The sequence below is a fragment of the Brachionichthys hirsutus genome, chromosome 19 (assembly GCF_040956055.1).
Source record: "Brachionichthys hirsutus isolate HB-005 chromosome 19, CSIRO-AGI_Bhir_v1, whole genome shotgun sequence".
In the NCBI taxonomy this organism is placed as follows: Eukaryota; Metazoa; Chordata; class Actinopteri; order Lophiiformes; family Brachionichthyidae; genus Brachionichthys; species Brachionichthys hirsutus.
The window spans coordinates 9,903,863-9,975,951 of NC_090915.1; the positions used below are offsets into that span (position 1 = coordinate 9,903,863).

A 72,089-nucleotide genomic window follows, 5' to 3' on the forward strand; every position below is an offset into this window, starting at 1 on the left:
TGCAGCACCGTTTCAAGTGTCTCGTGGGTTTTTAAAGACTCTTCCTCACTCATTCACCTCACTGCAGTCTATCTGAGTAAGTGGCAGTGTTTGTGCCACCATCTACCTATTAATGGAGCTTCAGAGTTGTGCTGAGGCTGCTTCTGTGTGTGTGTGTGTGTGTGTGTGTGTGTGTGTGTGCGGCCCCATTATTAAAGGAGCTTATTGATCGGACGGTGTTCGGTTTCTCTGCGGGTCCCAAGTGGTGGGCCCGTTTCCATGGTAACATAACAGGCCATGAAGCATCAGCCTTGGCTGTGATCAGTGATGATACATTTCAAACTGCCCATTCGCTTATGCTTAAGCACACACACACACACACACACACACAGTCAAAAGGCCATACAATGGTGTTGTTTCAAATACAGTAATGTTTTCACCTAGAGAATCCCTCTGACTGGCAAGATTGGATGTAATGTAAATGCTGACAAATGCAGCTTGTAGTGGTCTCACCACTTTGATCAAAATGTTTGTAAACCATGGAGTCACCAGCATACATATTACGACCACATTATTTTCACAAAATGTTAAAATTAACGATGCTAATAAAAATAAAAAAAAAGAACCAGACATAGCGTGGAACATTCAGCAACAAAAATAGACAATCCATGACCTTGGGATTTCCGTGTGTTAGCCTGGTGCAGGAGCTAGAAGTGGATTGAGGATGAAAGATTCCACCTAAAGAGGAGAAATGTTCCTCCTGGTATGCAGTGTTTTCCCTGAAGTCCAACTCTTGGTTAGCTTACAAATGTTAGCCACAGGTTAGGTTTTCAAGGAAGGGCCACTAAGTGGATGGGACTCTGGAGGAGTGTTTTGTGCAAGCAGTCTTTGGGGCAAAACTAACTATTAATGGTCACTAAATAACTCCAGAAAGGGTTAGCATCTTTGAGCATCTGCATATTGTTGAGATTTAGCCAGTGGGCTCTAAAAACAGTAACAATTATATTCAAAAACTGCCCACATACAGCCTGTATTGGGTGGGAGTCACTCTGATCTGCTGCTATAAATAACTTGGCTCTTGGGGTTGTCGTGGCAACCAGCAAACTGATGCCAGAGTGAGAATGCTCAACTCCTTGAAGAGAAGAGTGCATCCAATGGAGGGAGGATGCAAAATAATAGAAAGAGAGAAACTAAAAGTGGTGATGGAATAAATAAATAAATAGTTGGGTAAAAACTAGAATTGGAAGAAAATCAATCACTCCCTAAAATACTCTCTGGTGTAATACGTGGCACATTGCTGAGCACATTGACACTAATGCTGACATGAGGAGAGGAGGAGGTGGGTCACTGCTAGGAAGAGAATATAGTAGGAGTGACGTGTGGGAGGGGTTGAGAGGGGAAGAAGAGGGTGATGTGTGGGGAGACAGAGGGATGATGGGAAAACACAGACATCCGGGGAGGATTTGGGCTCGGTGAAGAAAGAGAACGGGGTACTGGGAGGATTAGTAAGCAAGACAAATGCCCAGCGTGGCAGAGGGAACAGAAGCATTTCATCTCCACCAGGCATAAATCATCGCACCCGCTCTGCTGTGTTTTCTGTCTCGCTTCATCTGTTTGATCATAAGCGCAGTTGGTGGAAAATCCTCTCTGTTGCTGTTGTTGCGTATGTTTATACATCTCTCTTCGTCTGTCACGTTCTTTCCATTTCTTCAGCTACTCCTCAGCTTGTCTACAGTAGCGCTGCTGGCCTGGAGTATGGGAACGGGATGCCATTAAGTCTTCCCACTGGATGAACATCATCATAACGTCACGAACCCGAGGGCATAGCTAGGATCCCGGGGTGATTTCATTTGAGCAGAGTTTTAAGTATAGAGAAATATAGCGACTCATGAACAATGAACCTGACGCAACCTTCCAAATCTGAATTCTGACTATCATTACGACAATTAAAGTTGCCTTGATAAAAAACCCGGATCCGAAATCTGCAATAACCTACATTCTACTCTTTAATTAACGTTAAGCAAGTTCATCATAATTCTAATCTCGTGCAAAAACCCACAGCCTGACCTGAAAGCAAATGGAGCAGCAAATAGGTCACAAGTGATATCTGCAATTCCATGCACAGACCTGAGGGTGCACTCGCAGAAACTCAGTTGTGGGCTGACCGAAACAATTACAGGGAAACACACACACTTGTATATATAGTATACAAACTCTAAACACAGACAAAAGTGAGTTCAGCTGTGGATTTGTGTGATTAAGTCAGTGTAAGGTAAAGCAGCCTGCAGCATTCATCTCCATAGGAGACTCAGAGAGCTAGAAGCTGGAGGGAGCATTGTGACTCACAAACACACACACACACACACTCAACACAACGTCGGGGACAGAGCGAAACAAAAATATTAGTCAGGAATTTTGCTCAATACATGAAACTAAAGTGTCCAAAAGGGAAATATAAACGTGTGTAAATACAAATACCACAAAGCTTTCTAGAATGTGGACTGTGAATTGAATTATTGCTTGTAAATGCACACAATGGACACACACAAACCATACACAGATTAAATAAACTGTGATTAAAAAAAAAAGAAAAATATAAAAAGACTGGCAAGAGGAGAGATGTGCTGGCCATGAGGATTAGTAATTGAGACTTACCGGTACATGTGCAGGAAAGGGCAGCAAGGTGGCGCAGTGGTAAGCGCTGTTGCCTCACAGCAGGAATATCATAGGTTCCTATCCTTTATGTGAGCAGTTTGCATGTTCTCCCCGTGTCTGTGTGGGTTCTCTCCGGGTTCTCCGGCTTCCATGCAATGAACCCGCCTGGTACCCCGCCTCTCGCCTGTTGTCTGCCGGGAGAAGCTTCAGCACGATCCACGACCCGGTAACAGACAAAGCAGTTAGGAAGATCAATTAATGAATGTGCCGTAAAGATAAATACTAAAATACCTCCTCGAACAGTTTCACAAGCCAATGAACAAAGCCCAAATGTCCTGCAACTCTAACGACCACGCATTTGCACATAAATATCTTTCCATGCCATGAGAATCGCGTGTTCTCTTATAGTTTGATTGGTCCTGATGCCGCAAAGGTCACTGACGTCTCACTAGCATCGGCTGTGTTACCACCACAACTACAGTATGTGTGTGTATGTTCACACCTGTGTATGTGAGAGATTGTCTCGCCTTGTTTAGTTAGTGTGTGTGTGTGTGTGTGTGCGCAGACAGGCAGGGGTGTTCTGCTCTACATTTTAATGGCAATTCCAACAGACCCTTTCCCACCTCCCCGTTGTCATAGCAACCAAAGGGGTAAGCAGCCACATTTGTCTTGGGGGGCCCTGGCCTTCTTCTAAATGGCACACACACACACACACACACACACACACACAAGTACAATAAACATTTACTCTTCAATACACACACACACAATGCTACATCCTCATGCGCACTCACAGCACCTCCCCTTCATTCTTTGAGCAGAGGGGTCTCCATAAAATTACTCACGCCCCTCCCCCCTCCCCTTAACTACTGCATGGGATTTCCCAATAAAATGCTATGAGGCTTTTCTCAACTGTTCCCGCTCTGTAACACCCCCCCCAGTCACCTCCAAACACACACACACATAGCTACACTATCAACGTGGCGTTTGTGTCTTTTATTTATTCTGAAGCTGACCAATGGACCAGACCAAAGAATTAACACTCTCACCTCTCATGTTTTATTCACACCAATCACACAGAGAAATACTGCACTGAGCTAAGGACGATGAATATGACCTCAAACCACACTCCAACCTGCCTCAGCCTCGCAAAGACGGGCCGAGCAATAAGGGAAGGAAATAGGAATCAAGAATCAATTGAGCGGAGCAGCTTCGAGCTGAACCGGTGGCCCTGGAGGGAGATTTGAGTCACATTTTAACCTGACATCTCTTCAATGATGTGGTCAGTCACTTGAATGAGACACTGTGGCTATTGGATGAAGTCTTACATGGACCATTCCAGGTCTCAATAAATTATTTTGCCATTTATTTTTGACAATTAATACAGTGTAAAGATTCATCAGTGTCTATTAAATGATGACAGCTATCCCTCATGTTGTGTACATATGGTATCTGAACACACAAAGTACATTTTGAGATTTTTTTCTTACATTTCAGCTGTTCCGATCATTGCAAACACTCTTTTTTGAATTCCATGGCAACCACAACTGTTTGCAGTGCTCAGAAACAACCACACTATTGTTTCAAAGATAACTTTGCCACAGCTCTAGTGTGTTTTGTCCTTGCTCACAGTTAATTCCTTACAGCACAATGGCAGAGCGATATGAGCCATAAGTAGCCAATAGACCTTCAGAACTGACCCACAGAACCAAACTAATTCACACAAAACAGACCCAACAGGGGGATTAAAAACACCTTCCTAATTGTAGGTTATTGATTTACAACAGTGTCACATTTTGTCATTTTAAATGATGTGTTTTATAAAACTGTAACTTTTGACACATTGTTGCATCTCAGGAAGATTCCCCTGCTGCTGTGCTGGTAGCAGCGGAACATGGAGGGCCTTTGTTAAATATTTCATTTGTTTTGTTGACTTTTATTGAAGAGGAGTGTCATCATCCTTCAATTTCACCAGACTCCGTGCTCAGGATGTTGCAAGATGAATTGTTTATCACCATGCTATGAAAAAACATTTTAGCACAACTGAAGTGGGCCACAAACCCAATATAATATTTTTCAGCTGCAATTTGTGAAAAATAATAGCATTACCTTTGAATGTGTCAAATAAATATTTTTCATTCATTATTTCAAAGTACCGGTACTTCCTATTCCTCTATGAAATATAATGAAACTGTAAAAGACAGGTATCTTTGTGTGTCATTAATTCTGTTGTTCAATTTAACAAGAAACTTTTACATTTAAAGTAACTGACATTTAGAGTAAATTTGCCATTGGCTGTGTGATGTGGTGAAGTTTTCCAGTGTATGACATCAGTTATTACAGTCATAATTAGATTTACAATCAGAAATGTGTGTCTGTTCCAGTCAAGACACATTCTGGACAGGGCACCAGTTCATCACAGGACCAACATACAGTACGTACTGTATAGGGATAAAAAAAAATAACAGTGAATGCACATTTAAGCAAGCATGCACGAATGCATGAATTAATGAATTAATTCTGAATTAATTAATTAATTCTGTTTTCTATAGATTCAAAGGCCTTAAATCTTATTTGCTTTTTCATTGATTTCTAACTCCTCTCACTTTCCAAAATCCTGTCTCTTCCATAAAGTACACAGTGCATACTTGTATAGTACAGTACACTACATTGCTTGTTGGTGCGTGTGAATATGAGTGTGAAAGGTTGTTTTTCTATATACTGGCCCTGTGACCAACTGGCTTGTTATTTATTGTGTTCTTAATTATGTGAAAAAATTATGTATATATGAAGTGACTAATCTTGTTATGGAAAGCCTAAAGTGTGTTGTTGAAGCACATAAATACTTTGACCTACTTTAAAGCACTTTTTGGAACAAGATGTCAAATACGTCTAAAAACCGTTTGGGCAACAGTCAAAGTGGGTCAAAGTAAATCCCAGTTGTGGTTCCTGTGATGTTCCTGGTTTATCTAAGATGACAAACTTTCTGGATCAATGTTCAAAAGCCACTGGAGCATACGGTAAGTCCTCACTGACTTTCTGTTTGCCTCTTTTATACAGTGTGTTCTTGTCAGTCAGCCTATCAGCCTAAATGTAGCCCAACTGGAACGTGACATGCTAGAATTAGTATCAGGACATATGAATCTTAAAAATGAAACAGAAGGTAAAAGCAAGATTGGATCAAATGCTGACTAGTGGCGCCCTCGCCTGGATATTCTCCAGGAATGCAGCCTTAGAATTATTGCCCCATTGCCGCTCAAGGAGCCTAGATAGCTCAGTTGGAAGAGCATCAGACTTTTGATCTGAGGGTCCAGGGTTGAAGTCCCTGTTTGGGCTGCATGAACCCGCCTCTCACCCAGAGCCAGCTGGGATAGGCTCCAGCAACCCCCATAATCCACAAAGTTGAAATGGTTACACTTTTAGAGAATCTGCATTGTTACACCAATGAGGTTATGTTTATGACAACATTTGTTAACAACTGCTGGCTGGATCTTCATGAAAAACAAATCTGACATTGTATTTTGAGAGGGATGTGGATACCCATCTGGATACAAGAAAAACTGGACTTTCCACATGGAGGCTTTAAAAAAAAGAAAATAACAAAAATCACATCTAGTAAAATATGCATTAAATTCTCTCACCAAAAATCACTGTCATAAAGGGGTCCGATATGAACTATCATGCAAAATGTTTTCTGGATCTGATCCAGAACGAGGTCAGTGGAAAAAAATACACCTTTTTACATCGAAACGCTGCGTAAGCATGAATCCAAGCACATTTCCTTCGTCCTAATCAACGTGGACGCACATGTTGGCAACAGCGGCATTTGGACCCAGCTTGCGCTTTCGTGTGGCCTTTTTCAGCTGCATTGTGGGAATACCGGGCAGACATGCGGGGAACCGTCCCACAAGGCTGACATGGCACAGTCCCGAACGGTCTACCTGCTGCCTCTGGAATGACCCCGGTTGCGAGGAACCCCGGTGTGGTCAGCACCTGGGTGCGCGGCGCGCTGAGACGCGCTCCAAGGCCGGCCGCAGCTCTGCGCACAATTCCAATTTCGGGAGGATGACCCGCGGGAACCTGCAGTGGCTGATGAACCAGTAAATCCAATTCGAATTGTACCATTTGTAATGTCTTCTAACGCACCACTTTGCGCATGCTTTCCTATCATCTCCTGTAATTGCACACAGCTGGTGCGTTCTGTTCGTCGGTGTTCATTGTTCGTGTTTCTCTGACGTGTAGTTGACATTTATTTGATATATCAGCTTCCCAGCATCACCTGAAAGTGTCGCCAGCCATGACGTCGGCGTGAGGCGCACCGCACATTTCCACGGTCATTTCACTGAACTGTGGATGCACGGTCGATTCATGAGGCTCCATGGCCCATCCAGATGTTTTAAATTCCAGAGAACATGCAAGCTGTTATACAAACGTAATCATATTCATAAAGGTGTGTTTGTGTACCTCAATTAGGATTAAATTCATATTGGTGTTTGAATTTAGGTTTTAATATTATATATCCGGATCCATCTTTTGTAATCGCTCTTCGGCAACGTGTGCGATATTTCATTAAGGTGTGGCTGCTGCTTTTGCACGCTGCTTTGTTATTTCTGGTCACCCTGATCTCCTGAAAAGCCTCTAGAAGGAGGAGGAACTTTGTTTTAGGCTGACATTGAAACCTCTGCATGTGAACACATGCACACCAGTGGACAGATACAATAACATCAGAATTGATACACACCACAAATCTACAAACCACTCTCAGTACCCGGACCTTTCTCATGAAAATGTCAACAGATCAGGTTTGTCCACATCCTCTTGACGTTTACAGCGAGATGAGGCATCCTTCCAGCTCCTCCCAAACTCTAACCACAGTTTTGGGATCGCACCCAGGTTGTTAAATTGTCCATTTTTTTTGTTTGAGCTGCAGCATTTGCTGCCAACAAGCTTCTATGAATAAAGCCACTGCATGCTTGTGATGCCATTATATTAATAGTCTCAGCATATAGTTCTTTGAGATTTGATGTGTGATATTAATACCATATCTTATTGTGCAAGTTGACTGTTAGCAGGCAAATTGATACTGTGGCAAAGGAACTTCATGCAAAGGATTGATAAGGTATCAAATAAATTAGAATCATATGAATTACCTTCAAAAACATTTATTTATTTTAGAATTGTCAGTTTTCAGCTTTGATTTACATTAAAATACACATCTGAGGATTTACCCATCCATGGCACGATTCTGCTACTGGTGCTAATTGACGCAAGCCAAAAAAACAGATTCAACCCCGTGTGGGCCTTGATGGTTCAGGACATCAATAAAAACAAAGTCTGATAATTAAGATATTTTACCTGCAAATGTTCAAACCAGAATAATGATTCTAATGATAATAATTTTGAATGAAGTCAGATTTTACACAAATTATTCCCATTGAATGAATTACCGGTAAACATTTAGAATTTACACTACAGCATAGCATGGCAAAATAGCAGCAGTGCCCCCCCCCGCCCCATTACATTAGGCAACTTTGTTAAGACATATCGACTACTGTCTTATACCGTGCGATCTAAAATAAGACTACAAATGTGGTTTTTAAGATTTCTGAGAGGGGAAATTAACACTGCGCAGTGAGTTCCTTCCTTCTCCTCATAGTGGCTTCAACAGGAGTGTTTGGTGGTCACCCAATCGATCTGATGGCTGCTCCCCTCCCCTCTGTTATCGTCTCCGACGTGTGAGAACGACAACCTGATCAGGCATGGCACTATCCTCGCTGTTGAATTTGGACATTTTAAGCAAAACATTAATTGACAATGAAATATCAACATCAAGATGCAAATATACATTCTCACCTCGCCCGTTATTTACTGGAAAATTATAGCTTTGGCTCTGCATTGTTTTTTTTTCTCTCCTCCAAACCAAATGAAGAAATGCATATTTGTTTTTAAACAAAATCTATGGCTTCTCCTACCACTTGTGAAATAGGTTTTTGGGATTAAATTCTCAGGAACATTATTCAAAACCTGAAAATATTCCTTAAACCAGATGTGACATTTTTCATTTGTACTGCAGACCTTATAAATAAAGTGTTGAGTTACTGCTTTATCTTAGTTAGGATAAAGCAAATGATGCTCAACCACTTTCCATATCGATTGCCTAGTCAGAGGCAAGACCATGAAAATGTCTGAGATAAACTGCACTGATGCAATTTTGTCTACAATTCGGCAAAAATAATAATAATATTTGACACTGGAGCGATCTGGCACAGATATCCCCGCCTCCCCAAAAATGGGTTAACTTTTGATGTTATTGTCCCTCTTCAACCTCGCCTCAGAAAACACCGGCCTCTGTAAGTAGTGCTCCAGCCTCCAGCAGCAGACACTTGACATAGACACGGATGGTGTGGAACATTGTGACAAAATCCTGGGTGCAGAACAGGGTGTCTGCAAAAGCAAATCCCAGTGTGGAAGGGACGAAACCTCGGCCGTACTCCACCATCCACGTCCCGGCACTCCACTGGACCGAAGTGGCCTCGCCGACACTGTGTACGATGGTGTCACCTGAACATTTACGAAAGGAAGGAAAAAAAGATTTAGGACGAGATCTAACACAAGAAAGGACAAAGTCATCAGATATGTTTTTCACATTTAGTTAAGATGGGAAAATATATGTTGTCAGAGTAAAATAAGTTACCAGGGTAGTATAATTCACTCTTGGTCGTCCCCTCTTTCCACTGCCTGAAGGTGCCAGATATGACGGTGTCAGATATCTCAACCCAGGAGCGACCTGGTGGCAGAACAGAGCAAATGCATGGTCACATTTTATATACAGATGATAAAATCCTCAAACAAACTAGATAGAAAGAGAGCGCTATGTAATGCATCTGCAACATAATTCTGATTTTAACCCAGTATGTTAATTTGTTCCGACAAATTTCATCTCAACACTGTCAGAACTGATCTTTTTCCATCGATGGCATGACAAACCTTGCAGCCCCCTCATCATTTTTGAACCAGTCACGCCAGCAAACGTAAAATTCAACCAGTCTCTGCTTGATCTTGCAATTTCATCACTACAACTTTAATGCAGATATAAATAATACTTTCACCTTCCTGCAGCGTATGCACTACCTGAATGTCCTCCTGTGTCCACTGCTGTACCAAAGACGAGCAGGTACTCTGTGAGCGAGGCATGGAGGAGACACATGGAGCCCATCCAACCTCCGGCATTCACAAAAACCCACTGCAGGTCCTCGTCTGGAAGGATGTGGCCGGGATACCTAGTTCAGGCACGCTAGATTAACCGGTTGATAAATACATAAAATATAAACCAAATCAAAAAGGTCACCAATCGCATCGTGAAGATGACTCACGAATGACAAATGCCGAATTGTTATTCAATATTGTCTGTTTTACTAAGGTCAAGTCATCACTTTATGCACAGCAGATTATATAGAAAAAATATAATAAAAAAAGCGAATTGATAGTTACAGATTAAAACTGCTTTGAACCTATTTAAGAGCTGAAATAAGTCGACTCAATACATCAGCATGAATTTCGGTGTTGGTTTGCAGTTGTGCCTGAACACGTGTCTATATTCCACACAAAGGAGTGGCGATTACCTCTTTCTGAGCTCCACCACAATTTTAGAAAAGGCCTGTTCATGGTCTTGTCCTGAAAACGCAGGCATTGAATAGAACCATTTATGTGCGAGGCAGGGAGCTGGACTTTCTTGGGCTACATACATGCGTGCACTTTAACGCTCAACTACATTTGAGTAGCCTGCAGGCCGGTTTTAATTCGGTTTAGATACAGATGTATTCTACAGCAAACTCACCTGCGTATTGTTTGGCCAATTTGGCAATGTCTTCTTTGTTGAAAACATACTGCTTGGTGGCCATCCAGTGCCGCAGCGACAGCACCGCCAGGGCGGACAATGCGGTCAGGATGACTAATTTTAAACACGTTCGAACTGCAGACATGATTTCAAACTGCGCACAACAAACAAAGAGTCTGCAGTGCGGTTAGTACAGGTGGGAAGGGGGGCAAACAGACGGCTCCAAACACGCCATGGGCAAAGGTGGGACGAAATCAGCTACTTCCTGATCAGCAGGGGTACGACTGGGAAGTACAGCCAATCAGAAGCCGAATCAGGTGCGCTTGCGTCAGCAGTTTTAAGGTTGCCAGCACATACAAAAAACCCTCTATATGGTGTTCGACTTATTTAGACACAATTACATATAAAATATCGTTCACAGAGATACAGTTACAAGTTTTTGTCATGTGATAACATTATTTATTTTATTTTATGAATACTGCGTCGAATTCGCTTTCGCGTTTGATTATTTCGAGTCTTGGAAAAACACCTTGATTTGTCCCAAAGAGTCCGTCTTCACGCGTGACTCTGTCCAGGAAGTGCGTCATGGTTCGTTACAGGAAGACTCGTGATTATAATAAGTAAACAGTAAACAGTATTTAAGTGAGGAGTTGCCGGCACAGGCACCGGAGAGGAGCCCCTTCAGTGACAGCGCCTACAGCCCCACCGACATGGGCGACAGAAATGAAGCCGGTTTCGATCCAAAAGGTTTGTCGCTTTCATTCATCCACAACATGTGAGATGTAAGTAATTTAAAGCTGAGCTTAAGGCTTTTTGTCATTGATCATAAGCAAATGCCACGCGAACCGTTATTCTGCAGGTCTCGCTCATGCATTGTTGTACACTTGCGGTATGCATCTTTCTGCTTTCGTATATTTTACCCACTAAAAGGCATCTTGCCATAAAACTGTGCGTAACTCGTGAGTCGTCGTTAAGTGAAGACCAGCTGTATATAAAACCAACGTGACGGCCCAGTGACTTTTAACGAGATGCATTTACCCCCCCCCCCCCTTGAATTAACTTTTCAAAGTAGTTCAGTCACACTGAATTTACTGGAATCAATATATGATATTTATGAAGTCTTGTAAAGTCACTCCAATGCATCCAATGCAGAGCAACACGTTATTATTGAAGCTGGACTTCTCAGACTATTCATAGATATTCAGGATCCTGCTGCTTTCAATGCCGCAGCATCACTGTGGTGACCCACATGTGTTAATAATCATCTACGACTCAGTGCTTTTCGTTTTGTGTTAGTATTTGGCATGTTTTGAGGCCAATATGAATAAGTTTTATTTTTTATTTTGGTTGTCAGATTAAAACAAAAAAATACAACTTAAACAAAACTAAATATACATTACAACCAAAAAAGATAGATATGAGTGAATTGTTGGTAGTGAGGAAAGTATCGTGATTTAGTATGACGTCATAATAATAATAATAATGCAAGTTCAAATTAAGCAGAGAAACCACAGACCATTGAGCAACTGAAGTCTTGTGTCAAGGTGCGATGAGATGGAATTCTGCTTTCTCAAATCTCGCAATCCTCTCATCCCAGATGCTGAGTGTGTGTTAACATAAACCGGCAAATGACTGTTCAAACCTTTTGAAAATGTTTTGCAGAAGTTGAACTTGAGCATTACTATACATTTTAATATATTTGTAATGTAGTAAATTGCATAGAAAAAAATGAAATTTGCAAATCATTGCATTCTGTTATTATTTACATCTATATAATAATTCCAACAACACGTTTGCCGATATAACTATCCGTCTCTACTGATAACGAGGATGAAACGGCCTATTTCAGATTGACATCTGTGAACTTTAACTGTACTGCCATTAGCCTCTAAAGAGAACCAGCGCTCTTCGTCTGCATGTGTGTGTGTGTGTGTGTGTGTGTGTGTGTGTGTGTGTGTGCGCGCGCAACTATCTCCTCCCATCTCCTAAACCTCTCAGAGCACCAGCACCTGCGCTATAACCCTCTGCGCGACTCCTGGGTTCTGGTGTCGGCCCACCGCATGAATAGACCCTGGGCAGGGCAGGTAGAAAAACCACCTGAGAAACATGTACCCAGATACGACCCCAGCAACCCACTATGTCCCGGGAACACTCGCGCAAGTGGGAAGGTAAGGAGGGATGGCTAAACACGAGTCAGAATGTGTTAACAGGCCTGACATTCTGTCTCCCCCATTTCTGATATCGCCATCTTCAATCTCTCTCCAGGTAAATGCAGACTATGAAAGCACTTTTTTGTTTGAAAATGACTTCCCTGCCCTTCAGCCACATGCTCCAGAACCTGGTGAGTGTCTGTCATGCCGATTTTTATTTTTACTTTGGGTGGGGGGGTTAACATTCATTATATTTAAGCAACCATTTGCTTAAATACATACATTCTATGCATTTTAATTATTCTAATTTATTTTGATTTGAAAGCATTGACAACATTTAACCCTTCCCAGTAGATTTATATACATGCAGTTTAGTGTCTTTTTCTGTGCACGTTTTACTTTAGAGATAATCCGATGGTGCACAGAACTGTTTAATCACAGCAAATTCTTGATTATTGTACCTCCTTTTTATTCAAGTCTAAAGTGCAGCACATTGTTATTGAATTTTAAAACATTGTAATATTTGCTGTTGTGTTCCTCAGTTCCTGATCAGCATCCACTGTTCCAGTCTAAAGCTGCCAGGGGCGTCTGGTAAGAGCAAAGCTTCATGTCACATTCACAGCAATGATCCATTGCAGCTATTCTTTGAATCAATACACCCAATGTGGTTTTATTTATTTATTGAAAAGGACAGATGATGGAATTCACTAAATCACCATCAAATAGCAACATTTGTGTTATAAATGATATATTACTGCTATATGATAGTCCAGTACAACAAATAAAAGGTTGGAATGTTAGAAACTTAATTCAGGGATGGATTTTACCCGGTGTTCACTTTGAAAGAGTACTTTCGTAGTTGTGGTCATTATCCCTCTAATCAGTCTGCTTGGAACGGAATTAATACGCCACAGGGTCATTGTGTTCGGTCATTCAGGCCTTCCTCGGGATGGACTTTTGTCATTCCCTGACATTTCATGCTGCTCCACTTTCAGGTTAGGACTTTAATAAATCCATCATTTAGTTTAATAACCAGATACCCAACTTATTCACCTAAAATGGAGAAGTTTTGTAGCAGCTGCATGTTATCGTTGCTGTGAGCATCTAGGTGTTGTCTTTCTATAGCCGTGTTGGGCATGGTGATACACACGCACTAAAACCAGAGTGCTTGTAGCTCCTATAACACTCATGAACATTTCATAGATACAACCATTCAGTTTTGCTCAGGGCGTAAACACCAAATACTTGTTCAATATTTGATCGTGTTTTTGCTGCACGGGCCCCAAGAAGAGCCTACCTGTCGATATTAACTCTATTTTTCTCAGTGCGGTAGGTGAGGCTGTGATCAAACATGCATTCCCTTAAATTCACACACCCTGAGGCCGTGGGATAAACTATACATGCATTCAGATTCTGTATTTTTAAAAGGAATTAGACCTCCAAAGTCACATTGTTTGGTCATGGTTAATGAGATTACATGGCATACTTCATGAGTAAACACTCCGACAATAGAAACCACTCTGAAACAAGTGATATCTGTTTTGGACCATGAATATTCTCTTATGAATGTAAAAAAATAATGAGCTCTGGGAAGTGCTACAGCAAACAGATGCAGCATTAAAAAGGCAAAAAAAACCAAACAAAGCCAGATTACTTTCATTAACTAGGCCGATCCAAAACACAATAGATCAAGGCTGCTTTTGTGATGCATTGCACAGAAAACTTTGGCAAGACAGCAGCAGCACATTCATGACTTATTAATCAGCGCCAGAACAACATCAGGACATCATAATAAATAATAAAGGGGAAAGTGGAGAGTGAGATGAAACAATAAGAGGTGAAGAATCGGCTTCTTTTGATTAGATCATTTGGTGTTTACTCCTGAATTCAGTGGGAGGCTAAAGTTTTAGTAAAATCCAGTCTGTTACTGACTGATCAGTACATATGTAATGATGGCGTGTTCACTTCATGTTTTACTTTACTGGTGGCATTTACTGCTTATAAATGTGTCATTCTCTCTCTGGCTGAAATATGTCAATATGCACCGGAGAGGTCAAAACGCAAATCACCCAGAAATCCCCAACATTCCTCGTAGCCACAGATTGGCTTTGTGGTTTGTACTAATTGGCATGCTAGCAAATCAAGTGTACTAGCATGCTGGTATTAGCAATTTGTGTCCCATTTTACTTTAGTGCACAGATTATTAGCATTAAGACATTCTCTAACTAATATCAAATATTATATTGTTGCTACAATCAGTAGAGACAGAATCAGAGCTGGTTCCGAAGATCATTTTCATTGGTTGTAATATTTTCAGCAGATTGAATTATAGAACGATTTACTTCTCTCCCGTCATCCTCTTTACCACTGCCTTGAATTCTTTTTCAGTAAGGTCATGTGTTTCCATCCCTGGTCTGACATCACCCTCCCTCTGATGAACAAGCAAGAGGTTATCAAGGTGATTGATGAATGGGCGGGGCTGGTTAAAGAACTTGGTGCCACCTACCCCTGGGTTCAGGTATGGGATGCAAACATGCATGATTAATATAACTTTTAAACTGATTCAATTATGTCATCGTGCTGACATTTGTTAATATGTAAATGCTAACATCTTAACTGCTGTCTGTATTATAGCCAGTTTGATTAGCTGTGGGACAAATTAATGCTTCCAATCTATTCCAGACCAGTTTTATTGACTACATATTCTAATTGTATTTTGGATTTGCTATATCTTAGTTTTGTTGCTCTAATCATGAGTAAAAAAAAAAAAAAAATGGTAAATTAACTATTGATCATGATTTTATTTTCTGTTTTAAGATCTTTGAAAATAAGGGAGCTGTGATGGGTTGTTCAAATCCACATCCTCACTGTCAGGTAGGAAATACACCAGCTACAAGTTCATGTGACGATCTTATCCTTTTGGTCATTGCCCAGAGCTCATGACCATAGGTGAGGGTTCGAACATAGAGTGGTACATGGAGAGCATTTCTCTCGTCATCACCACAGACCAGTAGAGCGACCACATCACGACGCACAGATCCGCCTGTCTAGTAATAATAAGACCCCAGGATACTTGAACTCCTCTCCTACCAGGACTGGGCGCCCCATCCTTATTTGGCAAATAATCATGGTCTCAGATTTAGGGATGCTGATCCTCACCCTGGCCGCTTGACACTCTGCTGCAAATCGCTCCAGTGCTAGTTGGAGGTCACTGTTTTGATGAGGACACGTAATCTGCCATTGATTCTGATGGAATCCTCAGGCCACTAAGCTACAGCTGGTCCAGTGTTCCACGATCAGCGTGAAACTCGCATTGTTCTTCCTGGATCTGAGGTTCACCTAAATGTTGGACTCTCCTTGCCAGTACTCTGGAGTAGACGTAACCAAAACGCTGAGCAGTGTGATCTCCGAGGAACACAGACTCTCTGGTCCCCTTTCTTAAAATGGGGAACCAACGCCTTAGTCTGCCACTCTCGGGGCACTATGCTCATGTAGTCATTGTCCGTGCAATGTTGCAGCCACGACAACCCTACAATATCTAGAGCCTTGAGATACTCAAGACAACACATTGGAATGTAGATAGATGTATGGAAGAAAACTGCTTCAGGTTGCATTTCAAGGAAGAATATGTCTGATTCAAGCTAAAGGATGATGCACGTAGTTCCTTATTATTTCCTAAAGGATTCAAAATGGTAACCTTTCACAAAAAAGGTCATAAATAGCTCAAAGTTTGCCATATATTGTGTTCAAATCTATAATCTTAATGGTGTGTTTCATTTAATTCTATAACTTGAGGGACTCGCAGAGAGAGGGCTGAAATAATCATAACATGAATAAAACTACGACTAATAAACAAAAAACCTTAATCTGAGTCTCATTAAATCGATGTCCTCGGACAATGGTGGTTATTTAACAATGAATTGGTTACACTAAATTGTCCGGAGGTGGGTGTGTGTGAATTATTGTCTGTGTGTGAACTGGCAGCTTAGACTGCTGGGCGAGGCTCCAGCAGGACTCATGACCCGATAATTGACAAAGTGGTTCAAAAGATCAATGAATGAATGTACATTTCCCATCATACTGATTTCATATTTTAATTTACTTGATTGAGGGACCGCATAGTTGCAAAAATTACCAATTGAATGTTTTTTCTAAAGGAATAAATGAATAGAAATGGGAAAGAGGGTTTGTGGAACAGCTAGGCTCTGTCAAACAGTAAAATGAAGTCGAAAATAATGCCTACCAGAATAATTAAAGCTAATAATGAGACATTTCTCAATGTGTTATTCTGTGCTTCTGTCTGGGGTTAGATTGCTATTTTGAATCATCAGAAAAATTAATGTTCAACTCCTCAAAGGATGTGTCGATATAGAAATCAACAGTAGGGGGCATTATATGACCGTGCGATGTAGGCATCGAAGTTAGAGTAATAAGGACAAGGCTACAATAAACACTAAAACACAATCCATGTATTCAAGGTTCCGTTGTATCACTGCTGCCAGATGTTTCATCTGGTCCAGGATAGAAAGAATTCAAACTGAACATAAATGATGGACCACTTTAAAAAAAAAAAAAAAATGTTTTGTTTCTTTTAATGTTTTTAATCAACATAAGTCAGATTTTCATTTCCTGAAGCAGCAAAGCCAAGGAAAAGAGTTGTGTGTGTGTTTGTGTGTGGCCAGACAACCCCTTCAGGCCACAAATTTAGAAGAGAGGATCCAAAACTTGGAAGAATAACAAACTGAAAATGTAAATCTTGTTCTGGAAGCAGTGTTGCTTCTGATAATGTTTTTCCCTCATATGAATAACATCACTTTACGTATTTTTATGTAAGGGAAGGAAGGAAAACGCACGCCTCTGGAATAGTACTATCCATATTTTATATAAGTAGCTTGAGTATTAATTCTGTTAAGTGTTCAGAATATGCATGCTAACATTTTCTTCTCTGTCATGACTACTGTTATTGAGTTCTTTATTCCATATGTGTATGTGTTTCAACTTTGAAAAGCACTCGGAAGCAGAAGTTTAAAGGCCCGATGCTGTCATAATGGCTGTTATGAGTTGATGCTTGCTATTTTCCTAAACTCCGTCCTCTGGGAATAGAGTGCATTTGTTCTTCTCCTGTGTGTCTCTGTACATTTTTCTTTGAATCCACAGTCTGTTGCTGGATCGATGATATATCAGTGTATACAAAAACACAGTTGTACAAACATACCCTGATGCTGATGCGGCCAGGCATGCAAATTTGTCAGCGTACCTGAAATCATGCAGATTTACACACAGTGTGAATCAGCACACCCTTAATATGGTTAATATTCACAGACTACTCATAATCATATTATACTAAGCTTTTGATTGTATCAATTTCAGTAATGGTGTGTAGAGAATCTTATATGGCCTAGGGGGAAATGGCGGCAAGACAATAATATATATATATATATATTTTAATCACATTGACTGTAATTTATTAACTTTAATCCAGGGAAATATATATATATAATTATATATATATAGACATTTATCAAACACATTACATGGAATTTTTAAAAAATGACAACGCTTCTGCTCAATGACATTTCTTGGAAAATTCCCACATGAAATTAATGCAGCTTTGTCCTGCTATAAAGATTTTGTATGAGGCAGTTACGTTACATTCACAGTGTAAAAGTGGAGGTGCATTTAATCAAAATGCAATTTGCGGTGCGACTTGATTACCGCTTTGTTCATGCTGATGAATATAATTGGAAGACCTATTCCTGGTACTGCCAATAAACATCAGTTAGTTTAAAATCTCTCTGACAAGCAAAAGGGCAATTGTATCTAAAAACACTTCAGTCAGTCCTTAACTATACTTAAATAATGCAAGTACTCAAACTAAAGGCCAAATGAAATATGGTTGTCTGCAATAAATACACACAAACAGCCTCCAAATTCAGCAATAACTAACCAATATTCTGTTGCACATTACAGAGTGAATGCACGCTGCACACTCACTGCAATGTTGATGTTTGCTTTCCCACATATGGCCGTGACCGTTAGTTTGGGCTCTGATTATGACTGATCCAGGTGTAAATACCTCATTCAAAAACCAAGCAAAATTGTTGTCTCAGGGATTTATTTTCATGCAGTAACGAGTGAGTCGGGAGCTGCATTTGTAGTCATCCAGCACTCTGTATGCTTTTACAGTCATTAAATACTATAAAGTGAAAGCATAAATTATCTCAGTGTTTGAGACGCATAAAAAGCTTTCTGGAAGGACAGCAGGGCAAGCATGTTATGAAGCTCTTTCTGCAGCTTAAAAGTGTTTTCCCCAAAGCCTGATTGAAAATTAATTATGCTGTTTGTGAAGGTGAGTAATTCCAGCGACTGAAATTACCTGCAGTATATCTCAGCGAGAGAGGGAGAGAGTATAGAAACCCGTCTGGTTTACACCAGTATGGAGTTTGCACAAAGAAAGTGAAATTGCATTGGTGCGCACAGCGAATGAAAAAAACAGTCATATCGGCACGCGCACATTAAAATGGCATTGGATGACCAGCCCAGTGCAGTCAGTTGATGCAGCTTGCTTGCTTTACGGTAAGCTTTTCTTTGATAATCATAGATGTCATAGATGTCTCCTTACTGATCTTCCTGCTTCCTGTGACATCACAGGTGTGGGCCAGCAACTTCCTGCCTCATGAGCCAGCTCTGTCAGACTTCCATCAGAGAGCTTACTATCAGAAACACGGAGAGTCACTGCTGCTGCAATACGCCAGACTGGAGGCTGAGAGAAAGGTATACACAAATAACCACGAGATTATAATTGTTTTTTTTTTATAAACACAAACCGTTCTAAAAAAGTATCCCTCAAAGCCTAGTATTTCCTGTTTCCTTGCTTAGACAGTGTCACTGTTGACTTGTCTTAATAAACCTCAGAAGCGAGCTTTACGAAATTGAAATAGTGGTGCTCCATTTTTCTTAGTACAGCTGCCCTCATTCCTCCTCCCTTCATCCATCCATCTTCACCTTTTTTGACTTCATTCCTCCATCAGCATACGTTGCCTGTCTCTCACTCAGTGAAGCATGTGATTGGACAGCAGAGATACCCATTAGCATAATGCCATGGCATCCACCTGTGTGAAGATTAATAAAAGGAACTGTGTGAGAGGCTAATTTTCTACTGGTGTGGGGCATCAGCAGCAGTAACCATCAAAGATGGAAGCTGAGCATGTTGTCAAATGTCTTAATATGAAGCAGACAGCTCTCTATGGTACAATTGAACTCCACACAGTCATGAATGTTCTGCTTCCTTTGCTTTGCTCTCCCCCCAGGCTGTGAAGAGATGGCTCACTGCTGCTACTTTATTATTTGATACATTCAGGTTATATGCTCAGTTAAAATAGTTCTTCATTTGTATTAGAAAAATTGTATTCGAATTAAAGCTCATTCATTTTACCTTTTACTTGTAAAAGGCCAAATCCTTTCATGTAATGGCTTTTACATGTCATTTATATTAGTTCACACATACACTTCAGCCTGGCCCGGCCCCTCTGTCAAATTTTATAACCCATTGTGGCCCGCGAGTCAAAAAGTTTGCCCACCCCTGAGTTAGCAGTTGAGCTTGTCTGACAATGAGATTAAGTGACGGCATGTTTTCTTCCTTTTCCATCTTACCCATAATCCGTTTTGTTTTTTTTCAGTTTGATATCGTGATAAACAGATTAATTAAGCAACTTTCCTTCAACTTTCTTCCATTGGTTTCTTGTGCTATATTGTGGTGTGTATTTGTTTTAGATCAAATTGACCATTTTTGCATATCAAATCTTGTACTTCTGTTAAAACATGTGTGTACATGTAGTGTACGACATAAAGTATACATGCTTGGGTACAGCATTAATTTTGGCACGGCACATATTCTCATGGTGACAGTTTACCTCCTGACATCATATTCAGGCTGATAAGCTCATACATTTCTTGCCATCAATTTACAAGTCAAATTTGGTCTGTATGTATTTCAAGGTAAAATATATATTTTTATCACCCTTTGGTTAATGTTACATGTAGATATTTGCTAATATCATTTGGAATCTAGAAACTAGAAGGTTTCCTTACATTTATATGAGTGGGAAGATCACAAACAAGAAAATAACTCCCATCAATCTACCTGAAATCACTGCATATGCACCACAGTGTTTAATAATCATATGTCAGTATCCAGAATTATATTAAAGAAAAACATAATTATACCTTAAGTTTTGTCAAAGTGCAAACCATAATTTCCCCCTGGATTTCATTTCAGATTTAAATTCTGAAACAAATCACATGTTGATTAGCCACTTCACACACAAAGCTGAAATCAACTTGGGGTGCATATTCTACCCCTGAATCAAAGCGTATTATTTTGAATTTACTAGAGAAGAAGTGTTTAATCCGTCTTCAAGAATAGTTGGCGATGGACAATGGATATAATATTGGAGTTTAAAATTAAGTTTGAGCAGAAAGTATGACAGGTCAAGATTGAAGGATGCAGGAGAGGGAGAGAGGAATCAGAAACGGAAGAGAAACCACAGAGCTACTTTTATTCAGGGAATGTACTGAGGCCTGGTCTACTGGGAGTGTGTGTGGCGGTATGTGTGTCTGTGTGTGATTCGGATAGCATTAAAGTTTCGAGAAGTGTGTAGTTGACACTAGACAGCTTCTCATGGGGACTGACCTTTCTAAAATCAGAGTGGAAGCTTGTGTGTGGGTGTGTGTGCGTGTCTCTTTTTGCACCTTCGCTCTAAAGCTGAGGTTAGGACCCTAAATTGGCACACTGCAGTGTTTGGATGAGTTTGAATTGGGCTTCAGCTCCTCTGTGACACTCTTGACTTTGAGAGAAAACTTCCTGAGCTAATTGAATATTGCTCTCTCTCTCATATATTGAAAACAGCAGAAGAGGAATACAGTGAATAATGCATACCAATGTTAAACTTTTCTGTGGAATTGGTGCCCCCGCCCCCCTCACTTAAACATGAATGCTTCCCTTGTCTCTGATCAAGCCATTATGCACTAATGCTTGCAAAGGTTTGCCCAAACCTCCTGATGATATAAAACTTGCCTTTATTTGGCATCATATGTAACATATTTGTTTGTCTCATGAAGATGATGGTCTATCATTAGAAGGTATGAAAATGCCTTCAAACCAGATTAAAAAATAATAGATGAAAAGGACCATCTGGTGGTCTTTGAGTCAGAGATAATTAGTGGCATCTTGCATGTTCAAGTAAAGTCAAGTAGAACTTTATTTGGCCCAGATGGCTAATTTGTTGTGAAGCAGCAGTAATAATACGTGTGCACAAAGTCGCACACAGGACTACAAAAACAAACACAATGACACTGCTGTAAATTAAACAGATGATAAATTAATTTTTATGCCTAAAGGTCCATTATTATAATTTATATCGTATATAAAGTACCCAAGTACCCAAAATACATCTGAATATTCATTCATAAAACAACACTCAGATCATGTATTATCGGATACCGGTTTCAACCCTCTGGTCATCGACCATCTCTGTGTATATGGTTTAAAATGCAATTAAGCCAAGGCTAGCCACACCCCTTTCTGGGTGTGGCTTGGGCATTGCCCCAATGTGTATGAGTTTGTATGATCAGTTTTAACAGGTTGTTTAGAACTTGGTGCATTACGTGTCTGTGAGCAGAAAAGCAGTAGAACATCTCGTACATAATGCACCTTCCCTGCAGAAACATGAGCATGTTGTCTCTTCTCTAGGAGCGTGTGGTGTGTGAGAATTCTGATTGGCTGGCGGTGGTTCCATACTGGGCAACTTGGCCCTACCAGACGTTGTTGTTACCACGACGACATGTCCTCAGACTCAATGACCTGACAACGGAGGAGAGAGAAGGTGAGTGAGTGTCTGAGAGGGTAATAAGCCAATTAAGACAATTTTGAGGTGAGCCGGTGTATCAGCAGGGAGCCCAAGCGTGTACGTGTGCGTTTCACATGCAAAAAACCCCATAACAACACATCATTGATGAACCTTCAGCGCTTGGTGTGGTGTTTTCCAAATCGGCCCCAAAAGATTATTTGAATTGAAACAAAATTACAAATAAACTAATCTAAAGTTATTGTCTCTCATACATGTTAAAACTTCAGCAGATTTGTTTTAAGCCACTGTTTAAATTGATGGATGCACCAAGTGTTTCTCCAAAGCCAACCTCATGCTGGGTTGGAGTTTATGGTTGTTGCGAGTTTGGTTGTCAGCTTTTCCAATTTTAAATAGTTTATAAGATAATAAAATGCTTGGGCATGAGTTCAATAAATTGATACTCCTTGTTCCTCACTTGCCTTTCTTTTTAATGATGTCATTAGCAGACCATTATCTCAAGATCTAGTGAAATGACCTACCGCTCCTTCTCAAGGACGAACTCGCATATCTGTAAATTAACTCGAGGCTCATTTAGAAGACTTCATTTGACAGTCAATAGTCTGTTTAGCTCATTTAACTTGTGTGCAAGTCCCAAGGTACGTAGATAAAAAAAAAAGATCAGTCAGATGGATGTCTCACTGAAAAAGCACAGTGTTTCACGTTGACATTCACAATGATTCATTATAGAATAACAAATAAAAACCATCTCAGTCCTTCCAGTCGGGGCAGCATGTGGTGAATGATCAAGGCGCCTCGTGTGGAGTTTGCTGGTTTACTCTGTTATCTGGCTTCCTGCTGACAATCTATGAACACAATATAGGTGGATTAGTGATTTCTAATTCACCCATAGGTGTAAATAATGTGTGTCTCTGATAAACTGGTGAGCAGCCTTGGGTTAGACTCTTTATTGATCCCCCCCTTTAATTGGTGGATTTGTTGAAGCTGGTGTGTTAATGATAAATGTGAATGATTAGACAGTAATAAAGTAATTATCATCATTAACAATTAGACCATTCAAGGGTTTCTTGTCATTCCTTGTAGCATTTTATAATTATGCACTTTGTCTCTGGTCTGTCTGGCTTTTTCTTTTTGCTTTCTTTTATATTTATATATATTTTTTGGTTTTCACATACTATTGTGTTCTATGACTAGAGTACAGGTGTTCCTCACTTAACAACAGAGTTACGTTCCGAAGATCCCGTCGCTAAACGATTTTGTCGTTAAATGAAACGGTCGTTTATTGAAAACGTCGCCAACATTTTATGTGGTCAAGAAATGTTTAGCCCGCGACGCTTCCGGGTTGTACCCCACCTCTCGGCCATAGTAAAGCTGGGATAGGCTGATTGATGTCTACAGAAGTCAAAAAGCCTGAATGAGTGCTGGTGACTTCCATAGACGTATCTATTGTCTCACTGACTCTACCTCTTCTGTCTGTTTTCCAGGTTTGGCTGACATTATGAAGTGTCTGCTGACCAAGTATGATAATATGTTTGAGATCTCTTTCCCCTACTCCATGGGCTGGCATGGTAAGTCTAAATCAATTTAATTAAAGGTTTCTGCATAGATCTGAATGAAGTCTCTGTTGTTGAGTTACAGGATGACAGAGGAACATTCATTCACGACATAGAATTAAATGCCTGAAGATTAATTGTTTAAAGCACAAACTGGAGACTGTTCACATTAAGGGCCACTTTTGAACTAGTGGTTGAATACCGTAGTTGTTTTATGTCGATGAGCTCCAATCCTACTTGTGTAAATGCAGCACGATTATCTGTCATAATCTGTAAAAGTCAGTCATGAAATATGCGAAGCTGAGTCAGGATTTTATCTTACTGCCAGTGTACCAAATTAAACTGTAATGGGAAGTTGTAAAAGGATGCCTTAAAATGCCTTTGCAGTACTTTTACTTCAAACACTGTCATCCCTCTCTCCTTTCACACTTCCCTCTCCATCTTTTCTTCTCATCGATGTCAACGCTGACTAAGCGTAGCTGTTTCCAGATGGGGATTCTGTACACTCCCGTCACTCAGTATCACATGTGAATCTCGATTAGCTTGCCCAGTGTATTGGGAATGGTAATCTTGTTTTACGTAACAGTTTTTCGTTTAAGTTATCCATCCGTCCATCTTCTACCGCTTATCTGCGGTGGTGTCGCGGAGGCAACAGTCTGTCCAGGGCTTTCCAGACTTCCCTCTCCCAAGACACTTCATCCAGCCCTTCTGGAGGCGATCCTGGTGATCTCCCTCTTGAACTGCCACCTTATCGTGGTGGGGGAGTTTTAGTGCCCGAATGATTCCAGGAGCTATGTTGTCGGGAGCTTTATGCTCCTGGTAGGGTCTCCCATGGCAAACAGTCTGGCCCGCCTCCCTGTACCTAAGAGCAGTTTAAAAGCTCCCGTGAGAAGAAGAAAACCAAGGACCAATATGTCGCCTGGTATGGTCCAGCCCGAAAGGAGGAAGCGGCCCAACCTCCAGTGGGCTCACCATCCGCCGAGGGAACCGTAGGGGACAGGTGCAATGTGGATTGGGTGGCGGTTGATAGCAGGGGGCTCGACAACCAGATCCCCGGACACAGAGACGAGTTTTAGTTGGTTTTGCTGAAAACAACTACCTGATGTGAAACAGCGCGCTGAAAGGTGCTAAAACTGTAGAGGTTTTTTTTTTGCTTTGTATCAGTCCTTTTAGCTCAGGTAGGGTTTTGAAAGATCGTGTTCACATGGAAAATAACCATACATTAAATATGTGCATTTTACATAAAACTTTCTTCATATGAACCTAAACAATTAATTTGAACAGTGATCTCAATCAATATTGTATTCATGTCTATGCCTCTATATCGTCCCAATGTTTCTTTTCTCATGCATTTGGGCACTCCTTTATTAATTGTCTTTCACTCCACAATGTATTGCAATTTCTCACCTTTAGCATTTTCTTATTTTCAGCTTTTGTGTGCCTGATTCCTGCATTCACTCTCCTTGTCCCTTGCTTTTGAATCAGAGCAATACTGGAAACAAAGGAACCAACAATAAGTTTGGAAGGGTGTGAAAAAAGGAGAGAGGAAAAAATGCTGCAAAGCGCTACCTTAACATGCAGCCAAGCTACTTTTTTTTTTCATTCAGACGGAACAAGCAGACGATTCTCAAACACTAAAGCACAAAATGCACCTATTTTGCATCGCATCAGTCAATGTGTCAAACATGAATCATAGCTTAGCTGTGGCCAGGCAAGTGTTTAATTGGCTTGGTGTGACAAAGCGACGACACACGAGACGATAAACTTTGTAAACAAAGGTGATGAACAGCCGTTAGGACAGCTGCAGCTCAGCGGAGGCAGTGGCTGGTAAACAAATGTAGCATCTGAGATGAGATGGGGATGGAAATATCTATTGTGAGCAATGTCAGAGTGGCATCACACAGGCATGCTTCAAACTGGAGCAAAGGTGAGGGTGCAGCGATGCGGTGAGTAATGTGTGACAGACGGGGGGAGCAAGTGCCATTTTTACGGCCGGACGGTCACCGAGGGTTGTTGTGTACGTTAAAGGTTGCAGGTTCAATCCTTTCAACACCTGCGTTCTGCTCATTTGTTCCAGACAAAGGAAGGCTTCCCCATTCTTTGTTATTATCTCCTTGCAGCATGCTAACAGGCTAAACCAGTCAACCCACTGAAGGGAGGGACAGGGAAAAACATGAAGTAAGTTGAGTTGGGTAAATGTATACATTATACCCGCTGAATATCTGGGAGAAGACTTGAATTTCTATTATCATTTTGGGGTTTGCTAGTTTTCATTGGCATTGGCTAAAATCTCTGAAGAGCACAAGCAATTCCTCTGTGTAGGAAAATCCCTGGAACGAGGGATGAGGCTGAAGCGAATCTTGTTTGATTTAGCATACATCTCAGAATGTAACAACTTCTAGATCCATTTCAAAGCGCTATGGCTGCATGAACATTTACCACCTGCCAGTCTGTCTTTGAGTTGTTTGTTTGTTGTTCGAGAAAGGCAGCCCGGATGAAAGATGGTTCATAAAAACAGAGGGAGATGTATCACTGAAATTGTAGTCTGCAGAAAAGCACAGAGGGCATGAAAGGACACCGTCAACAACTCCCTTTCTTCCTTTTATTTTCTCTGATTTCATGTCTTTGAAGTAAAATCTCTGTCTGGAAGTCGCCTCTGGGGAGGGTATTCCCAGATAGACACTAAAACACACAGGTCATGTTGTAGGAAGGTGGCCGAGCTGATTGGCATGCATTTCTTCTTTTCTGTGACTGAAATTGTCCCAGATTTTCACTTGGCCTTGTCCAAAAAATAATATAGTAAAGATGTACTACAGTTAAAATAATTGCAGGTCAAGTTTTCTTTAATGTAATGATAAAATAAAATTACATCTTGATGGACCCTCCATCAAAACAAATGGTACACACAAGGCAGATTCATCCTTATTAAAAAAAATATTTTCAGATGACTCCTTTCTTTTAAAATATCTGCTGAATATTTTTAGTGTTTAGATTTATTCAAATAGACAAGACAATTACTGAGAAACACAAGGACAAGAAATTAGAGAAAGATATTTAAAGTAATGTTCAGATTAGTAGCAAATGTTCTGATTCTGGAACGTTCAAAACAAAATAAACTATCTCCCCTCCAAGAAATCAGTTATTAGTTAGTTTCATATCCCACATTGAGTGTTACTTGGAGGAAAAGGTGTCATGATCCACTGGAAGATTTGGAAGCTTGTCAGAGATTATCTGGTACACACAACTGTTCTCTTCCAACACTCTTCATGAGGCTGACAGGAAACATCCAAGTGTTTCTTCACTTGTCGAACTTGTGCTCAAAAAATGATGCTGTTTTTAGCTTTTAACAAGAGACAAAAGTAAAAGATGAGCTAAAACACACACACACACACACACACCTGGCCCATATAATGAGTTGCGTTATCCCACCATCTGTGTTTGTGCTTTATTTCATCTCGTTACGAAGCAGCCAGCTTTTATCCAGAGTTTGGCTTATTAGTGGCAGTTTGGAGATAAAAGTGTTCGGAGGGTGTTTGGGTCGCTTGGGAAATTATGGATAAGCTCCAACTACCTGCTTATTCCTTCAGGAGGAAAACACACAGCCCATTACAGTCTGCATTAACTGGCTGCATGAAGGACTAGCACATAAATGGAGACTGACTCACAGGCACAACGAATTATTCACACTGATGCACGAATCGCAGGTTATAAGAAAGTAAAAATGCAAGTGTCAGACAATACAGTAGGCCGTAGAACGACGCGCCTCTCGGTCTGATGAGAATTTGTGTCCCCGTGTCCAGGAGCATCTTAAAGGTCAACGATATTCAGCAGAATAAACACACACATAAACAAGAGGAAAGTGTGAGGCCTCTTTGTCGACTAATGTATCTGCATCATTCTTTATCTGAACCCTTCACCCTTTTCTTCTTCCTTTGTCGTTTCAGTTTTGTGATCTTTGTCTCATCGGTCACCATTTTCAAGAATATTATGAATACTACACAGTGTTTACAGAGATCCCCCCCCCCCCCCCACACACACACACGCACACAAAAAAAAAGGTTCCTTTTATACTTCTCATTACCTTATTATCTTGTGCTGAGATCAGAAATCAATGAAAGCAACATATAATGTTATATCTGGTCAGAAGTCACTGAAACTGTGTCTTCAGCAACAAGGTAAGAGTAAAACCTGAAGGACAGCTGAAACACACGAGTCATTTTATTCAGATCTGACAATGTATTTATACAGACAGTATTTATAAGAACAGTCTGACTATTGGGTCCTTCCAAGTGCTTTTTACCTTTGTTTCATTCAGATTAGCTGTCGTCTTAACTTAAATATTACACAAGTAGGATGTATTCACTTGATCTACGTTACTCACTGACTAACCTGGAAATGTCGAACATGTCAGATTTGTTGCTGGATTATACACGTGCAAAGGCATGGTCAATGTCTCAGCGCCTCACCCGCCTCGATGAATTACTGTCTTTCTGTCTTTGTTTTGTTCAGGCGCTCCAACCGGCCCCCATTTAAAGGAGGACAACTCTCACTGGCAGCTGCACGCCCACTACTACCCCCCTCTCCTGCGCTCAGCAACAGTTAAAAAGTTCATGGTGGGCTATGAGATGCTTGCCCAGGATCAGAGGGACCTGACACCTGAACAGGTGAGCAGCGCTACACAATGTAGCAGCTGTCGATATTGAGGTTGTGATTTGTACAGGATATTTCTACAATGTTAGTGTTGTGTGATTTAAATTTGACATATGATAGATCCTTTCACAGCCTACCAATCATAAGAGAGTCCCAACATTACAGTAAATGATTGTTCTGTCCTTGCAAACAAAAAACTGTTGGGTATTTTGTCCTTTTTTTAAAAAAAATTCTAGGCTGCTGAGAAGTTAAGGAACTTACCGACAGAGCACTATAAAACCAGAGAGAACCCATAAGGAGGAGGGCGACAAGGGAAAGAAAGCGATGGAAAGTGAAAGCCAAGGTGAAACGGCTTTATTTTCACGAGTATTTTTTACAAGCTGCTATTTTCTGCAATGTTTCAAAGGATACTTTTTGAAGTAGTTTTAGAATGACATTTAAATTCTATGATGTTTTTTTATTCGCTCCATTGGACTGAGCCAGTATGTTTAGGTGCCTTTCTGAACTGGATAATGCTTTCTTACTTGAACGATATTACAGCATATCTACTGGATATATTTTATGAAATGATGTGTGAGCGAAGAAGGTGCTGGGCTCCTCGCTGCAGCGGTGAATCAGACTTCAAACAAAATAAAGCTTTGGAAGACTTTCTATGTTTTAGGGAGCTTATGGAAGAATGTTGATGTTTCTTTCTCTGCTGCGTTTTCTGCTTAAATGACACCTTTTTTTCCCTCTTTGTTTTATTTTGTTGGAAATATGTCAACAACAGAGCTTTCCCTTTCAACTTACACGAATAAATGAATGCCTTTGTTTCTTGGAAATGTTTTTCAATAAAATATCCTTCATGAATAATTTTGACAGCATTCAACCTCAGTTGTGACAGAGGAGTGCCTCATTTTGCAGATGCTGAATTTGCCTCATTTTGTACACAGATTTACTGAGTTTGGAATATTTCACTACTTTGGACTTTGTTTCCATTTTTTATTCCAGAGCATTTTATTTGTTTATTTTTATTGGACCTTTATTTCACCAGGTAAAATGTTTGAGAACTAGTTCTAAAAAAAAAAATAAAAAAATTGTTAAATAAATATTAAATAAAGAAATATTGAATATTTTATAATATTCTAATGAGTATATGGTTATGTGTGCTTTGCAATGGATGTCAGCTGTTGGAATTGCCACTCTTGCGGCTGGGACAGCAGAGGGTAGTGTTGCTTAAAAAGTGGGGATCGTGAATCTGTCCATAACTACATTTAAATGCCCCCCCTCCCCCTCATGTCTGTCTGGAACTAAAAGCTTCTCGACACACATTGTCTAACACATCAGAGAGGTCGAGTACAGCTACGAGTAGTACACTCGACTGAATAGTATAGTGTGGAAAAACACTTCAAGCAAGATGTGTGTGTGTTTGTCCACTGTGGTAATTATGTGTCCATATTTAACCATCCATATATGGTTATGGTGCCCCTCTTGACTACCTGACCTGAGATCAGCCTTTATTTTGGATCAATAGTGCCAGATAGTTTAACAGATAATTAATAAATACATGAAATACTCAGAGAAAACTAACTTCCTGACAGGGCTGCAGTACTACAATAAGTTTGCTTGCTCCTACACAAGTGAGTAGCAGAACTATTTAATAACGGTGGTTGATAAAGACAGCGGAATGACGTGTGCAAAGAGGTCAAAGCCAATGATTCATGTTTATCAGCAAATTCTTGAAAGTGTAATTTTTGATGGGACTGAACTACATTTAAATACAGAAGTTCATACACAGGTATTTACGGTACGGTTGAATAAGTTAAGTAAAAAGCAGTTTAAGCTGGTTGTGAGGCATGTCGTCATGGTAACTGTGGGGAAGCAAAGGGGCAAGCATTTAAACCAATGTTAGCTCAAACTGCCCGTCAAATCTGTCAGATGTTCAGGACTGGTTTCAACCAGACGGCCATTTCTCACAAAACTACTTCAGTTTTATCTTGGAAGTCACTGATGTCATTTGAATTAATACATTCATGTTCTGCAACTGCTTAAAGTGTAGCATTCGGCTTTTGGCGTGAGGTGCGTCCTGGACAAGTCGCCAGTACATCAAACCGCCACATTGAAAGACAAACAACCAGTCACATAACAGTCTTTGCTGAAAATGAATGCAGAGTCACCGGCTCACCTGCAGTGCATGTTTTGGTGGTGAGAGGAAGCCAGAGAACCCACGCATGCAGGCAGACACGGGCCAAGATGCAAACTGCACGCAGGGAATCTCCAACCCTCAGGTGGATTTTTGACTCAACAGCGCTATCCACTGCACCGCCATGCCTCCCTCCGACTTCATCTCTATGTATGATATTGAAATCGACTTGGAGCGACTCGCAGAGACTTAGAGGACTCTTGATTTCTGGTCGCGGAATAAAAAGGTCACACTAAGTGTTTTCTGTGAGAGTGCTGGGCTTCCTGGAAAAGGGGTATTTCTTGCATCTTGATGACTTGGGCACCGCAGTGGGAGGAGCGATGCAGAATACAGTGCAATGCATTAGAGCAGTGCATTGCAACGTTGGAGATGAGAGGCCATCTTCTGTTCAATTACAACATTATTATTTTTGTCTGCCAATTCTCACTCTCTCACCCGTAGCTGAAGCTTCACTTCAAAGTTTTCTGGAAGTCCTTCATATGGAAAGGAGGCTGTAATCATTTTACAAATGAACAGATTTATGATTACTTTTGAAACTACCTCAATATATTTTGTTCCCTGGAAACTTGCACACACACTTACTCATCGGGAGCAATTTAAGGTTCAGTGTCTTACCCAAGAACACTCCAACATTCACTGAACCATGGACTTTCCAATTAGTGGATGGCTCCTGAGCTACAGCTTCCCTGGGATCAATTTAATGATAGATGTGCAATACGATGCAAGAGGACCCATTGGTCATTAGCCGGTGCTCTTATAGGTTTCAAATCCTGCTTCATAGTGCAGGCCTCAGACTGGCCCTTTTCCTGCCGTCATAAATTTCCAATAAATACCGGGTTGTTTTTTATCCCAGCTTCACAGATGAATATGAAGCTGAAGCAGTTCTGACTTCTTGTTTCTCAAGAGTTGCATCAACTCGTCTGGACTTGGCTTTTTTTTATCCATCCATTTTGGGTGAGAGGCGGGGTACATGTTTTTGGAGGTGGGAGGAAACCAAAGAAAGCCCACAGGGAGAACAAACAGGATTCAAACTTCTTGCTGTGAGGTGTCAGCGCAAACCAATACGCCACCGTGCCGCCCCACCTCAAAGGAGTTTAAGAGTTTAAAGAAAACCCCGTCATTTGTTTTTTTTAAGATTAAACTGCATGAAATTAATTTTCCTTAGATGAATTTTGAGTTTGAGTTTCAAATAAAGCTAAAACTTGATCCAGTGACTCTTACCGTTATAGCCAGTATTTACAAAACTAGAAAGTTGTATTATTTAAATTATCATTATCAAAATGTAAAGTATATGTATATATATTATATGGGTTGAATCTGTGAGATGATTGGTGAGCTACTACTTGGGTAGAACATACCATAATAAGGTGTGAATAAGTACACATCTTAGTATTAATACATAGCTACTGATTATTGCCAGCAGCACTGAATTTGTAAAACCTTCTCCAACACACTGGCTCCAGATTACGTTCTGCATATCTAACACTTCATGAAGAGTTAATAAATAACTGGAGGCGGGATCTCGGCTGTCCACCCAATCAGTAACCAGGAATGATGCCGTTCTATTCTATACTATTTTTCCATAAGCACTTCTAAATGAGTGGGCAAGACAGAAATTTTGGTGGGATGAGTTCACCCCTGACCCAAACCGCCCCCGACTTAGAACCCTAATGCCCGACAATGTTAATGTAATAAATAAAGCCTGTTTTCATTGGCCATTATCTTGTCATATTTTTGCTGATACCAGCAACCCCCCCTCAGGCAAGGATAAAAACTTTCTTGCACTACGTCAGCTTGTTTTTGGATGGGGTGCTTAAACATTAAGAAATATGGTGCCAGCTTGCAGTGACATATATCAGCCACACACTCCCCACTTTCATTATTTATACTACTTCCAGGGAAGCTCAATCTCAGTTTCTCCATAAATATTAATATTGATTCCAGGTTTTGTTAAAATATGTGGTTGGGCAGTGAAAATGTGCATGTATAGTTTGCAGACAGGGAAGGTCTTTAAGGGCATGGATGTGGGCGCAACACTGTGCAGGAGTGTACATCCCTTTTTATATAGTGTCACAGAACTCATTCTTTCTGGTCAATATTTATTCAGTCATCCAGACTCGCCTTGGATCCTCCTCTCATCTGTTTCATCACTCCTTTGGAACTCTCTGTGTGTACTCAAGAAATATATATTCTATCTCCAGACAAGGAATGCGTGTGTGTTTGTGTGCCTCCTCACTGGCAGATGAACGTCTATTTTCTGGTTTCTTTGCCAAACTGTTGTTGCTTGTCTTTGTTGTTTGTTCTCCCGGTCCAACAAGTGATGCCAAGATGTGCATATCATCAATATGCTTTATTGTAATGTGAAAAAACGTGGAAAGGTCATGGGTCCACCCTTTTATCTGGATCTACTACAAAATTCAGTGGTTCCATTATTTAGACAATGACCCCTCTTCTGCCCATTCTCATTGCAAACCATCAACCGACAAATTTGTTTTAAAGAAATATTTGTTTTCTTTCAATGGTCAAAAAGATTGAAAACATGAGTCTCTCCATTTATTTGCATCCACTCCACAATATGATATATTTTTGGTTCATGCTTAACCCTCCTAACAATGTTCCATCAAAACCCATTTGGTAGTTTGTGTTTAATCAATTTAAATGTCAAAAGCCCTCACAATGAAAATGCAGGCCTTTAATTATTACTAAAAATAAACGGATCACCAAAGCTGGATATGTTGCAAGACAAAAAATATTAAGTGGATTAACAAACTAATTTCATTTATAATAACGATTACAAAGAAGAGCTAAAACCGAGTATCAGTGTGGCTGTGCTATGTTGTGGTAAAATATACAATAAAATATGGAATTTCTGTTAATAACACTGGCATAGCACTCAGTGAGGTCACTGAGGTTGTGACATTAGATTCATTATAATTTGTAAACAGAGCATCACTTGTCTTCTCTCCCTGCGATAGATGCAGGGAGGACCGACAGCTCAGTGGACTCCAATTAAAAGGAGATGTGCACAAGCCTCACTCCTACTAATCTAACGCCGTTCCGGCCCTGGAGATCTTAAGATGAGGAGGAAGGAAGGGAGCAGGGGATGTGAGGACACCACCCTCTACATGCCATGCCTAATCAAAACATAGCATACAATTTCAAGATGTTCATGTTTCGCAGAAAACCACAACAACAATGTTATAATTTACTCTGGTGAAACCTAGCCCTGAGACCTTTTGGGGGTTTGAAAGATTAAACAGAGAAGTACAGTGAGGGGAGGGGCTAGCTGGCCAGCGACCAGGCCTTTTTTTTTTTACCGTAAATCCAGACAGATCACCTAAGTGGGGGAAAGGAGGCGATCATTCCTTCTGGGGGGGAAACAACAAAAACCTTACAGCCCTAAACATAAAATCAGACTCTGTTGTGTGAGTTGCTTTAATAACTCTCACACCATCAACACAAGCTGACTCTGTCTTGGAGCGCCATTTCAAATCAGATCAGCAGCAGAGCTAAAATGAAGCAGAAAACTTTCACAGTTCAGTTGTGCAAACTCAAAAATGGTGTATAATGTAAGTACAGAGAACAGCTTGTTTCATGACAACGGGAGAACACATGATTACAACACCAAACTAAAAAGTCACTGAGCACAGAGATGGTGCATTATCCATCTATAAAAATCAACTTTGTAAAAATCAAATTTTATTGGATGCATCCTTTTCTTCTTTAAGACATTTTCAGGCAACCATGACTTCACTCTGCCTTGAAGGTCCTTTTTAAAATCAGACCAGCAGTAGACATCAAACAAAATCCCAAACTCTCACAGTTGGGTCCTGAAGTCGCACACTGCTGCTGCCAGTTCATGGAAATGAACAAAGATCAGTCGTTTTCATGGCATGCAGTGACTCTCGTGTGACAAAAAGAAAAAGGCAACACTTTGAAAACAAAACTTCCCAGAGGCAGTGGTATTATTACTTAAAGTGAGCAATCCCATGTCGTGTCCTACTTCTATAGATGTTTGCAATGTGTGAGCAGAGGAATGTAAATGATCTGCAGAGAAGAAGACTTATAGTTCACTTACTGAGATAAGCATGGCATCATGGGCATTTACTCTTGTGAAAGTAATTCCTGCAGTAGCACTGCGGCATCTGTTAAAATGCCGATAGGAGACAAAAAAATATTTTGTGTGTTCTTAAAGGTCCGATATTCTGAAAAACTCACTTTTCCCATGTTTCTACATGACTATTTTGATGGGTTTGGGTCATTATCAACCCAAACAGCTAAATAAACCATCCAGTCCATCCTGCATACTGTAGTTTACGTAGTTCTGTAATCAAGTACAGAAACGTGTCTGGCAGAAATCTTCGTTAATGTGACGTCACATTGTTAGAAAGTGCACAATATGTGCGAGACTGGATACTTTGAATGCCACATCATCTATACAATTAGATGCTTTCATTTTTCTCCATCTTCTTCCTTTTTTCCCTTCTGATAATTTCTGTTATCTTCATCCCTTTATCATCGTAACTAAGTTACGACTTTCTATATCCACATTCCACCAGCTCCTTCTAGCACAGCTTCCTTATCTACTCCTACACCATCCCAGTGCAAGTTTGGATTATGTAGCTGTTGGTGTAATCAAATATTATATTTTAAAAATATATTTTATTTTATTTTTTGTAACAATTTTTGAGTAGCGAAAACAAGTATAATCTGGCAAAGTGAGGCTACCAAGCAGATTGTTAAGCTCAATTCAAACCAACTAATTATGCAGGATAGAGGGTTGTAGGATTCTAACATTTATTCGAATCTGCAAGATAAATAAAAAAATAAATGTTAAATTTGACTCCAGAATCTCCTTTCTGTTAATGGAGAGGAGGAGAATGTGTTTTTGCACTGTCAGATATTTGAGAGAAAAAGACGCAAATCTTACTTGAATGGACAATGACACACACACACACACACACACTCACAGGCTACAAATGATAACCTCAATGCTGGTCAAATCAAGATAAGAAAGATTGAACACCGAATGACTTCTGAAATATGCCTCCGATTCTCTGAACTACAAGGAAAAACAAAGTGTGTTTTATCCTCTCTGCCACAGGGTCGCTGGACAAACAGTCGTTAACCTGCGCTGTCCACCACTGCCATTTGGATGTTATCTCACCAGCCACTCTGTGTTGGTTATTGTAGCGTTTATAGGCTTGTAGATTTTATATCAACATTGCAGTCATCTACAGCCAGCAGATGGAAGTTTTACCCCATGGGAACAATGTGATTACAGCATTAATTCCACGATTTAAATCTATCCTCACCACCTGGAAGGGAACGCCTTTTTTTTCCTTATACCCACTGTGAGGTGCTCCCAGCTTTATTCATCCAGTTTGGTGACATGTTAGCTTTCAACTCTCCACCATGCATTTTCCCACATTGTAAGATGCTAAATCCTACTAAAAATTCACTAAACACGCATTCCTCTTGATGTTTAACTCCGCTGCTTCGTCGAATGCCCAGTAGGACAAAATAAACACTAAAAAACTAACAAGTAAGTCCTGCGAGTGAATTGTTCCTTTTCTGCAAATGTGAAATTGGTTTCATTAAAATTCTTACACTGTGGGAGAAATGCAAAATTTATCCTATTAATGCTGCCAACGAAAAAAAAATAGTTTGCTCATAAATCTGTCACAATCCTTTTAAAGCAAAAGCAACTGTGTTTTTTTTAAGGTAATTTAAAAAACTTAAAATGTGACTTCAGATGTGGTGCAGAGACAAACAAACCAGTGCATCGGGTGACCAAATGTCTACTGTGGACTTTATCAGTCTATTTACCTCATCAATGTGGAAAACATCTCCCATCCCCAGAGTGTGTGTGTGTGTGTGTGTGTGTGTGGGGGGGGGGGGGGGGGGGGCTTCAGGGAAGAAGCTTTGCTGTAATACATTTTAACACTTGTTTGCTAGTGGTATTTCCATATCCCTGTGAATAAGAAGGGAATTCAGGCACTGTAACTTTCTGTCTCGAGAGTTTTGTTGCAAATTTCTTCTTTATATAAACAGATGTTCTAATTCTTGGTTCCAGTCGCTCACTATCAAAAATGATGTTTGTCTCTCTAGACTAATTATCCCAACATCTGACATTAATACAGGGTGACGTTTATGATCAGATAATCCCATGTGATTATTAAGTCTGTTTAGTTGACATTATAGATCACTCGATAGTGAATTAGAGGTGGGGTGCTTATTGATGAAGGTCAAACACAGAGCACAGCCTCTGAAATGTTTCACAAAGGCGTGACAACATTATAGCGCTGCTCCATCTTCATTTCAGATATATCACGCTTTTGTGATTGCTTATTTTCAACAAGCATATAGACAAGATGCCAAAAACAAAACACAATAATCATGATTGATGTTGTGAAAGATCAATATAAGGTACTGCTAATGTGAAGGGGATTAAGTCACAAGCAGAAGGTGGGGGAACGTATTCATATGTAGAATAAAGACTGCCATGTTAGTTGATTTGCATAAGAGAATTTACAGCAATAATGAGAATAAAAATAAAGATGTAATTTCAAACAGATAATTTGTCAAATGTGATTGTAAAAAAATATCAAATGATTAGTTGTACGAGGTATCTTGAAAAGACGATGTTGGTATAAACTGTCAAACTTCATAGATGTTGAAGTTTATGAAGACCATCAGATAAAAAGAACAGTTTTATCTTATATGCTGCACAGAGACACAAAGAAAAAGAACTGAAATGTGAGCCCGAGAATGAAAACTGTGACTCAGCATTAATGATTTGTGCAAAATGCTGTGTCATCCCATCACTGGCACGCTTGGCCGATGAGCCTAACATCTGTGTGTGTACATGTGTGTGTGTGTGTTTATGTATGTGTGTTTACCGACAGTTTTGCATCTGCAGAAATCCATCTTCAAGTTAGTAATAAAAAACAAAACATTTTAAACATTTCTGTTGGACTTTAAATTTAGGTCTTGCTGACAAACATGTTACACATTACGATATTGCATGATTTTTGGGCTGCAATTAAATCAAACTAGGAAATGAATTATACAGTAATGCATGGTATTTATACCTCACTCACATACATTTATACATTATAACTGACAGGTTTTTGTGACTCATCCAAACCAAATTCTGACTGTTTGATTAAACAAAGAAACATAGTCATGAATAAAAATGGGAAAGTTCTTTATGAACCATTCAAGTACTTCCAACAGGACTCAAAAAAATGACAGAAAAAACTATTAAAATAAATGTAATTATAACTTTAAAAGTAAAATGAAGTACCACTGGAACGTCTGCAATATTTGGGATGCTTAGATTGAGAACAGGCTGGCTGTGCAGCTGCTGGATAAGCTCCGACATTTCCAGCACTTGAAAACCTGCATAGTGTAAAAGTAATTGCATTTTCCCAGACTTTTCAACAAGTTTAATTAAAATGACAAATTTTGCCCTAGTCTATGTACTCTCCTGCTCCCAATCTGAAATAGACCAGATTCCACCATCTGTGCCATGTTAAAATGCTGGTTGTATCAGAAGATTAAGGAAAAAATAATAATAAAAGAATTCCATAGAAGTCTGAATCATTGTGGATGTTATCACGAATGAGAGTATCCCATTCATGTTAACACTTTAAAGCCTGAACCATGTAATAATTGACAGAAACATCGAATCAGTCTATACAAAATCCATTTATTCACCACAGTGGACAAACTGTCAGATTTGAAAAAAGGGATGAACCAGATATTCACGTCCATCCAGGCATGCATCTTTCTTTTGGTTCCTACTGTTCGGTGTTTTAACTTAATTTTCCAGAATGGAAAGGTTACTCTAGAAGGCTGTTATGTCATTTCATGGTTCTCGATCAGGGGTGGGGAAACCTTTTTATTTGCGGGCCACAATGGGCTCTTACAATTTGACACAGGGGCCGGGCCAGGAACAGATGGATGGAGTGTTTGTGTGAACTAATATAAATGACATGTAAAAGACATTACATTAAAGGATTTGGCCTTTTACATGTAGCATTACAGGGAAAAAGGGAAAATGAATGAGGTTTATAATAAAATTTAATTTAATGATATTCTTTGGATAAGTTCGGCGGGCCGTATATGGTATATGGCATCCGGGCCTTGGTTTTGCCATGTCTGTTCTAGATCCTTCACGCTGACAGTGTCATTTTTCTCAGTATATTTTGATTATTATATTTCAGATTTTAACAAATTGTGGTCAGACATGAGAAATTGCACTGGGTTGTTTAAGAGTCAGCAATGTTGCCCCACAGTGATTCTTCTGGATGGTTTATCTGGATCTTCATTAAAAGACACAGTCAAAAACGCAAACCTCCTTGGCGGAGGTCATAACTGTCAACTTGTTAAAGTACCGCGTTAGAAACTTCAAGGATTATGGTAGTTTTACTGCTCGACTCAAATCCCTTAAAAGGTAGGTGGAGAGTGTATATACAGCGACAATACATATTTGAGAGACTGACGACAATTAAATCATGAAGACCTGTGTTGAAAAATGCTTTTGCTTCCAATTCTACAGCTATAATATAAAATACTTCCTAAAGCACTAGAATATTTGTTTGTGTGTATTAAGGACTATGAAAAGAGGCGATCAAGGGAGGCCTGACAAATTTCAACTTGTTTTCTGAGTCACAATTTCATTTCACGCAGACATTCCGTCTGTCAAGGTGAGAATCTGTCAATAATTGCGCCAGCAGCCGGTCTCTGTCTCACGGTGTGGCAGCAGCAGAACACAGGCCACACTGCCAGACAGCAGCTGATGGCCATTGAGACAGCTAGCCAGCAGCCAGTTAGCAAGCACCTGGCCGGCAGGCAGGTGGCGACCAGTCCCTGAACCAGCCAGCCACCATCAGACAGAATCCAGGCTGTCAGCCAGGGTGCCAGGAAGGAGTCAACTGTTCCAAATAATGTTCAGCAGAAAAGCTACGAAGCTCCAGAGAAGGTTGAGTCAGTTTTACTTACAGATTGGTATTCAAACAGCCATTCCCTTTTCAAGCCGATGTGCCGGTTTATGTTATTGCTTTTGAATAAAATCGTTTCAATGATCAAAAAGTTGTACTTTTTTTCTGAAAAAGCAAAACATAGATTCTATATTTCACTTGACAATATCAAACATGAAGACGTTGGGTTGATTCTCAACAGCTTAAGTAACAAGAAAACTTTTATCCAAGGACACAGGAATCCGTGCATCTGGAAACAGCAGAATGAGATGAAATGAGGAATGCAATTATTAGATAAAACCAGCTCGTCTTTTTAATGAGTGTGTATAGATCACACCCTGATCAAACCTGTTGAACGTACTCCTGTCCAACGATACTCCCTATTTGGAGATTCTCAGTCATTGAGGTAATGGAAGGTATCCGAGACGCTACTCCAGTTTCAGAGCCCCTGCCTCATCTCCCTTTCCCTCAATCGGTTTCAGAGAACTGACAAAAGCCTCTCAGATGGGAGGCGACATGTCATCAACAATATTTCAAAAAGGATTATCCCAATGGTACGTTTCATTCGTGTCTCAATTAATTGTCGTTGTAAGAGCAGAACGTCGCTGGCGTTTATGGTGGATCATTGGTCATTGATTGATGGATGTCTACAAGACACATGCTCTAGTTTGGCTTTTAACCAGTCCAATAAATCAATAACAATCTTTTTGATTTTATGGAGGTCCATATTTGTTGACTATATAATTCTCCTCTCGTCAGCGGCAAGCACTTTATTTTTAGCTGCACTAAAGCCCTTTCCCAAACCACATGGCTCTCAGAATGGTAATGTCTTTCAGCCACTTCGGTCAGAACTAAAACCTCAAAAGCTATTTGATGGATCGTCATGGCTACAGCCTCCATGAGGTGCATATTTTCCTTTTGCTTTTTTTTTTATTGAAATTTCTCTATGGCCATTGGATGCATAGCCAAGAGTGAGATATCCATGATTTATGGGAAATTAGTCAGAATGATTGTAGTCATCAAGAATAGTATACTCAATCATCGTATTGCTTAGCATTAGCACGGTTAACATGACAACACCTAAACTAAGTGCAAAACAGTGATACACAAAAAAGAAAAACGCCGGACGCATCACTTAGTTTTTAGATCATTTTTCACATCTCTGCTCAACCAACACATATGAAACTAACAGGAGACTAAAAGGAGATTGTGATTTTAGAATCATTGTGTCATCCCCCCCACTAACTCTCCCTGTCTTCCCCTCTCTGTGCTCCTGCAATCAGTTCATTCCTGTCACCTGTGCTCCCGTCATCACCTGCACCACATCAGCCATCAGCCCGGACACTACATATACTCTGCTCACACACCACACCCCTGCCAGATCGTCTAGCGACATGCTCCTAGCCCTTCCAGCACCCTTCCCGCACCTGCCTCCCAGTGTACCAACCTTGCCTGATTCTGGGATTCCATCTACTCGCCTGCCCCCTCGGATCTGTCTGCCTGACCGTCCTGCCTGACAATTAACATCACGTCTTTATGAAGCACACAAAAACAAACATCTGTCAATACTTCGGACTGCTAAACAGCAGTGTGAGAAGCTGGATCCATCCCGCGTTTTCTGCACACTGGGCTCAACCCATCGGTTTCCGTCTGCTGGTGTTTTATTGGGTAGGTGTGATAACAGGGCAGGTCCACAGTGGAATATGAAAACGGATCAGAGACTCACTCTCCAATCTTGTTGGTAATTCTCTCTCGGTGTAATTCTGATACATAACAGGCAGAATCAAATGGGGTTAAATGTGGCTTGCTCACAGCACTCTACTAGCGCTCTAAATCTGTCTTCAAGTATTGCATCCAAGGGTCTGATTTTTCTCTTTGACAATAAAATTGAATCAGGCACTAGCCATATGATGGCATCTATGATAAAGTGGGCACTTAACAAAGTTGTAATTTCATTTCAACTCTGTAGTGACAGAGTTTCAGCAAACATAAGACGAGAGGTGTACCTTACTGTCAGGTAAAAGTCACGGTGAGAGAAGTCCTTCACAGAAACAAGGAGTTCTCTTTCGAAAGTCTTTTTTTGGGGGGAAATAAGAGTACACTGAGTGTACACTTAAATTGAGAAGATTCATGTCAATTAACCTCATCTGGTTTTAAAATGTGCCAACAGACACTTTTTTCTTTACATTTTCAGACTTGAGAACTCTGAAGCAGAAATTCAAAGCAAGCGCAATATCTCAATAATCAACTGATAGTTGTGCATGACTATGAACTATTTATTGTGTATCGAGTGGAGTTTCTTGATAAAATCCCACCTGCAAATTCTCCCCAGAAAAGGCTATCTGCATGTCTCCACCTCATGAGTAAATATTGCTCAAATTATATGTAATCCCAGTCTTCCATTGTCCATTTGGTCAGCAGTTGAATGCAATAGAAATTAGAGTATTCATCTAAACTGCATGTCTTTGGACTGCAGGTAGAAACCCTCATGTACTATTCAAACACTGAGAAAACCCACACAGAGAAAGGCCTCGGGAGGCAGTGAATGGTCCGAGTATGATCATTCGTTCTCCATATGTTGTGGGAGGGTGACAGGTGTAAATTTCTAGTTTAATAAGTTGGAAAACTGCATTGCAAATGCCAATAAAGCTTTTTGCACTGTTATGGTTCAGCAGTGCAGCAGAGGTCAACCAAACATACAGGAGAAGTGCACGTTTGTAACCTGCATGTACGGCCCACAGAATATGCGCCGTGAGCACAAGAAGGGACACCATATAGATTTGACACAATGGAATCTATCTGTTCATTATGTCTCCATGTCAGTTCCCATGATGGAAATAGACGTTGGGCATATCACCATCCATTCCAGACATTAGCCTGACAGCTCAGCTCAACCACCAACTCTCCACAGCAGCTGTTTGTGCCGTTTATGCTGTTTAGAGCCGAAATGCTACCTCTTTGTTGTCAAGTGCAATCAACCATTAGCTGCTGCTGTAAACCACGGTCTCTGCCAGAACCCTGAAAAGGGCATTGGATACAGCTCGACGATGAGAGATGGGGTGCAGGCTGCAAGTTTAGACAGCCAATTTACTCTTTCCTACTGTTGTCTTCCGAGTGAGAAAGTACTGACATTAACAGCTGTCTGGACTTGTACCGCCACTAAATCCTAACACACAAGTTGAAAGATGTTAAATTGTCAACTCAATACTGGCAGATTACATTGTGACATTTAGGAATGCAAAGTGTTTCCTCTGTCTATCATGAAAGCTGCAAACAGGAGACTTCCTTTAAAAGAGAAATAAAAAAGGGTCCTTTTTGCATCAAATGTAATATTATATACCTACGAACATAAAGGTTACTCACATGATGTTAGCATAGCAGTTAGATGGAAGAGCATGGCAAGAGACCTGGCTCCGATCAAGGTTTAACAGGGCAGAATAGAGGCAGAGAAAAATGTTTAACATCAGACCAGTTTTACATTTTGTTATGATACAAAATAAAATCTTGCAACTTTGCCATCCTCTGCATAAAACAAATGACTTATTTCAGGCCCATTATAGCCTTTATCAGTTTTGAATAATATTTCTTATCTCCCATAAGAGAATCCCCCCCAGCAAAAAACAAAACATATTTTCTCCCTTTCTCAAACTCCCGTCACTTCTTAACAAATGACATACAAAGCCTTAGACTTTAAGTAGTAGTTTGAGTCTCTGCTCCTATGTACAGGTCGATACACTGCTATACACGTCCATCCCAAAGAAAACTCCACCTCTAAAATTACAGCCTTCAACTTTTGGCTCTCTCTCCCACTGTTGCTTATAATGAGCAGGCATGGGAAACACAAGGACGGCACAATAAAACACCAGAAAATTGGGGTGACAAGAAAATAAAAAAAACATAAAAAAGCACGACAGAGAGCGACGGCAGATGGGAAAGCAAACTGACGGACAGCAGAACAGTGGCGAGAGAATTATAACAAGTGTGTAATTACTGCAATAATAAGCTATTTAACTTCTGACCAATTTTTATCTAGATAAAGGAAAAATAAATAAATTGATGAGCCCATCAACCTAGAAGACAACAAAAAGTGTGTTTGTTCTGTGTGTCTGTGTAAAAATGGTTTTGCCCATGTGTGTTTAAAATGTGTTGTGTGCATTTTGTGTGTCGGAGTGCTCGTCTGGTAAATGACAGCTGCTGGGTTGCATGGGATCTCAGCGCTTGTTATAGCCTGACCGTGGATAACAGAGTGGGCCCGAGGACTGCTAACTCACGCAAGCACAAACACACATGATCGCACATCATAGACACGCTGCATTAGAAAGTCAAACTGACCCAGTCATTTTCAGGTACCGCCACAAAGTTGATATTGCACCTGATCTGCACAGCTTTAAACTGTCCTGCCCCTCATATGAGGATACTTTTGCCTGTTGGAACTCCCACAAATCGGGATTGTGTTTACAGCTTGTTTTTCTTTCCAGATCGACAAAAAATAATTATTGTATAGTATTTCAGTAATTATTGGATGAATTGACACAATATTTTCTAGAGACATTTAGGAGGCCCAGATGATGAGTATCTAGAAATGTGGTGATCCTTTGTCTTTTCTCACTTGTACCAATACAAAAATAATATTTGGGATTTTGACAGCTTGGTGTTAAATGTCGGCAATTCTGCAACCCTTGAAGAATGTTACACATCTGTTGCCAAAATGCAAATGTAAACATAACGTGCCGTTGAATTTTGATTATTGATTTCTACCCATGTCCGTCAGTTTGATTCAGTCTGTTTCTGTATAAGTGCATGTGTTTGCTGTTTGTGTGTGATGGTGAGCGAATTCAATCTTTTACCAAATGGACCATGAAATAGTTGCTCAAAATCCGACGTGTCTCAAACTGTCTCGAATGTTGTTTGTGTGGATGGATTTTGTGTGTGTGTGTGAAAGAGAAATACTTTTTTGCATGTTTGGGTGTATCAAATTGCTACTCCGGGGCTCATTCCTGTCACAATGAGTGATTTTACATTTCTGCATGCATCTATAACAGCAGTTTGTCTTCCTTTATAATATTTTTGCTGAACAGACTTGAGTCAGTGGGCACACAAGGGTGTCTGAAAAGTATTCAATTTGCTGGCACATTTACCACAGCTGTGTGATGCTCTGAATATATGCGTGTGCGTTTGTGGACTCAAAGACAAAACAAAGATGAACTTATCTAAGACAAGACAATAGCACAGATTACATCAATGCCAGACAGAAATATTTAGTGAATTTATGTTTATACATAAACTTTGTAAATAAACACATGCCGGGTATAGATGGAATGACAACCATTGATTGATTGATCGGTCGATTAGATTTACCTGAGACTGCTGCAGAATGTTGGCAGCCAGTCAGTGCACCTCCATGATGTCAGAAAAACGTTTTTTTTCAGGCTGCACTTTATGAACATAGGCTACAATCTATTTTTATGTTCCAGCTGTACCAGACTAGAGTGACTTCTATATAATCCATTAGCCTTCCAAAATGAGCTTTCAGGTGATCGTAACTGTTGGAAGACCTTCTGCACTTTAAAAGGAAAAGCTAACTGCCTTTTTTGTGGCAAAGGAGACAGGAAAAAAAAGTATTAAAATTATATTACTCCTCAGAACTTTGACCTAAACTATAAAAAAAAAACTATAGAGGACAAAACAACTATAAGTTCCAAATCACAATGCCAACATGGAAGCCAATGTCACCGATTTATAAAATAGTTAAAAGTTGCTTCATCATGGTTAGTTCAACTCATTGAAGTAAATGGACTTAAAGAGGGGAGCATTTACATTTTCTCTGAATTGATTCTACGTTTGATCTCTTGCCTTTCATAATTAGATTGTCCTGTGGTTCTCTTCTCCTATGTGCTGTCAAATCTAAATCAATTCAAGGTCATTTTCCATGCACTGACATGAAGACATTATATAGTAGCGATGATCCAGCAGCAGAAATCCCTGCCCAATGGATCATTGTGGAGCTCTCCATGGTGCTGAACAGCATCCAGTCAGGCAGGAGGGATCCGCAGAGTGAGATAAGTAGCACCGTCGACAACAACAAAAAGAGTCATAATATTGAAAGGTTCAGCTTTATTGCTTTGGACTGTTTAAATAATATTTTTTTCTCTATTCTGAATGAAAATACAGAAAAGCAGGAAAAGGTTAAGTAAATGACTGAAGACCTATAATCAATACATAGTTGTACACAAGGCATAAAAAAACTCACTGAAGGATTGGATGAGGAAGCAAATTATGTGAATCATTCGTGAAATTCAACACGGTCACGAAATTACAGTTCAACACATACAAATAGATTTGGTCAACTATTAAATGATTGACTGTTGGAAAGTTGCTTGTTAAAGTTTAGAAGCTCAAGGAGTTCTGTGCTTTTAATACATGGCTAGATATGTCACTAAACCCAGAAGGGAAATATGCAATGCTCAGCCGCACCTGAAATGACCATGGCATCCATTTATTTTATTGTCCACACAAAAATAATACATTTTGCTTGTTTTGTCAGTCCCCTCAGTTACTGAAAACAATCTTTGAATTGTTCTCAGTGGATGAAAAAAATGAGACAATGACTTCCTCTGAAGTTGTTCCTCTCTCTTGGCAGCTTTTGTTCTGGCAGCAATTCAGCACTAAAATACATGATGTGAGATGTGAGACTACCATTTCCGCTGCACAGGGGGGGGGGGGGGGGGGGGGGGGATTGTTGGCTGAGGATCAAAGGACGTTACTGACCGCCAATGGCTTCGGAATATTGAAAGAGTGTTATATTATTATATGGCAATATACTGTTATATATTATTTATATATAAATATTCAAAAGGTGACTCAAGATGGGAGAAAAAAATAACAGCTAAAGCATGTCTGAACTTTGCTGTTAAAGCCGTGACAGCAACAGAAAATCTATTTCATCTTCTTACAAGGATACAAAAGTATGAAAATAAATCTATTTAGGCATTACCATGCCAAACACATCGCTGACAAAGGAATAGCTGGTTAATTGATTTGTTCCTGGCAACAAAGATGTTGAGTTGCAGGGTATCAGAGGTGAATGTTAACAGCTTAACTCACAGAACACCTGAACTGGACCATGGCCAAGAGACGGAATACCTCATGAATTCTAATTTAAAGCTGCCCCCCCCCCAAAAAAAAAGTTTATATTCTATAAGCCATGTAAGCAATCCTTAACCAGCTAGAGCATTTGGCATAAGGTGACTGGAGTAATACACTCAGCTTGCTTCAGCCTTTTCAACAAGCAACAGACTGAATCTAACATCCTTGTGACTCAAATTACTTTTAAATAGCAATATCAAGGTGAAATTACAAAACAGTAAATCTAAGAAACCTGAGGTTGTCAGGCAGGGACTGCTGAAATTCTTCATCGGTGTCTGCTTCATTTCAGCCAACAAATGTGTCACATATATTGAAAACCTATTACTAATCAGCAGCCCTGAGGAATTCGCGCAAACGCATATGCTGCGATTTGTCGTACTGACAGAGACAGAGAGCAGGCTGCTGAGAGAGTGGAAGTCTCCATCGACCAGCAGTCAAACTTTTAATAAACACATTAAATCCTTATGGATCCTCCCACTGAGCTGCCACTAAATGGCACTCATGAGGAATTATCACTAGACAAAATTAATTGGGTGCCTAGGGAGGAGAGGAAGGAAGAAAGGAGGGTGTGCTGGATAAGAAGGGACAAGAGGAGCAATAAAGAAGAGGAATGTGGAAAAGAAAAGAAAACACCAGGCACAGACCAAAAGGTCAGGGTAGAATCAACGACGACGTAGGGGCAGAGCATTAAAGCATACTAAAAAAAAGAGGAGGGGAGAGAGAGAGAGAGCAAGCAAAAGCAAAGGAGGATATAAATAGTAAGTAGGAGTAAATGCATGAGGACTTTAAATTCAGGGTCACTCCAAGGAAACCTGATGGAAAATTAATAACTAAACGTCCAAATCATCATTAAAGATGGATTAAAAGATCTTTTTATTCACCAGCTGCCCATTCATCAACCAGCCACTGTTTCATCCCTCACGACCTGCAGCTAAAAGCAGCCCAAAACGAAAAAAAAAGCCATTAGGAGTAATTCTTAAGTTTCCAAAGACACAATCGCTATTGGACCCGACTTAAATAAGCCCAAAGGGAAGTCTTTCACTAACTCCATTGCACAGTTTCAAATTCATGGGGATGACGTGAAGAAACCTGACTTTCATCCCAGGAACAAAATCCTTTTCAAAAACAAGTCTGCTTGCCATTTCTTTGTAGGCTTGTTGAAGGATGCTGTAGCTGACTTCTGATGAAAGTCACTGGTAGATGCCATGTTTTAGAAGAATATGAGCATAGCAGAGCGTCCCTGCCTCACTGTCCAGTGACTTTTTCCACATAACAGACTGTGATTCTGAGTTCTATTGAATTTTGCTGAAGAAAAATGGACTGTCCTAAGGTTGCACTTGTTTTTGTAAATAATTGGAAATTTCCGTCTTCCTTCCAGCACCAAAAACAAGCAACATAGGTGAATTTGAGAATCCGAAATAATCCGTTGGTGCGAGTGCGAGTCTGTCTTTCTGTGTGGCCCTGCAATGAGCTGGAGACTCGTCCATAGTCAGCTTGGATAGGCTCCATCATAACGTGTGATGCATGTTTCAGACAAGCGGCTAAAGACGAGATTATTAAGATTGTTTCGTCCTCAAGAAGATGAATGAAATAAATTAAATATTCATTTATTTATTTGATTCTAAAACTAAACAATAACTATCTAACTATACGGTGTTGCTAGAGGATAACCCGCTGGTGGTGAATGCATTTCTTCTTTTGCAATGTTGCATGTCTATGACATTAAACTTTATGATTTTTGTATTCAATATATATTTATTCCCAAATGATTTCTCAGCATTTCTTTTATTAAAAATGTTAAATGGTGTTGTCATATCAACAGCAGGATTGTATTGAAAACTGACTATAAAAAAAAAAAAAAAAAACACTTGAAAATGGAATAAAATATAATCATGACTGAGATTTGAATTCAGTGTTGGTTCAAATATTTTTCATGAAGATTTGTTGAACCACATAGCCATTACACATATAACATTCTTCCAGCAAAAACATCGATAGACACTGGAACACAAAAGAGCGGCGCGACTATAACTACGGGAGTGAACAGCGTCAACTGACAATGAACCGGCAGGAAGGCAGGAACTATGTGGCAAGAGTCTGATGAGGGGAAAGGAGGAGCAGGTGTGTCTCATTGATGCTCCAGTCACCTGGTTCGCAGCTGTGTTCCTGCTGAAAGTGAGGGGGGAGAAACACAGAACTAAAAGATATCAAAATAAGAGCACTGTAACTATATTGATATTTAAAACCTATTCAGTAGGTAAGCGAACCACCCGGTTGATTCAAAGCAGTCTTTGTTCAAACACACCTTGCACTGAACCTGCGAGAACAGATGGTGCTACCTGACTCACACATCTTCACAAATCCAGGACATGCTGGGTCAGCAATGGAACACATGGCGAAACCTCATTTTGAGGTGTACATGCACGCAAACACATGCCCACACCGTGCACGGCATCTCAGGATCAGATAAACGTTGTCCGTCCATGACATTTGCAAGTGCGTTCCCTCTGGTCTTTGCCAGTGTGTATGGATTACACCAGTCAGCGTGTGCTTGTGGGGCCGCTTCATCAACAGATGGCTAATTGCTTTATCAATTAACCATGAAAATGTTAATGGAGTCTCATTATCAATTATTTAACTTGATATATATATTATTAATCTAACTGGTTGTAAATTACCACTGAGGCAGGGGCAAGAGCGGTGAAGGAATGTGGAGTGTCGAAGCAGTTTAATTGATTATCTAAATGTTATTAGAAATTCCAGAGATTTGTACACTCGGTTTACGACTTCTGTGAGTAGCTATTATTTATAAACCCTCCCTTAATTCCTCGCCTCTATGTTATATTCAGCACAAATATTTACTTCATGCATCTTCAATGTGGTTCTATTTGTGAGATACATATATATTTGTTTCTGTGTGTTTTTTCATTGACTTGATCTTTTGTCTGTTGTTGGAAGGTTAGCTGGCACACAAGATAGAACTGATTAAATATATTAATTCAAATCCAGATGAGTGGTTCCACTTCCTATTACATTGGGGTGTTGAAAAACTACTTTCCCAATGGTGTCTTCTCACTGTTATAAATACCATTGTACCTACAATGACGACGAGTCCCAAGTCAATACAGCTTGTATTGTTAATACAAATTGTTGAGACAGGATCATTAAACTGTGTTTACTTCATCTCATGCATTTCACCATACCAGATCAGCGATCAGCGGCGCAGGACACTTCCAGAAGAGTCTAACGACTAATTGCAAATATTTCAAATGACAGAACTGATTGAATCCTTCGCGTCTCTGCTGGTACGACTCTACATTTGTTCATGTAACACATTAACAGAGAAGCTGAGAAAAGATGACAATATTTATATCTTCTTTAAACCCTTAATCCAGTCTGTCTTCTATGTAGTTCAAAATACAGTGTTCAGTTCATACTTGCCTATTTATTGCTACTTTACTGTCAGTCACTGTTCTTTTATTTTGTGCCTGGCCATGAAGCTTTTGGTGATTGAAACATCACATCTAATTAACTTATTATTTCAGCTTTATTCCATTTTCATTTTTCATGGTAGGAGAAAAATCGAACTCAAAGAGAATCACCATTTAGCATAAGCAGGGCAATTGTTCACCTTTTTGAACCAGAATAACAATGTCTTTTTTATAATTTCTGCTTATGTTAACATTATTCACTTGCTATTTTCTGTGTTTTTCAATGCAGGTCGTCTCCCAGCTCTCCAACTCTCAGCCGAGGTCAGCGGGAGCAACTGAATGTTGAGTGTGATGCAAATTGGTAAAAATCCAGTAGCCAATCTAAAATTGCTTAAGCCATCCAAAGTTGAAAAATAACACCTCTTGTCTCATAAACCAGAATATCAGCCTGTTAGTGCACACTTGCTAAATTTCCCACTGGGATCAATAAAGTATTCTGATTCTGATAACTATCTAACCTGAAGACAATTTATAGTAATACCAACATACTATTTATGGTATTATGGTTGATTTTTCTATGATCGTTCTGTCTCTCCCACAAACACCATTTCTTTCACATGCAGAGAATAATTGTTCTATCAAACACCATACAAAATGCTAATTAAGTATATGCATAGCCTGGACTTAACAACTTCATTTGTCTCGGGCCATCCACGCAGCGTTAACAAGCCCCCTTTGCTCATTAAGGTCTTTAAGCTGCAGGCCAGACAGCCTCCTGTCAGTTTACTAACAAGGTAAATGAAAGAAGCAGCCAGTGTTGTCTTTGCTCGGGTGCCTGGAGGTGGGGGATTAGCCTTCATGACTCTGCACCATGACAGCAGGGCAAGGTGGAGAAGGTGGAGAAGTGCTGTCCAATATTAACACCCAAAAGACCAGAATCGTGCCAAAGAGGCGACTCATGCATGCTCGTAAATGTGTGTCTGTGCATCTAAATGTGTCCACTTGGATGATTAGCCTCTCATTATATGTGACGAGCAAGGGTGAGCCAGAAACAAGCAAGACTAAATACAATCTGCTGTAGAAATATACTAGGAAATGGAAACAGTCACCTACATATTTATGTTCCTGCCTGGCTCAGATAAAAGGACATAAATTGCATTACAATTTTTTAAGAGGCCCATTTAATTCATTGACGAAAAAAAAAAGAATAATTGACCTCAAAGTCTTTGATCTCATCATTGACAGGATCACTTGCCATTCCTATTTTCAAATCACAAATGCTTGCTTCCATCATGACTCAATTGCATTCCCTGATTACAGAACTTTTCTTTCTGTCATGAATACCAAAACCAGTTTCTTTCTGTGACCCATTAATTTGGTAAAATGTCCTGATGTCCCAATCCCAAACTAACTAAAACACAGCCAAACAAAAATAGCAGGAGGGACTAAGAATAACAGTGGGCTGGCACCAGGAGAAACCTAAATTCAAATACACAGCCAAATACTAAATTGCTTTGTGGAAGAAAGGAACAAACTGGCTGACTGAACCAAAACAAAACACTGATTCTAGAAATGTGGCGGAGCAGAGAGGAAAAGGATCCGAGCTGGAAACGCATGCACTCTCAATAATATGGCATATTCTGGCACTGACGGTCTGAGGAGCCGGGAGTGTAAAGGAGTTGGAATGCAGCTCAGGTGTGTGACTAATTGGTTGATCCGCCAGTTCGTTCACAGCTACACCTGAAAGAGGAAATCAGAGGGAAAATAGGTTTAGATGGAGGATCAAACAAAGCTTATAAAGATTGACCACCACAACAAATGCAACCCTTATACAATTTAATTGCTTGATTGATCAGGCATGTGTTTGAGAGTAACAGGGATTTCAGCTTTTGGCCTAAGCTTCCTTTTTTTAAATTCACGAATACAGCTAAAACAAAATTGTCACTTTTTAAGCATACACAATCAGCTGGAATTTTCACTTCCAACTCCTTCCCTCCATCCAGAAACTGTCACCACAGAATAACACAGAATGCTATTTCTATTCATGACTATTAGCCTGTAAATGTAACAACCTTCTGTAAATTGGAGAATTACATTTGACAACCTGAAACCTGTTTTAAAGCTTTGGGTTTTCAGGGTGGTAAAATGTTTTTGTCGTGTAAATGAAAGACCAATCCTTTTACGAAAAAAATGGCAATTTCATGCATGAAAATGCTAAAAGTCAGGATGTTAACTTTTTGAAATTACAGTATACCTATCAATTATTATTTCAAGATGAATTGCAAGATGCTCCACAATGATAGATGTCAGAAACCATACAGATTTTGTGCTAAAGATGATGGACTGAAAGATTTATGGTAAAAGCACCTGCACCTTCATTACACACTGAATACTCTGCTCTCACTTCTCTAAGTTTTTTTTAGCTGTACCATCAAGCATTTTTTCATTTCTGTCAACATTCTGAACTGGTGGCAGCATCACGTAAGAAGTACATCTACAAGTACAGCGACACATTTATTAGCTGAGCAGCTAATTAGATGGCTTGTCAACACTGCAGCCCGTGCTCTTTAAACACACACCCATCAGTGGTGATGCATACTTTTGCACACATTCAGAGAGAAACAACAAGCTTCTGAAAGCACTACAAACATTCATGCGAAACAAATGTCATCCTACATCATTTTTTTTCTTTTCTTTTTTTTTAATCCTATAGCTTGCCTGCATTCGTGCTCAACAGTGACATCTTAATTGGATGTAAGGAGAGGTATGTGAGAGAATTGGAGAGGAAGCATAAAGTGTATCCAAAGTGGTTTCAACTGGGATGTTTCCTGTATCTCTGGCATTCAGGGCTGCTCCAGATAACAGGAAGCCTGAATATCTCATTTAATCTCTAAATTTGGAAGGCCAAGATTAATTATGATCAAATCAGAAATCATCCAGCGGTGGACAAAAATAAAAGCTAAGTGTTAAATTGACATCAACAACTTGGAAGATTGATGCTCCTTGTAAAACTCTTCTGGAAAGACATTGTTTATTATGGACACCAACTTTGAAAAGTTAGGCAATACCAAATCTGAAGCTCAACCACAAACCATGCACTGTTCATTATGGGATTGATGGACTTAATTCAATTTATCAGGTATACCTCTCTCTCTCTCTCTTATAGAGATGTTGGTTTTGGTGTTATGGCCACAACATCCAACTTCGTCTGAAAGCTTCTTCATCATTATAGACATCTCACAGTAATCCTAGCCATAAATCATTACAGTTAACTGTGAGATTTTACCATGCAGCGTAGCGCAGATGCAAATTTTCACGTGAGAACTAAATAAATCAATAACATACATGTGTCAGGAGCTTTGGTCACAAATTGCTGCATAATTGGGTGCATATAAATACAAGCAGCAGCATCTGCAGACCTATTTCCCCAGAAAATAGGTCTGCAAAATGATAGCTTGTTGAGCATCACTCAAGATGGATGGCTTCATTATAAACCGGTACTTAGACACACATTGAGATACTTCTCTGAAATATTCTGACAAACATTTCATAAAAAAACAAACAAAAACTTTTCAGAAAATGTATTCGGGTTGCTTTTTCTGTGGGTTTTAGCCAAACAAGCTGGTAGACGTCCTTCAACCTATGTTCACAACCATTATTAATTCCTACTCACTTGGTCAGTTGACAGACGCTTTGCAAAGATGACACATTTAGGTGAGCCAGCACAAATTGGAGAGAATGTTCATGTTTGTCTTTACCCACCAATGTTCACCACTTTTGAGTGTGAAGCGTGAGCACATTGATACCGTTTTATTCTTGTTTTTGAAGTAAGTGAGGAAATGTTAAGAGATTTGTTGTTTGCTGAATTATTTCTTCATGGAACCAATTTAAATTCTAAGTGATTTTGTAAACGATGCAGTGAGTGTGAAGCTTTCATAAGCTCTCGTGACAAGGAGTAGAAATTTACATTTCCACTGATCTGGAGCCCTGCTCCGGTGTTAAATTTCCATCTGCACATAGTTCTTATATTTGGAAAGCTCATTAGAAACTTATGAGTCCCAATCAAGAGTGTAATCATCTTCCTGTAAACACTGACTACATTGGAAAAGGAGCTTTCCTCTTGCTGAGCTTGACTATGTAAGTTGGTTAAATATTATTGAGTGATTCATTCCACCATGTAGAGTAGACAGTCAAAATGTATCCACACAATCACAATACCATAGATAAATCTGCAGGACAGTTCTCAAGTAATATGCAGGAAAAATAGGACAATTAGGGCAATGTAAAAGTATATCAATTGAATGCATCAATTCAGAAAGTTTACACAAAAGTTTAAAACTAAAAACACAGGCACAAATACTGAAATACAATTAGGATGGAATTTATTGCTGAAAGGGTGGGCGGACCAGAATAGTGATGTTAAACACACTTTTTATTCTGGGTGCATTTAAAATGAACACTACAAAATAGCGTTATTGAATTTAACATATTACCATTTCCAATTTTCACTACAAAGACTACTTTTTCTTTGCATACAAACCTGTTTGTGCACAAATCTGCTGTGGATTTCAAAACTTGAATAAAGAGCAATTGAGTGTCTAATCTGGGGAGAGCGCCACGTTCACAAGATATGACATAGGACAAAAGCTAATTGCTGTGAATTCCTGCAACACACCTACCAAGAGTGAAAATCTACACTGATCAATAGTTTTCCACGTTGGAATCCAAACAATGGATTTTATCCCTGTAGCCTCGTACTGATGCAAAAGCTGTTTGTTACACTTTAACGGCAGAGACTAATTGCTGGCTGCCGCCTTGTCTTGGCTGACAACTCGGCTCTGTGTGGGGAGCTTTTGGTCCTTCTGTCTCTACTCGAAGCCTACAGAGGCTTCTGCTGAGATGTACCGGCAATTACGCCAGACTTCTCTGCAGAGTCTGGAGTTAAATTGACTGGATGGACTTTGCTATAATGAATTAAAGTATGCTCAGTCTGGGAGCACATAGACCAGTGAAGACAGAGGGGAAGTCTTGTTTCTTTTTCTGTGAAAGAACTTTGAAAAGTTCTTTTGTAAAGAAAAAGAGAGATAAATGCAACAGGAAGATTTGCATCATAAAGTAACCAAATCTCATGACAAACACAGCATATTGCTGCTTCTGAGTATCGGTTTGAATACAATTTGCATGTTTTTTGTAAGCTTCATCATATCTTAAAAGCAAAATGGGTGATTAATTGTAATTGTTTGGATTTTTTTCCTTAATTGGGAGCTACAACTGAAGATGCAAGATGCAAAGAGAAATCTCGCACACAAGTGGTGGCAGGTGAAAACGCACCTTTCCAGTTTATTAGATGCAGCACCTACCAGGAGATGAACAAGGAGTGCTTCACTCTCATTAAACTACATGATTCTGTTTTCCTCCAAAAGAAACTCCAATGGCAGGCCTGGCCTAGCCATCTGGAATACCTAAGGAAGCCCTTGTGGATAAAAAAAATATATAGATATGACAGGATTCATATTGACAAAAATGAATGAAGCATATAAACATAACCCTAACCCTTGATCAATTTATAGCTAAACACAGCATAAGTATAAATATTCTAACAAGCAAGTGAGACTGATTGTCTTGAGAAAATGAAAATGCTTAAGCATGTCACAACTATCCATCCTGAATCGATTTCATTTAAAATAAATAAATGCCATCAATTCATACTTAGACTTTAAGAAGCAGGGCGTCCATCTGCATGAAATGAGGACCAGTTGTATTTCCCTCTTCAACATAGAAGGAAATACATCCAGGTATTAAAAGCTTCAGAGCTTCATGAGCATCAGTAGAAGTCCAGTCAGACCTCATGGGAAAATACGAGTCCACAACAAACAACAGAAGAGCGCAGACTCTATTTATTATTTGTTACAGCAAATAAACTACTTCTCAGCCAGAAGGCCACTGCATCGTAATGACATTATCAGTGTTATTCACTCCACCTGTCTGTGGGTTTATATGTTTTATTGTGACTGTGCAGAAATTTGCCCAGCCCAGTAGATTTACAGCCCTCCTTATTAATCTCAGTCTGGCTCTGCACAAGGGCACAAACTTATCACCGATCTATCTGGATACCATGGGGAGCTCTGCCAAACCCATCCCTTCCACTGTCGCCTCACTAAAGAGTGTCAATCTGCATGAAGTCACACTCGCACTGAGGAGAGTTCTCTGAACTAAGGAGGGTCGATCGAGTGTGGAACGAGCTCGCAGACGTCAAACGTGTTAAAACAACCATCGGCAAGGAGACAACAGCTGCTTGAACGATTTGCTGTTTCTTAGGTAACACCAAAGATTTACAAAAAAAAAAAACTTTTCTTTTTTCAACTTAACAACTTGATTTTAGAATTTTGCAATACAAGAAAAAAGATCATCCGACATTTGCAGTAGCGGGAATTTTGAATGAAATGCATACAATTGATAGTATAAACAATTCACTGCTGCACCTTGTCCCATGATGCACCTGTCAGGTAAATTATAGTGCCTTTGTCAGAGCATCAAACCAATAACATGAGTCAGCCTCTTTTATGCTGTGTAATTATTCCACCTCTGTAGGAGGGGTGCATACACATGTCCATGCTATTACGGACAGGAAACTTGCTAGCCGATATTAATTTAAAAAAATGAAAAATAGAAGAAAAAAAGAGTCTTGAAATTATATTACCTCAGTGTTGCTTTTCCGTTTCGGTCTTTTGTCAAACAATGGATGCCCCTGTGTCCATTCAGTTTGGTTCAATTTTATTTTTGCGTGTGTTTTGTATTGAAATGTTTACTGTGTATTGCAAGGTCAATTCCGAGGCTGAATGGGACTGATGGTGTTTTTCTTTCAGGACGAGGTCTTTATACCCAACATTTTCCATTACATATTGACTCCTTGCTTGATTGCCTTCGCTGTCAGAGCCACTCCTCTGTGAGCCATACAAATTGGGGTTTAGAATTTAGTTTGAAATGTGAAATCTGACTGTGCCTTCAGCCCAACATCCAGCTGTTTCCTGCCATATGTTAGGGATGCCCAGGAGCAGGCAGGATTGCATTCCAACCAAACGCAGCATCAGGTGAAGTCAGTGATTAGATCCTCCTCTCCAGCTGAAAAAGCTCATCAGTGTAATCAGCTGCTTGGTTCGGGTGGGTGAAACTCTGCAAAGATATTGGCGCTCCATGCAACACCACTGGACACAGTTAATGTAGATGATCTCAGCTAGTGAGGATGAGATCAAGTCATTGCAGGGTGCAGATAAAATGCCATGTCATCATTGTGTAGGTACTTTTGAAAGATAAGATGATGATTTTTTCAACATACACTCCTATACACTATACTGGTTTGTATAAAAGCACTGCACACATTTTTCAGTTGCTCTGTATGCAGTCCTGCAATCATTTGTCATTAAGTTTGTATAAATCACAGTCTGAGATCAAATGGCATTCCACTAATTCAAGTCAGAAATATGAAATCCCATCAGCGTAAAGTTGTCTCAGAAGAGGCAAACGACCGGTTAGTCTTTGCTGCTTTCTAGCACTTATTGGCATGTTTTTGACAACTGAATAAAGATTCAAATACAATGATCATGCTGGGCAGAATGGTGGCACAGTGGGTAGCTATGTTGCCGCACAGCAAGTTCTTGGTCCAATTCCAAATGGAGCCTTTTTTGTGAGGAATTTGTGACATAATCTTTTTTGCAGTACGAATATATTTTTGCTGTTCATCCCATCTTGTTGTGACTACTATCCTTTTGTTCTTATTAAATTGCCTATCATTATGCTTTTTTTTTTGTCCCCACCCCACCTAGATCTGTACAATGCTCTCTGATGGCTTCACATTCTGCCATTTTCCAAATGAGAACTTTTTTGCCTCCATTGTTACTGTCTGGATTTAATGATCACAGTAGTCCAGCTGCTCTGCAGGCTCCAGAGAGCAGTGTGGGCAGTGAGGAGCAAGACTTGAAGATGAAATATCAAACACACTCATTAGCATACAGATGAGGAAACAAAGCTCGCTCATTGTTTGAACGTTGATGCAATTCAGTGCGAGAAGTCAATGTTGCAATCCATTTTAAAAAGAAAAAGCGAACAGCAGCACAAGTACTTCAGTCTTCTGGCACCTTTAAGCCACCTTTCAACTGCTCTTGTCGTCTGGCTTCACTTTATCTGGTAGCTGTTGGAATGCGACTCAAGCACACACAAGCTTACATGAGCGTTTGTATGAGTCTGAGCTCATAAAACCCTCTTCAAAGTGTGTGCATTCATTATTTTAATACATAAACAGCTCCATATATATGATTGCTTTTATTTGCCAGGGTGCTTGCTCGGTAAATTAACTTAATACACTTCCTTCACTTACTCTGTGCTGCTGTAAATGACCTCTAAATAACACTCCCACATTAAGAGGGCAAAGACCGGCTTCGAGACAGATTTACTGCCTGTAAACCGTCTGTTGCCAGGCTCACGCCTTGTGTTTGTTTTTTGCTGATGGGAGGCATACAGAACTTTGAAAGGAAGGAGCAGGGATGAGGAGTTTGTTTTAAAAAGCACCTGAGAGGGCTGTAGAAAACACACGTTGGTGATGGATTTGACTACTTTTATCGATCCTGGTGGTAGCATTCAGTCTCCCCATGTTTTGCTGCTTAAAAATTGCAAGTAATTTATAAAAGCAAGCAACAGCAGCAACGGAGCTCTGTATTGGTACTTTCCCGCAGAAAGTAGACCTCAACCTCTTTTTTTTCCCTGATTGTTTTTTTTTAGTTCTATTTACCCAAAGATCTCCTCCCTCCTGTGGGTGTCAACAGGAGAGCTGTACAACTTCTGCTGCTTTCATTTTCATCCCATCTCTTCCCTCTCCATTCTTCCTCAACCTGTGTTTGGCATCCCCTGTGCCGGCCAATTCTCCAGTCCTCAGTGCAGGCTTCTGCCCTCTGTTCCATCCCTTCGACACCTAAACGGGAGGTCTTGTCAACCCTGAAGTTCCGTGCAAGTCTCTGCTCCGCACCACTATAACATAAAGTGTTTATCCTCAAGAACTGTCAAGAACCCCCGCCACCAGCTTTAGACAATGTCTGTGTTTGGATATGCGATAGAAAGCAGAGTCTGTGTGCTTCTAGCTAAAGTGTGACGCATGCTTGTGTGCAAAGAGAAAGCTAAAGTAATTAATTGGAACTGCACTACGCTATACATAAGTAATGCTTTCAGTATTGAAAGAGACTCACTGTTTTTGCATTTCCTTAACTTGTATTTAACCCTTTCATTATTATTGTCATTCCTTTTCTTGTATTAGCAGAAATGAAGCATAAAACATCAGGAAAATAATTCCTAATTTACACCACTTTAAAAATAGACACTTTATATTATATATATATATATTTTGTATCATTCTTACCAAAGAGTTTCCACAATCGCAGTAGTACGGTAGAATGTACGGTAGTTTAAATCTGAAACTCGCCGCATTGTCAAATGCTCTGTCGTTGTAAATCATCGGATGATCTCTGAAGTTGTCAACCAGGTGATTCTTGAACGAGATAACTGTCTTACCTATAATGCCATCTTCAGGGAGTCGGTTCCACCAGTCTATCACACGTTGGTTAAAGAAGAACCTCCTTGTGTCTCACATACATATCAGCTTCATTACTTTTTGATGGTGTCCTCTTGCCCTTGAGTTTTTGTTCTGATTATTGAAGTATTCTGAATATCTAGCATTGTTCGCTTGAAAACTACCACCAGATTTACTGATACAAAGCTGGTTGACAATCATTAAATAATTCATTTTTAATTTGAATAAATATAATACTGCCCCATGCAATAGAAAGGAAGGGATGGTATGGAAATGGAAAATTGTAATGCATTCACAATTTACTGTAACAATCAGCACGAGAGAAGCACAGGGAAATAGCCTTTATAGGCATTGTAAATGAGGATGCATTACTGCTTCATTTAAAGTCCATATCTTATCTGTTGCATACTGTCAAAAATGCCTTTTAGCACTGATGATAAAATCAGCCAGGAAGCAGCCTGCAGGGGACGTGTTACTGCCTCAAGTGTTTTTAATGAAATGGATGACTGGATGATCTTCTGCTCCTTCGGCACAATCCTTCAACTGCCGCATCCCTCCTTCCCCATCCATTGGTTTTCCTGATGAAACATATCCATTGTTCAGCTTTAGCAACCCCCCCGGACCACTCCAAAAAAAAAAAAAAAAACACTCATTAGCTGCTCATGCAATGCATGCTTCTGGTGATGAATAGCTGCTCTGCCATGAGTCAATGCTGCAAAATTAAAGACCCTGTGCTTCATTAAATCCCCAAACAGCTGACCAACATCGGAAAAATAAACAATTACAACATATTACATATTCAAGGTTTGGCTTAATCTGTCGAGTCTATCTCACTCTTTCTTCTCATGCCTGCCCTCTGCCATGTCTGTCTGTCCTGTGTCTCACTTTTTGCTTCTATTCTGGCTATAGAAGACTTGGAAGTTTACACAAAATGCACAAACACTATTGAATATTACCCATTATTTTATAGCTAATTTTCATTTCTTTCTTTCTTTCTTAAAGATGGATAGCCTTACACTTGTGCACCAGTAAGGTCCAGCTGCACATCCAGCAGACTCTGACCTATCACTTAGGTCAGAGTCTGCTGGATGTGCAGCATATATATATATATATGGAGAACTGCTAGCAGCCCCTGAAAAAAAAAACTAAACATGAGGCTTATAAATGCTGCACTTCCCAAGCTAGCAAGCAATATTGGGTTAAAGTCAGAAAACAGCTGTCCACTGCTGGAAAAGTTTCATTACTGTTACATGCAGCACGACTTCACCAAGAAAAATTCCTAGTCTGTGAACCCTCATTGACAATGGCAAAAAACACCTTCTGATTCTGATTCTGATGAGTGTAAAAGCTGATCCAAAATCCAAAGCAATAAAGAAGAAGATGCTAAAATACTCCACAAAGCTGAGGGGAGCTGCAGAGTTCGGTGATGATTCACCTTGGGTTTCTCACATGGAAGACTTTAATATTACTTTGTCATTTGATCTGTTGTTAATATACAATATTGATTAGTGCAGCTCTGGAGGTTACTTGCCCTTAGGGGTAAATTAAGAGATGGGTGACAGAGTGAAAAGTCAAAGACAAATAGAGGGATGAGGAGAACATGCAAGTGGGACAAGAGCAAAAAATTATGGCTTTGTCCTTTCCGATGTAATTATCATGAATGATCATTTATTACAGTTGGATGGGTGAGCTGAAGGGAATGAGGGGAATAAAGAGAGGGAGATAAGTGGAAGCAATGTGAGGGAACAATGTCTAATTTTTGCAATTATGTCTATAAACCGGCTCTTTCCTGTAATTGTCGGTGCAACATTGATGTCAGTGACAACAACGTCACACACAAGAATTTAGAAGTTTACTTTTGATGTGTGGAAATCTTCCACCATACAAATTAGAACAAAAAAAAGCAGAAGCATTTAAAGTCTACTCTGGTTCATCACAAGATCAGGAGGGGGGATGTATTTTCTTTACACAAAATGATGTGTAATCTGATTGTTTGGTTTTGAGTAGAAAACAGCTCTTTTTCATTTATATCCATCTCTCAATTAATCAAGGACCCTGTAATTATGGTGTGTGTGTGTGAACATGCATGCTATATGTGCAGGTACGTGGAAGAGATTGGCTCATTCAGGGATTAAATGAGTCACTTTCAGTCTGAGTTTTGTCCTTTAAGGAATGGAACCATTTGGCATCGGAACAATTTAACTCAATAAGAAGATTTGGCATATGTGACAAAGTACTATCAAACTGAATGGGCAATTCATGCCTCATTTTGAATAAGGAAAATAAATGGTGCATTCACATTCACATTCTCCTCCTTACAAATGAGGCACTTTAAGCCTTATTTGCAGAAAAGAAGTATTCATTTCAATTAAATGGTTTTAATTTGGGGGGAAAATGTCCAAAATGCAATTTTAGTGTTTGCCCTTTTTGAGGCTTAATAATTCAATATTTCTTATAATTATTTATTTTATTCTGTTATAGCAGGTGAACTTACAAAAAGACCATAGTAACAAATTCACCGTTATTTAACAGCATGGGTCGAACAGAAACATTAGCACAGGTGAAAATGTTCATAACCTAATGGGTGAATCTAACTCCAAAACACTATAGCCCTTTTTACACAGAACCTTTTAATCAGTTTCCTATTCTCCATCTTCTGTCTGCTTTCAGAATGCTACACTTAGTTACTTAGCCTCATTATTTAACCACATCCCTGAACACAGTTACTGTATTGAAATCAACTCCTGCCAATAATGTGCAGTGATTTCGGAAGTTGTTCTTATAGAGCTTGCATTCTCTTCAGCATTGCCCCTTCTGAATTTTGGGGTGCTGTCTGCCATCTGTAGTTTGATTCTTTCATCATGGCCCCACCAGGCTGTGGAACGTCCAGCTGCATCGTGTCCCATCTGCCAACCTCAGTGCCTCTCTGAGAAAATAATTGACCATTTGCCAAGACAGAAACTCTTCCAGTTGAGAGCGAAGACAGAAAAAAAAAAAGAAAATCCTACAATATGAGAAATCTCCACATTCATCCCCAACCAGCGAATGGAGGGGCATTTAAAATTACTCACTCCTTTAATTTATTTTTAAATATCACTGTACCTGGAATGAACCAATGCACACAAATTCTGAAAATGTTTGACACTGTTCTACAATGTCAAGAAAAACAGAATGCACTCATTTGAAAACAAGTTGCATTTATTAACAGCTGTTTATATCTCCTTTATACAACCATGTTTTTCCATGTGGTAAACCACTCTCCATACTTTCTTGTGAAGGATTAAACCGTTTGAAGAGTCTCCTTTTTATAATAAGGAAAAACTGAAAACACCCAGAAAAAACAGAAAAAAAAAGTATGCAGGACTGGAGATACAAAAACCGAAATCAAAACTCACAGTCATGAGAAAAATCCAAAAATATAAACCAAACCTTGGCAGAAGACAAACTGGCATCACGGAGCAAACATACTAGGAGCACAGCACAGGGAAGGCATGAGAGACAAAGCATAATCCGGAGACTATCGATCAGGTGAGCAGTAATTTTAAGCAGTTGGAGCGATGGAAAGATTGGCCACAGGGGTCTCTGCTCCGCTCTGCCAATCTGTCCTCCGCCATGCCCCATTGCAGAGGGAGAGAGAGAGAGAGAGAGAGCACAGAAGGAATTAAAGTAAATACCAGAAGAATAAACTGGGCAGCTTGGTGATGCATTGATATTGGTTTTATTTTTATTTGTATTGTTAAATTTGTATTGTTAAATGTCTGATTTATGTACCAAGGACTTAACGGAAACATGACCGCAAGGGCTTTTTTGAAATGCTCCTCTTAGACAGGATGTCTGACCGTACTTGTACTCTAACATTCTATCTAATAAATGTATTCATCATCCTGATTGGAAGTATGCATCCATGAATCTCTCTGGCTCACAGGATGTCAGCAAATGTTCAAATCCTTCATCCAGCCAGATAATACTGGCCATGACATGTTACATTCTTCTGAGGGAAATAAGCAGGTCGCTTTATCTAATCCATGATTTCTCAAGTGACTCAGCCCATTACAGTGCTTTTCAATGTTTTAATTCCAATATTCAACCACTTATATCTCTAAAGGTCTGTCTATGTGCCAAGCCTTATACAGGAGCCGACTGTCAAAATAAACTAAAATAACCAGGGTACTGTGTTAGCGATGCAGCCTATGTTGTGTTCCTGCTCTAAATGACACGTTTTCTTTGAAAATTCTCTACAGACCTTCCCTTCTGGATAAGGTTACAACAAGGCCGTTATTCTGGGGGTTATAAATTACTTCACCTCATGTTGATACCCCATTTGAATGTTTTTCAACTTTGAAACTCTTGCAGTGGCCAATGTTTACACCTGCCATTATTTTAGGGTAATAGAATAATGACGATAAAGGTCAAATAAAATAGCAAACTGAAAAATGTGCACACAGAACAAGGTAATACTGGCCTTTGCCAGAATTCCCTGCGGATGTAATGAAGTATGCCAGATGTGTGGAAGCATGATGGTGTAAACAAGAAGTGCAGAGAAGGGACGAGGCAGTGGATGCATTATTCAGTGCTTTGAAGAGTCAGGGAAGCAACAAGAACAACAACACAATGACTCTTCAATTAAAACCATGGGCAGATGCTCTCATACCAAATACTGGGAGCTTTGTCCAGAGGTCTCATTTATAACCATTGCCTTTTTCCAAAATTGAGCATTTGCCACTTTCCAAGCGAAAATCGGGATCCATAAAAGCAATCTTGATTCTAAAATGTGTGCACCTGTACATAAAATGTGACTCATGAACACATTTTGGAGAGGGGGAATTGGCAAAACAGACGGTGAGGTGGTGATGGAATTGAAACCAGGTGGTGCAATGATGCTTCTTCCATGTTTAATTTCACTTAATTTAAAAGATTACTCACAGGTTCGTGCTTTTATGTACGATCAAACCAGCAACTGCAATTGGCAAAAAACAGCAGTCACACTTTAAACACACTTCAATGTTAAAATCGATAAGTCACCTCAAATTCAAGTCTGCTCGATATTTCCTCTCGTAGCAATGATTCATGATTCTGGCGGAGGAGGCAAGGACCAGGCTTTTGTAATAATAGTAGTTGAATAGCCGTTAAAAAGTAAATAATGGTGTGACTGCTAAATAATTCTGCATAGTCGATAGTTCCTCTTTGTCAAAGTTCTACACGATGGAGGAATTAACAACCTAAGATGTCTGACCTCCACCACACCATGAAGCTCATCGATTTATAGCCGGTTCTTCATCTTCCTCATGGTCTTTGCTACAATTAAAGAAAATGAGCCAGTGAAAGATTTCATATGTGTAATCCAACATCCAATGATATCGCATAGCACTTCAGGATCGCTGCAGAGGGCTCTTTGACAGGGCTCTGAGCACCTAACTTGAAATTTGGAACTGGCCCAACCACAAGGCCAGACAGGACCATCACTATCAAATCATTCTGGAAAAACTTCCACATTTACAGATTTATTCACTATTTCACCTTTCTCTTTTATTTATATGTGTATAATTCCATCATTTAACTCAGCCTGTCAGGATTATACTGAATGTGGGCTTCTGTCTCTCCTTCCGGCTAGTTCAGCATATTTACACAGCACTGTAAATGCTGTAATGTAAGATTAGGACTCAATACTGAAACATTTCTCTCTAAAGTAATTGTGAAGAGCATGTGTCTAAATCATAACTGGATGTGTTAACTCTTTCACCATCATAGAAGTGAGGCCTGTGCTGAGTTCAGTAAAGCGCTGGTAAAGTTTGTCCCTGAAGGAAGAAGGTGTGAAAACTGCACCACTTCAAAATTACACATCTCACACTCAAGTGAGTTCATTCTCCAAAAAACAACAGCAGCATCTGCCAGAATCATTAAAACGGCATAATGTTCAGAGTGAAGTGCATGATTACCGTCGACACACACACACACGTTAACCCACAAATACAAGTTGCTCTTTCCAACAGCTGTGTGGCCCAATTGTGCTGCGAAACACACTGATCTGAACTGAAATAGATTCAGGAGAACACGTTTGAACTGAAGTGAACAGACTGACATTTACTGGTAGCATCTTTGAGCATTTGTTTAGAATGAAAACTTCCTTAACTCTCATATGACTGATATCTATCATACAACACACACACACACACACAAAACATATCTTAAGCATCACCATCAGGGTAGTCTCTTATCTAGATGTATCCATACACCTTACAGTTCCTAAAGGGCAAACTGGGGGGTGTTAGGAGCCCCGGGTTGTTTCGTTTTTTGAAACCAATCATATTTATCTTGGGAAACACTAACCCTAGTAAAAAACATTGTGGTAGGGGAACAGACTGAAGATGCCAGAGGTTGGAAGTCTTTCTTTTTTGTGAGTCATTATTATAATTTGATGGTGCTGCATTTATCTGTAAACACTGCTATGCTGAAGTGAAGCTTTGCAGCGTAGCCAACATGATAGCAGAAACCCAGTCTTGTCAGCAATTGATAAAACTGTACGCACATTCCGCAAATAAAAGTGGGTCCTATGTACAGGTATACCGGAGGAAGCAAAATATGATTCTGAATCAACACAGCTGCTCGGAAACATTTAATGTGTTAACGTGATGATGATGCTGATGCTGGTGAGTATTCTGTCATAAAGCTGCAGATCTTGTTTGAGTCACCAACGGTTTCCAGAAGGGAGCTCTGATTTTAATGTGCAGTTATGGCTACATTTAATTTACTCATGTTAATCAAATCATAGGCTATCAATTTCTCATTAATGATTTGGTTTAATATCATTTACATTTGGTTTGTAATAATGTATTAGGTGTATCTGCAGTACACGCTTCAAATAATTGGCATAAGAAATGCCTGACCTCACACATTTTGCTTTGTAAAATGGCAAGGTGACAACAATGCAAAGATGCTTAATAGATGAATTCAGCAGTATACTACACTAGTTTAGGCATTCATAGCGTTATGAAGTTTTTATAAATGTTTTTTTTACAGGACGAGAAGGACAACAACAAGATTAGACACAGACTAACCACAAACTGCAGGTGGGTGTTGCAAGTTAACTTTTTTTTTGCTGTAAAATGCTGCTGATTTACTTGGCCGATCAATAAAGAAAGTGCCGTAGGATAGAAAACTTCTGTCCTACCTCAGATGGGTTGAGCTAATCTGACTCGAGTCAGTGCATTACTCCCTTACACACCTCAGGGAGAGAAGTCAAGTCAACATTTTGCCATGAGGGAGATTACACACCATCCCTCTGATCTCTGGTCCTTAATAAATATGAAAGAATAGCACAAGTTAATTTATTTTAAAGCACCTGTATGATTTGTTCAACAAAACATTCACAGACAGAATTACATCACGAGTGAGTAAAGCATGATCTGCAAGAGACTAGCCCCACAAAGAACCAGTGACCCTTCAGAACAGCTAATGTTCTATAAGAGTGGACTGGGCAGCTTCTTGGGTGCTTCTTCAAAGGTAAAGGCCATCTTGACAGTCAGGTCATTAGTTCATATCATACCAAACCAGATATGGATATAACAATCAATTGCATTATTGTTAGTCACTTTTTCCATTTTGATAAGCACATACATTTAAGTACTTTATTAGCTATGTTGTTGTTTAAAATGAATTATTAAACAAGATTACCTCAGAATCTAGTTTTCTGCAAACTCCGTTTTGCTTTATTCCTATTCTACTGAAACCTTTGGCACATTGGCAGTCTGACATGTGCTCGCTGTTTTTAACGGAGATCAAAAGGGTAGTAACACGGGTCAGACAGAATTGTGTGCCATCAATTGGAAACCAAAGTACCATTAAGTGGTTAAAGGCTGAATGTGTTTCAAAGGGAGATTTAACAAGCTGATTAGAAAGCACAGCTACGACCTGACATCAGCAAGGCAGCCCATTAGAAATACAGTTCTTTATTTAGCATTAGTATGCCACCGTTATATCTTTTTATTATTAAAACTAAAGCTGTCTCTTACATGCCATTACTTTTTTTTAAATTCTTTTCAGGTCAGATCCTTTCCATATTTCCTGTCCTTCATCCAGACCCATTTCAAGTCTTAAAGGTCAACCCTGCGCTCACATAGTACATTTTTAATTATATAAAGGTCTGGCAATAAAGTATTTATGGATATGTTATCACAGTTCATAATGAATGCAGTAATCAGCATTTCAAATGTTATTTTCAATTTAGGTCATCTTTAACAGCTGTTTTTAAATTATTTTATGGCTAGTTTTATGTTTAAAAATGTCATGTCTTACATAACAGTCCTGTGTTCTTTAAAAGGGTTTTATCCGATATGGGTGCTATAAATAATTACATTCCAAATTATTAAGCCTGCAAAGGCCAAAACTGTTACACAAACCAACCGAGTCTGCAATAACTTGGTAGGATGATGTATCTTGCTTCAGTCACAATGTGATGTAATTATCATTCTGTGTATTAGCTTGCAACAAAGAAAACAAAAAACATTATACAAAAAAAAAAAAAAAAAAAAATTAACAAACAATGCTGCATTTTGTCTTTTTTTGCAAGTAAATAAATGCATATTTTCAGGCTTCTATAAATGTCCACACTTTTCTCACTTTTTTGTAGAGTAGTCTATGGTTTCTGTTTTTGAAGATGTCCTAATCAATGTAAGCTTCATTAGTATTCTAGAATAAAGTATGCAGTATGCGGAATGGGTCTTCAAAATCAATACTAATATGCTATCTCATCTGGGAAAGCTGCATCTGCACATTTATGCAAATTACATCTGAAATAAGACCTATTCACAAAGAGCACAAAGTCAGGATGCACTGACAAACAAAATCAATTGTAGCTTCTTACAGTGTTCTGGACTTTTTTTTAAACTGAGTTTTTATAATATTCCCTCACATTGCTGAGCCCTTTGTATCTGTAGGGCAACACAAACCGGACCAATTGCATATCTTGCTTACGACTGGCTCAGTCACAACTAATCCTCAACTCAAGCTATATTCATATCTGTGCTGCCTTCAGGTACGTACTGAAAATGTCAGAATTATACATTTAAATGAGACATTTCACTTGTGAGCACTGTGATAGATAGACTGCATCATGATGCAGTAGAGGATATTCCAAACAGTGCAAATTAAATCAGTTCCTCACTCTGCAGCACAAAGTTAATACAATGAATAAACTGTTTATAGTAAAAAAAATATTACAGCTATAAATCTTCACACCTTAGATTTGCATTTAATCTCTCATAAATGTATATGCAAATGAGTTGAGCTGACTTTTGAGCTTAAATGCGATATATGGTGGAATTCATATTTACCGCTGAACCCAGAGAGATGGTATTTTAATAAATTTCAAGTTTGATGTAAATTAAGTCAATGCTGATCATTTTCTGTAATATTCTTTTAACTCTTTCCTTATTGAAAATAATAAAAAAGACACATTTACAATACATTGCATAGCATATTAACTCTAATTCATGTCAGGGTGAAACATTTAAATACTATTATGTGAATTACAGTTGATAAAATGCATGACATTTCCATTGGGTTTCACCCATTAAACATTCATCCCCTGCTGAAATGTCATTGCCCTCCTCAGTTCTTGCCTAGTTTAGTGCTCTCGAACTCCAAGACTGTAAAACAAGGACATAAAAGATTTTCACTGCACTACGACAAGTTATCTCTGTCTCTCTCCTGAATAGAATATAATTAAATTAAAAAGTGAGTTTGTTAGTAAGCTGCCTTTGCTGCTCTAGCGATAACTGATTTGTATCACCCAGACCCACCAGTTGTTGTCCGGCCTCTCTTTCTCTCTCTCTCTCTCTCTCTCTCTCTCTCTCTCTCCAACCACCGCAATACTCTGACCTCTGCACTAATTCAAATTGAACAGTCATAAAAGTTTTAATGACACTTCCTTTGATGCCAAATGTTCTGTCTCTGTTAGAACTCGAGTCTTGGAATGGGGAACTTGGATTGAAGCTGTAAACACTGTAAGTGCAGAATAAATCGTTGGTCTGAAATGACTGCAAATTAGAGCTTCCCTGTCTGGGAAGATGCCATCAATAACATCATCAAATTTCCATCAAACTAGAGTGTTATTACTAACTGAAATAATGTAACTAGCATCAGTTCAAGGGCATTCAATTAATCATGGGTAGAAAGGCAACCTTGCGACCTACGTAAGTACACATCACCTGAATCCAAATTTATAGCTCCATTTTGAATGAAAAAAGTGCAAAAGATGTAAGATGAATAAAACCCCGTTTTTATTTTTTTTGCAGGGAAAAGCAAAGAAAATATCATTTTCACACACCCACTGTAGTTTTCTTTTATTTTTTGTCAGTGGTCAACGCAAGCCAGCTAAACTCAAACAACACACGCCTTTGTAGCTTCATTTGCAATCTATAATACAGCAGAATGATGAAATTGCTCGGCACTTGATTAAACATAGATATCAACTAAAACACGAGGAACTTCAAAAACAAATTCAAAGTCAGTATTTTGGAGCATTCAATCAATAACTAATGATGGAATGCTAATGAACCCTCCTTAGGGTTGAATTTTAATTCGAGTGTACATTTGTGCTGAAAACATAAGTCCGTGATTCACCTACTGCTTGTGTTTTCATCTGCATATTATTAGATAAATATGCTCTGCCATTAAACAACTTTTGACTTGTTTCCAAATATTAAAGTCACCTTTCTGCCATGACTGCATCAAGTATGCACTTATCTCTGTGATGCTGCTTGAGCTTCAACAGTTTGACCTGTACTCACCAAGTCAGAGTTATTTTTCCAGTCTGGTAGTGTACACTGCTGGAGATTGACCATTATTCCTTCCCGACAATCGCAATGGCTCCCTGTGGTGTGGTGGAACATTGCATCCATGGTCATACTACCAAACAGCATAAAAAAAGGGGTTACCAATTGAGAATGAATTGATGAGCTACTTTTTAAGAAATATCTGTCTGTTTGAATGTTTATTATAACATGTTGAGATCCCCACCTGAGATCTTTTCTATATATCTTGTATTTTATTTTTTTCTGGCAACTTGTCTACCAGTTCGGTCCTCCATGTGATTGTCTTTCTGTTAGTCTCTCTCCTTAGTCTTGTGCACGCACGCCTTTTTTCAGTTATTGCCATCTTACATGTCTACAGGGTTTTAACAACCTTTCCAAAGTGAAATTGAAACTCTTGTAAAGCCATTTGATGACAAGTTCTGAAAGTTTTCTAGGACCCCAGAGCAACCAAAGAACTGATGTCATTTTGAAAGTCATTACACAAAGTTTGTCTGAAATAAATCCACTTCTTCTTTTTCACATGAAATTGAAATGTTATCATGGAGAGAGTGAGCACTGAGGCTGTTGACCTGAAATACTGTACACTATGAATAATGTTTTGATATGCATTCAGCAAAGTATGACAAGGTTATGTCCAGTTGCTCAGTTTATAGGGTGGAGATGACTTTTTATATGTGTGATTGGAGTCAGTCAGACTGGCATCAGTCCTTTGGACCACATACGGCATACCAGCGCTGTATCATAGCAGATAGTCAAATAGATTTAATTAATAGGCTCAGAGTACATGGGTATGAATTTCCAATTTTTGTGCTATTATGCAGAAAATATGTCCTAAGGTGGAGAAAAATAAAATAAAAATACTTTGAGTGTTGTGCTATGATTTGTTGCCTAAACAGAACAACAATAATCAAACATCAATTCTGCCGCTGGATTTTGCACAGCCTCCATGGAATTATTTTTAAGTGCAACGAAAAGCCACATTACAGACATCTTAACTATGATTAGTCACCTCACCACTTGAATATGCTGCCTTCCATTTAGCTGCTCTGGGGACACCACGAGGTTCAGATTGCTCACTTACTTAAATGTTGTTCAGGTGAAGTGAGAGATGTTTAGAATGCGGCTTCTGAGCCCAGAAAACATTCTGTCTGCATATGATAATCAGTATGTGCTGTAATCACTGATCAGCTGAATACCCACGTTGGATAATAGAGTTACCTCCACCAGGGGATTGATGTTTTCACTCATATTAGTTTGTCTGTTAG

General features: G+C 39.5%; 2 protein-coding genes and 1 non-coding gene across 3 annotated transcripts; 2 read left to right on the forward strand and 1 right to left on the reverse strand.

Moving 5' to 3' along the window:
* Window positions 1–5,897: 5,897 nt before the first annotated feature.
* On the forward strand, window positions 5,898–5,970 carry trnak-uuu (transfer RNA lysine (anticodon UUU)). The gene has a single exon. It is a non-coding gene; the product is annotated as a tRNA-Lys (tRNA).
* A 1,810-nt stretch (window positions 5,971–7,780) lies between these two features.
* sigmar1 (sigma non-opioid intracellular receptor 1) lies at window positions 7,781–10,694 on the reverse strand. Its single transcript, XM_068752943.1, has 5 exons — window positions 10,472–10,694; window positions 10,257–10,308; window positions 9,766–9,914; window positions 9,329–9,421; window positions 7,781–9,195 (listed from the first exon to the last, which is right to left on the reverse strand). The coding sequence occupies exons 1-5, from the start codon at window positions 10,614–10,616 to the stop codon at window positions 8,966–8,968; spliced, it is 669 nt and encodes a 222-aa protein (XP_068609044.1). The 5' UTR covers window positions 10,617–10,694; the 3' UTR covers window positions 7,781–8,965.
* A 458-nt stretch (window positions 10,695–11,152) lies between these two features.
* galt (galactose-1-phosphate uridylyltransferase) lies at window positions 11,153–29,500 on the forward strand. Its single transcript, XM_068752947.1, has 11 exons — window positions 11,153–11,218; window positions 12,470–12,639; window positions 12,737–12,812; window positions 13,164–13,212; window positions 15,010–15,139; window positions 15,439–15,495; window positions 19,273–19,395; window positions 22,373–22,505; window positions 23,972–24,055; window positions 28,550–28,704; window positions 28,927–29,500. The coding sequence occupies exons 1-11, from the start codon at window positions 11,182–11,184 to the stop codon at window positions 28,984–28,986; spliced, it is 1,074 nt and encodes a 357-aa protein (XP_068609048.1). The 5' UTR covers window positions 11,153–11,181; the 3' UTR covers window positions 28,987–29,500.
* Window positions 29,501–72,089: the final 42,589 nt, after the last annotated feature.

Coding starts and splice junctions, on each gene's coding strand:
- sigmar1 (XM_068752943.1), bottom strand. CDS start 10,616: ATGTCTGCAGTTCGAACGTGTTTAAAATTAGTCATCCTGACCGCATTG. Junction 10,309..10,471: donor ATTGGCCAAACAATACGCAG/GTGAGTTTGCTG, acceptor CTGCGTTTTCAG/GACAAGACCATGAACAGGCC. Junction 9,422..9,765: donor GGACACAGGAGGACATTCAG/GTAGTGCATACG, acceptor TTCTGCCACCAG/GTCGCTCCTGGGTTGAGATA.
- galt (XM_068752947.1), top strand. CDS start 11,182: ATGGGCGACAGAAATGAAGCCGGTTTCGATCCAAAAG. Junction 15,140..15,438: donor CCACCTACCCCTGGGTTCAG/GTATGGGATGCA, acceptor TTCTGTTTTAAG/ATCTTTGAAAATAAGGGAGC. Junction 28,705..28,926: donor GGGACCTGACACCTGAACAG/GTGAGCAGCGCT, acceptor AAAAAATTCTAG/GCTGCTGAGAAGTTAAGGAA.